The sequence below is a fragment of the Sorex fumeus genome, unplaced genomic scaffold (assembly GCF_029834395.1).
Source record: "Sorex fumeus unplaced genomic scaffold, SorFum_2.1 ptg000015l, whole genome shotgun sequence".
NCBI lineage: Eukaryota > Metazoa > Chordata > Mammalia > Eulipotyphla > Soricidae > Sorex > Sorex fumeus.
The window spans coordinates 3,594,670-3,654,886 of record NW_026606072.1 but is presented as its reverse complement, the minus strand read 5'-3'; the positions used below and the strand labels follow the sequence as shown (position 1 = coordinate 3,654,886).

Sequence of the window (60,217 nt, the reverse complement as noted above, 5' to 3'; positions counted from 1 at the left end):
TTTAAACCAGAAAACACGTGTGCTCGGAGCTCGGCCACCTCCAGTGGCAGGTGCCAGCCCGCCCAGCTTGCCCGCCCAGCCGCTGCCACCCAGGCCCTCTGCCTGCCTGCCAGCCGCCGGCCTCCCAGAGGGCTGCGTCTCAGGTACCAGCTGGCACCTGACCCCAGGTGCTGCCGCTGGCTCAGCCGAGAGGCACAGCTGCCACCAAATCCTGCGAGGGCCACCTCAGAGCTTCCCTACATCCCACTGGACCATTCAGATGAGAGGCTTGTGGGCCAGGCAAGGCCCCAAGGACTGAGTTCTGTGTGTGGGAGACCTGGGTTCAAGCCCCCACCCCCCTCAAGGTCCTCCACATTCCACCCAGAATAACCCCAGCACAGTTTATGAGAAGGAATCCCCCTGCCGGGGTGACTGAAAACGTGGCTACTCAGGGCTCTCCCGTCCCTCCCCCTGGACCTCCCATCTAACTACTCCCCTCCCTCTCCTCCTGGGTGGTCCCCTGGTGCCCCCAGGCAGTGACTCAACCCAGCGCTGGCCTGAGTGGCACTTGGGGAGTGGAAATTTTATATATATATACATATATATATACACATATATGTGTGTGTATTATATATGTATATAATATACACACATACATATTATGGAATTAATTTGAATCTTTAGAAAGACTTGTTATTTAGATGAATTAAGGACAGAGACTTAGATGGCATCATTGGAATTTTCCACTACCATTTATTTCAGAATTAAGGGAAATTCTGATTTAGTTTGGGCCTCTAGACATAAAAAGTATATATCTTCTACTGATCTTGCATTGAGCAAGTAGAAAGAGATTATCTGTGAGTTAAGTGGGCTCTTAGTTAATGGCAGTGTATTTTTGGATCAAACCTAAAAGGAAGGGTATCCCAGACAAAGAGAGAAAGGACCACCAGTGTAAGGCAGAAATGAGATGACCGTGAATCCAGACACCAGGGGGATTCTGACTGAACAAGAAAGTGGGATATTTCATTTTCAAAATATAACCAGGGATGGATCACAGAATTGCATAGATTCAAAGTTGAATAAACATTTGGAAGCAAAAATTGACAAATATGGATGCCAAGAACATAACATTAGGCATGGTCTTCTTTAAGAGCTGCCCGAGATGTGCTGGAGCGGTAATACAGGCCTTAAGACACCTTGTACCTGACTGACCCTGGTTTCATCCTCCTATGCCAGAGGTCTTTTTCCACTTGTGTAATGAAACTCGCAAAGCCCTGCCTCTCTCTGTTGGAAGCTGACTTCCCAAATAGATTCTTTATCATCTTGGAAACGCCTCAAAAGACTATGCCTAAAATGGCACTCACGTGAGTTCTATTCACTATGACGACCTTTAAATTAAGGGCAATGTTTCAAAGACAAAAGATATTCCCACTAACACAGTGGACAAGAACACCGCACAGAACACACCTGATGTGCCCCAGTGGCCATGAGAACAGTTTCAGTACTGTTAGTTCTAGGCATGAAGTTCCAAATTTATCTGGATTATCCCCCCCTTGTCTAGAAAAATAATTACTCAGTACCTCTCCCCACCAAAGTAGTTTGCAAGTTTAAGAAGTTTGCTTATGGGGGCCAGAGTGATAGTACAGTAGTCAAGGCAGTTGCCTTGCACGTAGATGCACAGGCTCGATCCCCAAGATCCCTGAGGGTCTCCCAAGCACCATCAGGAATAATTCCTGAATGCAGAGCGGGAAGTATTCCCTGAAATTTGCCAGTGACGTCTCAAAACAAACAAAAAAATATTTGTGTAAGCAAAGAGAAAATGACCCCTAATTGTGCCTAAGCCTACTACCACCCCTGACTCATTTATGCAGTTGGTATTACCCACTTTGGGAAACAAATTTCCAGGCCCTGGCTGGAGGCCTTGTTCTGTGAGCAGACTGACTTTCATTTTTACACCTGCTTATGCGTTTGTGAATCACTTTTGTGACTTTCATTTAATCCTTATCTTTCTTCAGGAATTAGAGGACTTAATAAATAAGTTTGGAAACACTGGCTTTGTTCTTGTGACCCTGGGTTCCATGGTGAGCAACTTTCAATCAGAGGAGCTTTACAGAGAAATGAGCAATGCCTTTGCTCATCTTCCTCAAAGTGAATGGAGAAGCAAGCATGCTCATTGGCCCAAAGATGCTAAACTGGAAGCCAATGTAAAAATTGTGAACTGGCTTCCTCAGACTGATCTCCTGTGTAAGGACAGGCTAGATCTGGTTTTTTTCTTTTCTTCTTCTTTTTTTAATATACGTATATCTATTACACTGTGATGCTCACCTCTAGTTGGACAAGTTTATAGGCTCAAGAGTAGCTGCTGATAGCTAATGATGAGACTTCAAAGCATGGGGATAGAGTAGCCAAACAGAGGTCCTGGGGAATCAGATTATTCTTAATGGGATAAAATACGCAAGCAGCCTTTCTTTTCCCTTCATTTACTTCCTATCACACACAAGGTATCAATAACCACCAAAGTCTCCTTGAATTACCTATTTCATCCTGACAAAGTTACTCAGATGCCATCAATCTCCCAGCTCTGAGAACTCCTGCAAGGGAGTCATTATTACTTGTATTTCATAACTTCATAAGTAACTGTGAGTTGAAGTGCCATTACAAACATACCCACACATACTCCTTAGCTACAAAGGAATGAGAAAATCAATATTGTCACAGAAGTGATGCCAAGTGTCCTTATGATATAGCAAAATACCTAAGTGCCAAGCTGAGTGCCAACCTTTATTCAGTCATTTATTTAGTCCATTACATCTCTGATGCCAGAGACTTCTCTCCCCTGACAAGTTGACCATATGCCTTCTTCTGTCTCTTAGAGATCTGTCACTTCCAGGGATGATGATTGAATCAAGCTCATAAGCACAACTATAACTCATACAGAATCTGGGGACTTTATGAAACAGATTACTCATTCTACATTTCAAGTGCGTTCTGTTAAGACTGGGTGGGACAACTAAATCTTATTTCAAAGAAGAGATATGGGGATTCCGCTGATTGACCATCACCGGTTGAGATAGTGTCTTCATTATCAGTAATCAGTTTAGTCAGATCTAAATAAGAGTGAGAAGGAGACAGGAACTGAAGTCCACTCTGCTTTGAAAGACCTTCTTATTAAAACAATGTCAATGACTGTCAAGAATTCAGAAAAGAGGGAAATAATTGGATCAGAAAGGATTGCACAACACAAAGAGAGGGAAAAGGAAATGAAGAGGGATAAAGAGAGAGAAGAAAAAGGAGAAAAAGAACAGAGGTAGAAGAAGCAAAGTCACATGCAGGTTATAGAGATTTTTATGTAAATATGTATGTATGGGCAGATGGATGAATGGATGGATGGGTGGATGGATGGTTGCATAGAGGGAGGTGTATGATTTAGAATAGTTCTCTTTCTACAGAACTATCTGAGTCCTATTTTTTGAAAATGGGTTCTGCTGAGAAATCTATACAAAATCTAGGCCTGCAAACCTACAGATAGAAACATGAAGTGTGAATGTTTCTCAAATTATCCTGCCAAAGGTTCCAGTACACTTTGAGATCTCTTGGTATTGCTAAATGCCATCAATTCTTAGGGATTAGATTTAGCGCCTAGTTCAAGAAACAAGAAAAAATATGCTAAGGACCAGATAGATAGTACAACGGATAAGGCTCTTGCCTTGCATTTAGCTGACCTGAATTTGAACCCTGGCACCATGTACTATGTCCCTAGCCCAGAATGATTGTTGAGCACAGAGTCAAGAGTAAGCTCTGAGCAACACTGGATAGGGCTTCAGCACTCCATCCCCCTCACCTCTTCACCCCTCCATATACCAAAAGTAAATATTTTAGAATTCTTATGCAATATTTTCTTTGTTTGCCTCAGCTCTTTTTTTTAAATCATTTTATCATTTTATTTATTTTTGAGCACTTGGGGCTCACTGCTGGGTCCTTGGGGAATGACACAGTTCTGAGAATCAAACCTGGGTCTCCTGCTTGCAGAGCATGTGTTTTGCCCTTTTCAGTGTCTTGATCTCATCTCCTAAACTGTAACTCCAAGCTTCCCCTGTGGTGTGTTGCTTTCATGAAATCTTTTTACCCTCAGATGAGTGTGACCTCATATTTGCTTTTGCATTTGCAGATGTAATTAAAATTCTCCTTGCTAGTCTAAAATGTGTTGCATTTATGGATGAAAACATGCCGAAGAAAACATCAAACACAGCAGATGTCCCTAGAAACCATAGTTTCTAATTGCTCAATTCTGAGGTTGTGAAACACATCTTGAAATAATTTAAATAAAAAGATGAAGCAGATCCTATAAATATTCCTGCAGAAATTGTAAAAGATCCATTTCTGCCGATGTGAGGACAGGATTTTCTTGAATGTACATAGATTGGGTGACTGGTGTTTACCTATTCTATGAGTTTTGTTGTTGCAAGAATGTCACAGAGCCAGGAAGTGTGTGTGTGTGTGTGTGTGTGTGTGTGTGTGTCTGTCTGTGTTTATTTTTGCATTTCTTTTTTTTTTAATTTTTATTAGTGAGACACCATGAGGTACAGGTGTAGACTTACAAATTTTGTGCTTGGGTTTCAATTATACAATGATCAAATACCCATCCCTCCACCAGTGCCCATTTCCCACCACTACGGATAAATTTCTAAAACCTAGCTGTAGAAGTAGTTGCTTGATGGACAGACATGAAGTCCCCCTACTGTTGTCATTGGAATGAATAGCCAAGACATTATTCCCCTTATAAACAATACAGGAGTCAAGTGACCAGTGCTCCCTGCTACTTCCTCCTTCTCATTCCCACCAGGTTATTCACCCTGAGCATCTGCAAACTTAGTGAGACCATCACGTAACTCATGCATATGGGGGACTCTAGCCTCATCCCTGAAGCCTGATTAATAGTGGTCAGTGAATCAGAAAAATTCCTCCAGGTTTGTTCCCTTCATGTCTCCTCCACAGGAACAGCTAGTTTGATGACATTGAAAAATGATTGAATCACTTCCTGGTTAACATTTTTTTCCAGGTTCCCCTTACATGACATACAATCTTCTGTCATTTGTCTTTGGCTACCCTTATGGGCACATCTAAAATGTTCTAAAATTGAAGCACATAAATAGGTGGAATGGAATTTTGAGAAAGATAGGAAGACAACAAGAAGGAAAAGTTTTTTTTAGAAAATTGTGCTATAAGGATTGCATATCTTAATGAATTTTAACTTCACTTAATGTAGAGAGATAATGGATATTTCTTTATACCATAAACAAAATTAAATTTAAAGTGTGTCAGATTTACATCTAAGTGTCAAAGCTAAAAAGAATTTTGCAGTACTATGGTAAGTATACATTATTTAGAACACAAAAACTTAAAAGATAAAAAAAAATTAATAAACTTGATTTTGTCAAAATTAAAAATCTTTGCTCCTCATAATATCAGCAAGAGAACCAAAAAAAAAGAATAACGCATAAACTGGGAGAAGATATTTGCAGCACATTTCTATGATACCTTGTATCTAGGACATCTAAATAAATCTAATGATTTTGTGTTAAAAATCATTATGTTGAAAATATTTTGGACAGGCACTTAGAACAAAAAGGCATGCAAATGGCAATAATTACATATAAAGTTACCTAATGCATTAGTCACCAGGGGCATACAAAAGAATAACCTTTTATTTTTTTAAACCAGACAGCATCTACTCTGATGGCTAACATGAAAGAGATCGTTAATTCTAGTCTTTGGCAAGAAGACTGTCACTGTCCTCCCATTGTTCATCAGTTTGCTCGAGCGGGCCCAGTAATGTCTCCATTTTTTTTTTTGAGACTTGCTGTTACTGTGTTTGGCATATTGAATACATCACAGGTAGCTTGCCAGGCTTTGCCGTGTGGGCTAGATACTCTCGGTAGCTTGCCAGGCTCTCCGAGAGGGGCAGAGGAATCGAACCCGGCTTGGCCGGGCTGGCTGCATGCAAGGCAAATACCCTACTGCCCTGAAAACATATGCATTCATTGTATTGCTAATGGGAATGATAAAGGGTGCAGGTACACGGGAAATAGTTGAAAACAAATACATCATAATAATTTTCAAAATTACAGAGCTGGGGCAGATTTAAAGAGGGAGGAGATATATATGTAAAAGAAGAATCAGTTCTTGGAGAATCAGAGGATGAATAAAATGCAGTCTGCTTAGGCATCAAGTTCACATATAAAGACCCAATTCATTTTTATTTTGTGAAAGATCAGGCTTCTTCCATGATTATAACAGCATTACATACTTGAGAAATATCACTTCACTTATATCACTTGTCATCCCGTTGTTCATCGATTTGCTTGAGTGGGTGCCAGTAACGTCTCCATTCGTCCCTGTTGTGTGCTAGCATAGCCCAATGGCATATTGGGGTCTCTTTCAGGGTCAGGGGAATGAGACCAGTTATTGTTACTGTTTTTGGCATATCAAATACGTCACGGGTAGCTTGCCAGGCTCTGTCGTGCGAAGAGAAATTGTAAACATAGGCAAAATACTTCAATTTTTAGCTTTAATGAAAATAGGACATGACATTCATAAAGATTTATATATAAAGGTTTACATATAAAAACACATTTTGGAAGCATAGATTTTGGGGCCTCCCAGGAAGTGTTCAGGGGACCCAGGGGACATTGAGGGTGATTTTTGGCCAAGCAGGCATTTATACTGAATCTTAAGACTCAAGGAGGTGAGAATCTTCAGACCATGCCCTCTGATGCTGGGACCACCAGGGGCTCTGTTTGACTGTGCTGGAACAGGTGTCGCTGAGCACTGAGCAAGAATCAAGCATATGCAAGGCATGCACCTCAAACCCTGTACTTTCTTCTGGACCAGGGAGGACTGTTTTAAGATTCTAAAATTAAGCTCGAGATATTTCTATTTCCTTTTATTACTGATCTCTATTTTAATCTATTACCATCAATCATGTTGCATATGAATTCTTTGTGCCCTTATCTACATTGAATGTTATGTGATTTTCCTGCATACCAACTTTCTGCTGTTTTACTTACCACATTCTAATTTCAGGCTATTGAGAAATGTCAAGTTATTTCTCTTATTCATATAAAATGAAGTAATTGATATAATTTTTTGGGGGGTGCACATCCAAATATGCTCCTTGCTCTGCACTAAGGAATTATTCCTGGCAGTGCTCAGGGGACCATATGGGATGCTAGGGATAGAACCTGGTCAGCCACAGGCAAGGCATTTGCCCTATCTAATGTACTATTTACTATTTGGTTCCAAAGGATTCTTATCATCTTACATATTTCTACTTAGTTAAAGATATGAACCATTTCTGTAAAGCAGGTTTAATGTATCAAATATCCATAATATGAAAGCTTTTTAAATTTGTTCAAAGACTTGATTCAAAGATTGATTGATTTAATATTGGAATTTTCTATTTTTGGGGGGGTGGTGGGTGTTGTGGTCCTAGGAGTTGAATCCCAGACCTCATACGTTTGCTAAGGCAAATCTGCAAATCTGCTCTATTGCGGAATCACATTCCTGGCCCTGACTTCATGTTTGTACAAGGTGCCGTGCTGGGTACTTGTGAAAGGTGTCATAAAAACCAGATTTTCTCCGGCTCCATGAAGGGCTCTCTGTGGACTTTCTTTCATCTTACTGTTTAGTGACAGACTGTCTTTGCAGTGCATCTGTTCTCGTAAGTGCTAGCTTATTATCCTCATCATTATTTATTTCACTGTGTGAAAACAGAATGTATAGATTAGGACCAGGAAGTCAGCTGCAATATTGAGTTTGTGTCTGAACATGGAACGGTGAGAGAAAATACTCAGAAAAAACCCGGGGTGGTGATGAATATAAACTAATTCCTCAGGACACCAACTTTTTCTGCATAGAAGGAGTTGTAACAGACTCTGGGGTCTTCTGAAAATAGCATGGAAACTCCTCCCACCCAGAGACAAAGGATATTTTCTTGAATAGTAGCCCTTTCTGCCTTGTATTGTTCCTCAAGTCACATCCTACTGAATTTCTCAACCAAACTGTCTTCATTAAAATTCACAGAGAAGGGCTGGAGAGATAGCACAGTGGATAGGGCACTTGTTTTGCATATTGCTTGCCGAGACTCAATCGCTGGCACCACATATGGTCCCAGATCCTACCAGGAGTAAGCTCTGAGCATAGCTGATGTGCGCCCCCCCCCCCCACGCCAAAAAAAGCAAAGCAAAATCATGGAGAATTCTATTTTCTTGCTCTCTAGAGCAAGTTTGAGAAATTGACAAGACAGGCATAACTATAGAAAACAATGGCAATACTTGCCTGAGAGGATATAGAATTTCAGATGTGGAACTCTGGTTTTTCAGAATTCTGATACCCTCCACTTTTTCACCATTTCATAGTGGAAATGAAATAAAGGGGTGAAAATGATGGTGTAAGGGTTCTTGTTAATAATGAAGAAGAGCATAGTTTGTATTTTTATTGTAAATAATGCCACTAGATTACAGATTTATTGCTGAGGAACCAGCATATAAAAAAGAAATAATATCAGAAGAAAGAGAAAAGAATAAATAAAGGGGAAAATCCTGGGGTGTGCATATGGAGAAGGAGGAGGACATTGAATTCTGGAATTGCACCTGCCTGCACCCATGTGTAGAGGAATGTCTCACTTGACATAAGACACCTTAGCAGAAAGCCATCTGAAAATAACATAGGACACCTCAAAGAAGTACGACGATTTGCTAAGCATTAACTTCTAAACCATATGAGGCAAGTTTTGATGCTGTTTGAGAAATCAATTGCCCTCGAAACTTCCTGCTTCTCTCCCAGAGCAACAGTTTGGGCTTTCACAGCCACAGAATTTCCTAGGCAACCCAAGTGTAAACTAGAGAAAAGGCAGGCTCAGGACAAAGATTGGCAGTCAATAGAACCAATTAGACATAGAGTGGGTGACAATGATTCCAAGTCATCCAATGGGAGTGAGGAGGGTGGACCAGACAGTCTGCGGAGAAAAGGTAAGAGGGAGGAGGCAGAGGAGGTAGGAGGGAGGGATCGGTCCTCCCGGATGCTGGAGAGAGCGTCCATAGTTTCAGTTCCAAGCAACTGGTGGCAACAATTAACGCTTAAGGTAAATGAGTGTTTTTATGTACTGTGTTGATTTGCTCACTTTTACAATTTTAGTTGGGAGGGAGGAGGGAAAGACAGATCTTACTCTCTAAAAAAAATAGAATAGCTTTTGCTTTCTTAAAAGACATTATTTAAAAAAGAAAAAAAGACTGGAGAACAATAAAGCTGTTAGGTGAGGAACTAGGGAAGAAGGTTTGACGTATTTGGTATTTGCTGAGGTTCTCACATAAAAACGCACAAAATTAAATTTCATTCAGTACAGAGAAAAGCAATAAACTTCATTGAGGTTTGACTCTGGACTGGGTACCTGGTGGGGATGGGGATTTTGGGGGGAGTGGGGGCATGGGATGGTGAGAGTTGGTAGGGAGGAACTGCCTAACGAGCTGATATGAATGTCGATAAAGTTGAATATCAGGACTGATATAGGTCGTTCAAAACTATATTAGAGAGTTCATTGGATTAATTATACAGTTAAAAAGGAGTTTAAATGGTAACACCATTTACTTAGGTGTCTATCCTTACCTTCAGTCTGAAGCACATTTAAACTTTAATTAGCAGATGAAATGTTCCAAATTTTAGAGCTCTTATGTCTCCCCAAAGCCCTATAATGAGAGAAATATTTCTATTTTGTAACTTTATTTTTAAACTATTTTTATTCACTTTTATATTGATAAATCATTATAACACTGCACAAAGTAATTAACGTCAATCACTTTTTAATATTTGGTGTAATAGTGCATTTTACATATTGAGATTTAAATATGGGCATTCCTTTGTATTTATATTTATATCTAATAGCAATTACTTAATGATATTAATGTCCAGGTTTAAAAGCAATTTAATAGTCTCCTATAAAGTGTTGACAAAAAAACACTGAAGGTACAGCCCTGGACTTAAAGATTTTATGGTGTATTAGGAGAACCAGTTTTGAAAGCAGAGTTACATCCTGTGCAGTGTGGATACCATTTGGATTATACATAAACTGTTTGTCTTTGGCTAGTGTGGTTATGTGAAGCTTCACCGTAGTGACAGTAGGAGGAGGAGTGGAACTTCTCCAGGCCAATATTAGAGAGAAAATGGGAAGATGTTCCTGAACAGGAGACTGTAACAGGATACATCATAGTGTATTTGGGAGTAGCACTGTAGCACTGTCCTCCCGTTGTTCATAGATTTGCTCCGATGGGCCCAGTAACGTCTCCACTGTGAGACTTGTTTTCACTGTGTTTGGCCTATCGAATACATCACAGAGAGCTTGCCAGGCTCTGCCATGCGGGTGTGATACTCTCGGTAGCTTGCTGGGCTATCGAGAGGGGTGGAAGAATCGAACCCAGGTCGGCCACATGCAAGGCAAATACCCTACCCATTGTGCTATCGCTCCAACCCATATTTGGGGGTATGAAGACTAAATTTTCTTTTTAATTTAGTCACCATGAAATTATAAAGTTTTTCCTGATCGGGTTGTAGGCATATAGTGGTTCAACACCCGTCCCTTCGGGATTCTCCACTTCCCCCCACCAATCTCCCCTCACTCTCATTTGTCTCCCATCCACCAATCTCCTTCTACAGAGAGGCACTTTTTTTTATGAAGTGCAATGAATTTTATTGGAAGGAGAGAGAGAAAGAAAAATCTCAGTCAAGAGAGAAAAACGGCTTCTGCAGTGGCGAGGGAACCCCGGTACACAACCCAACATTAGATATGGAAGTATGAAAGGACATGTCTCAAGAGGGAAGATTGGGCAGCACCTGTGTTCTGGCACCACATGTGCTCAGGTGCCGCATGTGCTTGGCAGCAAGCATGGACACAAGCAGCACATGGTCGCGAGCAGTGTATGCATGCCCACTTCTTCTTTTTTAAAGTAAGTTTTTGCACTGTGGTTTGTAATCCTGATGCTGATAGAGTCTCATACAAAATTCTTAACCTCATACATAATACTTAGCCACCTATCAAAAAATGGGTAGAAGAGATGAAACGAAATTTTCTCAAAGAAGAAATACAAATGGCCAAAAGGCACATGGAAAAAATGCTCTGCATCACTAATCATCTGGGAGATGCAAATCAGAACAACAATGGGATATGATGTAGCCTCACAGAGACTGGCACACACCAAAAAGAACAGGAACAACCAATGCTGGAATGATGCAGGGAGAAAGGGACTCTCATTCACTTCTGTGGAGGTGTAGACTAGACTTTGAAAGAAAGAAAAATTACTAGAAATAGGGCTGGAAAAATGCTTGTCCAATAATGTGATACAACAACTTGTATCACATGCTGAGATATTTGCATGTTCCATGCACACAATGGGGAAAACCAAAACATTTTAGATCAAGGTGTGAAATTCAGATTCCTATTTTGTACATTTTATATACCTTGATCTAAAAGTTGTTGTGAATTTGAATTCAGGCTCTGAGACTCAGGACTGCATGAGACTCATTTTAAATTTATGAGACATCAATAGAAGACTGGATGTAACTAGTGTTGTTATGAAAGGGTCTCAAGATTGAGAAAAGGAGAAATAGCTGAAGCACGTACATACTTGATTTAAATACAGCATTAGGTATGTATGCATTTATTTATATGCACATATAAATACAATAAAAGAATGAGTTTTGATTTGTAAGTGACATCTAGAAGACTGTGAGGTCCCTTAGTTCTTAGAATTGGGGATAAGATGAATGCTAATCTGAGAAATTGCAGAAGTAGAGTTTCTTAAACAAATCTAGGAACCAGAGCAGATAAAGACATTATACTAGGCCACCTCTTGGCAGAAAAAGGATGGCACTTTCAAGAGTGGTAATAGAATTCAAGAAATGACAATTCACAAAGACATGGATATGGCTAAGGAATAAGATAGGGGATGATAAAACAGACCGGGACCACAGCAAGGAGGGAGAATTATCCTTAGTCTGAAGGGGAAGTTTCTGAATCTCAACAGGTGTGTTAGCCTGGGAAACTGCTGAGGGGAAGACTTCAGTCACTGACAAGTTTGGGGACTATTACATTCCAACCCCTTTCTTCTCTTGTCCTTTGATCTTCTGCTGCTGCCTCACGTTGGTTGAATTCAGCTGGAAGCCAGAGAACAGAGTATATGGTTAACACTCTTCTTAAGGGTAAATCTCCTACAGCACCATACAATTGCAGAATGGATCTGGAAGGGATCTGGACTAAAAGAATACTTAATTCAACATTCTTAGCCCAATTCTAAGCCCACTAAATACTCAGCTCAATATTTAGTGAGGATATTTGAGTGTTTAAAGGCCACTGAAACTTGGGTGTCTCTCCCAGTAGCTTGTGTTGATGAGTGAGTGTGCACAAGCAAGGAAGAGGTGAATTTAGTTTGTGGATTGTGCTTTTTGGTTTTAACTATTGCTTTCAACTCTTATTAAGGACTAAAATAAGGACTTGCTTTAGTGATTTTTTTCTTGTGATGTTTTTCTTCTATATAATCTCAGCAAACAACCAAACAAAACAAAGCCTCATAAAGGCAGTTTTCTGCACATCACAAGCAAACAAGTTGGCATTTTTAAAAAGCATTATAGAATTATGCTGGGTTTATGGAAGGGCCTTCTCTGGACACTTTCCAAACATGCAAAAATTTATGATGTGAGTGATATTCTTTGGATTACCTTGGACATCTCTGGCAAATTCTTTTGGCACTCACTATCTTTTTTTTCTCCTAGACTGGGACAACCCCCACATTCCACCTGCTTACATCTTCTCATAATTTAAACAAATAGAAATAAAATTTTCCCACTGATGCAAATGCAAAGCACAATACCAATGGTTAGAAATAGATGATAGTTGATTATCCTTTTTTTTTTGTTCTTTTGGGTCACTCTAACCTCACCTGGAGCTCTTCCCATGGCAGACAGAGATGGGGAAAAAGCTCCATAACTTGTCTGTTATTGTATGTCTGTGTGCTTTGAACTCTGTATGGTTCTGTATCATGTTTTTGTGTAAATGCTTTATGGCCACTATCAAGGTTCATGTGAGAAAATGGGATCTTTGTTTTATAGCCTTCTGATCAGTGGACTCTTAAGTTGATTCCATATCTTGGTCATTGTGAGTAAATAATACAATGAACATAGAATGGTGAAAACATCTCTTCCAAGAGATGGTTTCATGTCTTTGAAATTTATAACTGGAAATAGAATTGCAAAGTCAGATGGCAATCCTACTTAAAAAACATTGGTGGGGGGAGGGGAAAGGAGAGCACAGTTGGTGGTGTTCAAGGGTTTCTTCTTCTTCTTCTTCTTCTTCTTCTTCTTCTTCTTCTTCTTCTTCTTCTTCTTCTTCTTCTTCTTCTTCTTCTTCTCCCTCTCCCTCTCCCTCTTCTCCTTCTCCTTCTCCTCCTCCTCCTCCTCCTCCTCCTCCTCCTCCTCCTCCTCCTCCTCCTCCTCCTCCTCCTCCTCCTCCTCCTCCTCCTTCTTCTTCTTCTTCTTCTTCTTCTTCTTCTTCTTCTTCTTCTTCTTCTTCTTCTTCTTCTTCTTCCTCCTCCTCCTCCTTCTCCTCCTATTTTTCTTCTCCCTCTCCCTCTCCCTCTCCCTCTCCCTCTCCCTCTCCCTCTCCCTCTCCCTCTCCCTCTCCCTCTCCCTCTCCCTCTCCTCCTTCTCCTTCTCCTTCTCCTTCTCCTCCTCCTTCTCCTTCTCCTTCTTCTTCTTCCTCCTCCTCCTCCTACTCCTCCTCTTTTTCTTCTCCTTCTCCTTCTCTTTCTCTTTCTCTTTCTCCTTCTCCTTCTCCTCCACACAGGGTCACTCCTGCCTGTGCTTGAGGGAACTTATGTGGTGTGTGTTCACATCCTTGCAGCTCTTATCTCTTGCTTTTATAACATCAAACAGCCTAAAAGGTATGAAGTGCTCTGTCAGGGATGTTTTGATTTAAATTATACTGAAATTAAGGTTGCTTAACCCCTTTCTCTTCCTTGTTGGCCATTTGTAGACCCTTTGGTTCCTGTGGGACTGAGACTCAAACCTAGGGCCTCTCACAAGACAAGTCCTGAACTACATCCAGGCCTCCCATTTGTATATCTCCATTGGAAAAGTGTCAATTTTTCTTTTGCCCACTAAAAAATTCTGCTTTTTTATTAAAAATATTTTTAGAAATATTGAATTTTTAGAAATATTGAACATAATATACAAAAGATCTTTCTCAGAATCTGTTTGGCTCCTTAATGACTGAAAGAGGAAAACTGAGAAATTTCTTTGTACCTCTGTTTCCTTATTTTATACAATAGAAATAGCCATGCTCCCTCATTTCTGTCTATAAAATTACTTTGTAAATTGTGAACTGTTGTCAGTTATTGTCAAAATCTGCCTTATACTAGATTGATTTTCTGTCTTAGACAAATGGATGATGAATATTTGTGAAACACAGACCACAAAAAAGCTCTCTGTTTTAGCAGATCATTGGAGCCAGAGTGAGTGTTCCTGTTATTGCTATTGTCTTTTACAAGGTAACCTGGGCCAGCATTTTTTTTCAAGAACAGATTCTAAACATTTTAGGATTTGTGGGCCAAAAGGTCTCTGTTGCAAATCTTTGCTTTTTGCTGCTTAAAGCGGCCACAGATAGGCAAAATCTAATGCATGTCACTGTTTTTCAGTACAGCTGTATTTATAAAACCAAGTGCAGGCACAAGTGTGAGGTCCCCAGGTCTTGATATCTTTAGACTGTTGGCCAAAATTTAGGTTTTCCTTTACAGGGGCCCACGTGAGGCTTGTGATGCTCCTGGTGATGCTTGATTGCTTTTTGAAGAAGAGGATGAGAAGCTGGTAGCCATCTACAGGCTATGTCTTGTGCCAACTAGGGAAGAAATTGCAAACTTAATGAAAATGTTCTTCTTTATAAACAGAGGCTGAGAGTGATAGACGGAGTGAAGTCAAAATGCCGGCAAGCTCTCAGCTATGTGTAGCAGTCTACCTGGGCGGGTGTAGGAAGCACTGATTGGGGGTGAATGGAAACAGACACTGACTTCTCACAGTTTCAGCCCTGAAAATCTCAGGTCATGGCGATTGCATGGTCAACTGAGGCCTGTTTTCTGCTCCATGGCAGGGACTCTGTACTATGTTCTTCTGGAAGGGCTGAGAGATCTCTGGGGCTCCTTTTGTAAGGCAAAAATTCTTTTTCTGATGACTCTGCTTCATAATTTAATCACCTCCCTAAGACCACAACTTCTAATATCATTCTTGGGAGTGAGGCTTTCAGTATATCAAAAGGGGTTCACAAACATTCAGACATTGCACCAGACTTCTTTGTAGAAGTAGCCAATTAGCTTTATGTGAAGGAGAAGGATAGAACCCTCTGGGAACCACTTAAAGGAACTAATTCATCTGGGAACTGATCCTTCTGGTCCTCACTCCTCTTTGCTGCCTCTTGAAGTGTGGTGTTGATGGCAGGAGCCACTACAGCTCTGTGATCACTCAAGGCTGCTGTGAGGATCAGGTCATGGAAGGCTGGAAAGATGATAGTTTCTTGGGATGTTGGCAACTTTTTTTTTGAGGGGGTCACACCTGGCGATGTACAATTGTTACTCCTGGCTCTGCACTCTGCACTAAGGAATTACTCCTGGCGGTGCTCAGGAGACCATATGGGATGCTGGGAATCAAAACCTGGTTCGGCCGCATGCGAGGAAAATGCCCTACCCGCTGTTCTATCGCTCCAGCCCCGGAACTTTGGCAAGTTTTTAAAACACTTCTAAATTCCATTAATGCTAAAAGAGAATAAAAATACCATTTTTGGAGACAGAAGCCTTTTCTGTTTTGAGTACCTGCACACAGTTCCCTTCTGAAAAGCAGCCTGTACGATATTGTTACTCTGACACTGGCTTCTATTTCTTTTCACATCTTGGTGTTCTAGACTCTATCACACACAGGGCACAGATAATTACCTTATTTTCTAAGTGGTTCTGACTAAACATTAAATGTGCAAATGACTCACAAAGATGCATTTAATGACCATAAAGTAGCTACTAGGTGAGTTTGGTGATGGACGTTGAAAAGGGAAAAAGTGGTGGTGAAACTGGCTTTATTGTCATCTGACAGTGAGGAAAATAACAGAGTTGGGGCTTGCTCTTGGGCCAAGGTAAGGCCTCAAGGAAGCTAAAAATAGGGTGCTTGGAAATCATATGGTTAGTTCTATGAATATAGTATTGCAATTGGGGAGTTTGGAACAAAACTTTTCTTTGATGGTTTTTTGTTGTTGTATTTTTCATTTAATAATCAAATCTTTGCTTTTCTTTTAACGATTTAAATGTTTTACTTTCTGTTTCTTTAAAAAAATTTATTGTGGATACCACAATATATGACTGTTACAATACAATTTCACTCATACAGTGTTCCAACACCACACCCTCCACCAGAGAGTAGGTGCACACCCCCACTTAGCCTGCCCTCCTACCCCACCACAGGAAGCTAAGATCCGAACACTTTTCTCTGCTTCTTTAAGATCGCTCTCTGGCAAGCTCCTGGTATAGAATAGACTACAAGTGATTTCCTGGTAAAAGCCCCAGAGACTCAAGGTGGAGTGGAAGGGGAAGAGTGAGATGGAGAAAAAGACAGCAAGGCGATGTCTATTAAACTGTCTCCCGCTTCCAGAGATTCCCCACGGATGCTCATTATAACAAGGACCCCATAACCCAGAGGCCCCTGTGTATTTATTAGACATGGCTTTGTGTTCCAGTGTGTTAGTTACATGGCTCCTTGTCTGTCAGGCTAAGGCGTTCTTCTCACTTTGCTTTACAGGCAAAATGCTGCAGAGGTAGCTAAGAGCTGAGAACATGATTTTGAGAAAAAAGACTTTAATGAAGTTGCTTTATTTCTTCTAGCTTTCAGGGAGAGCTGAGACTCTCCTCCACTCTAAACTTCTACTTATTTTACCAGATATGGGTCTCTCTCTAGGTCAATCTGAACTCTATAGAAAGAAGATTTACCAACTATATTATTTAGGGATATTTGGGCTGCTTGTAACAAGATCTGACCAACAGTAGTTTAAGCAAATAGAGACTTGTTTTTTCATATGATATTAGTGTGAAGTCAGGCAGTTGCTGGCATTGCATTATGATTCTAAGTTTGTTCCTCTGTGATTCTTTAATCCTTACCTTCTGATGGCATAGAGGCTGCCACTGCACCAGACACCCCTTTCACATTCAAGTCAAGGTAAAGATGGGACGACAGTTCTTGGGCTCTCACTGTTGTAATTTAAGTTACTTATTTTGGCTGGAATTTTTTCACATGGTCACCCCAGCTGAAACTGAATTTGTCAGAGATAGATTAGGAATAATTCTGAATCAGATGGGTTATGTCTGGAAAATCAGTTACAGCTCAAAATCAACAAAGTTAAAAAGTGCTGTAAATAATGTTTATTACTGGAAGGAATTCTGTGGTCTTTACTCATAATCACTGTTCATAACTAAGTGTTGAATAAACATGGTGAATTCAGAACATAAACTAGGATGCAACTAGCTTGGTACCCAGAGCACACGCAGCTTGGGGCAAAAACAGAGATATTTGAACAATCCTCAAACTGAGGGCCTCCTTAAACCCTGTGCCCTAAGTATGCACTCTGTCTAGCCAAATCCCAAGCTTGGTTGAGTAAACAAAATGAATTTGAAGAAGGTAAAATTACAGCATATTATGTAAAATACACCTATGGCAATACTATATACAAAACATTATTCTTAAATGTAGTCATGACTTAATAACATTAAGTCATATCATTTAAGTCAGAACATTTAATAACGACTTAAATAACATCCCAGAGATTAGTAGAAATTAAAGACCATGATAAGTTTTAAGGAAACCTGCCTATTGAGAGTAGCAGAAGCATGAATTTAAATCATCTCAAGAAAATGTATTTCAGTTGCAGAAAAACTATTGCACTGAAATATATTTTTCTAAGACATACTTCAGTGATGCCTTATTTCCACAGTATGATTAGCTCATGAAAGCATGCAGGGAGTACATTCAGGGGAACATGAACATTGCAAATCAAACTAAAACCAGGTGTTTCCTATCTTCATACACTACAGAAAAATTAAAAGCGATTTATGGAAAGAGAGTTTTTTCTTTCTAGAAGATAAACATGGCAGTTTTGAGTTTAGGTAAAAAAAAAAAAAACCAAATAAACAAACCCAAGCAGCATGTCTGTTTAATAAGACAAACAAGCAAACAAAAACCCCCTAGGAGGAAGGGACTAGGTGACATTACTCATGTCAAAATCTGAAACCCACCCCAGGACTCTGTGTGGAAGAGAGTGTTGCTGGTGGAACCTGGGCCAGCTTGCTTGCCCTGTTCTGCTGAACTGAAGCGAGTTCAGGTAGGTTGTCTGCAGGAGCTCTTAACAACACCAACTCTACCTGATCATTTCTGGGGTCCCTGGGACTGTGACCAAAGAATTCCCTCAAACCCTGGGCCTTCCTGTCCAGTCTCAGGGTGGGACATCCTAGTCACTGTCTAGGCTACTCTGAGTGCTGGGAGCTAATATTTATTTAATATTTATTCCAGTGAGACACTTTATAATGAAATGTTTTGAGAAGCCACTGACTTTTTGCTATATACTATGTAGTAACTACTAATTTGTTAGGAGAATTAGTTAGTAAGATATTTAGGTTCTCTCAGTTATTGTCATCAAGCTGTTGTGTCTCTCCTAATACCCTGATTATGAGTCAAGGGTTTAAAGATCTGCTGAGTTTAGATCAAAATTTCAGTCCCATTCCCAGTTCTTAAGGAGGGAGCAATAGACCACGGGTTGCCCTCCATCCCTGCAGGGGAAGGGCATCTCTGCTTGGGATCAGACCAGTCAAGTCAAGCCTGCGCTGTAGCAGAGATGGGAAAAGTATGAACTCTGACTTGAGTTTGAGAGAAGGTGAGCTCCCATCTAGCTTCTACCCTTTACACTGCCTTCTGCAGTCAGCTCTCTAGAGAGCAGAAAGTCTAAAGCCACAGGGAACTATTGTAACATTCCCAGATCTCTTGCTACTGAAATGCCCAATGTGAAGACATAAACATAGAATAATCACAGAAATGCTTAATGCTGTTCTTTTTTTTTTTTGAATGGGGTGGTCATGGGGGGAAGAGTTGTGATTTGTGGTTATACTCAGGGATGCTCAGGGGTTACTTGTGGCTCTGAACTCAGGAATTACTCCTTGTGGTGCTCTGGGACCATATGTGATGCTGGGGAGTGAACCCACACTTGCTGAGTGAGAGTCAAGTGCCCTATTTGCTTCACTGTCTCTCTAGCCCTGCCAAATGATGTTCTTAAGGCAAAATTTACCTCGATTTGACAGTGGGGCTTAAAGGCTGTCAGCTAGCTGCCGCTCCCCCCTGCGCCCACCCCGCCCCCCACTCTAAAACAATGGGGTGCAAAAGACCATAAACTAAAATCAGGTCAAATCTACCTGGTTCATCCATCTTCCTGTCCACCCAGGAGGGTCTTCTTTTCCTCCCCAACACATCCTCACTCCTCTACTTCAAACAACGTCTCCAGTGACTTCTTGTTTATTTAATTTTGCTCCCCCTTCAAGTTTTCTCTGAAGTTCATCTGCGGTAACTAAACATGCTTCATTGAGGTCTCTCCAACCCCTTCATGCAACTTTCTTTTTCCTGCGAGTAAAACCAGTGCCGTGTCAGAAAAACCCAATCAAATAGGGTTCTTGAAATAATGAAGTGGGAAGTTTCCTTTGCTTCAGAGTATTCAGAGTACGAAGATGATCTCTTTTTTGGCCATTTTATGAGTATCTGGGGAAAAGTTCCGCCGGGGACCTCATGGGTTCTAGGATCCACTGCTGTATTTCAAATTGAAGGGAAGCTCTACCCTGCTTTGGAGAGCTGTGATTCCCAATGTCACAAATCACACAGAGCTGGGATGACAGTCATGTCAGTAGGGGGCACCAAAGACAGCACAATTGAGTGCAAAAGCCTGCGCTCCAAGGTCCCCCTCTGCCACTGAGGTTCAGCTTCCATCCTTCCCTAAACCCACGACCCCTGCTGAGAACTACGAACTCACTGTCAGACCACCCCAAGCATTTTCATTTCCATTCACTGTCGCACAATGATAAAAAAAATCAGACAGCTGGTGCCTGGAATGGGGAAAATTCCTCAAGTAGGAAGTCCCCATCTCTCTGGAGGGGAGATGCAGGAGCTTCTGCCCTCTCTTCTCCAGCCAAGTTATTTCACCTACGTTTTTCCTTATGGCTCCAGTGTTGGGGTGTTTGCCAAAGGAGCAGCTGATGGGCTTTTGATATTCTTTGCAAGGCCTTTGTTCCTTTGTTCTGGGGTGCAGCCCCGCAGCACCCTCCCCCCCACTCCCAGCCCGGCTTAGCCAACCCTTCTTATCAGGGATCCTGCATCTTGCTCCTGCATCTCAAAGGTTTTCCTGGGTCCTGAGATGGATCTTTTGTTTTTGTGCTCAAGACTTAAGGCTGGTTTAGGTTTTTGACTCTGTTTATCTCCACAGACTTTTCCATGGCCCTCCGTCTCTGCCTGCAGCCAAACTTTGTGCCAGTTCTCTCTTTCCTCTCCCTTTCTCTACTGTCTTTTTTTTCAAGTCCCACTAAGACCCTTGTGTGTCGATTCTTACTACCTTTCTTTCGTTCTCAGTCTAAGAATTTCATTCCCCCTTGGTTTTGAGGTCACACCCTGGGGATGCTAAGGGTTTACTTCTGGCTCTCCACTCAGGAATCATTATCAGCTGGGTTGGGGGAACTATATATGATATTGGGGATGGAACCGGGGGCAACCACGTGCAAGGCGAGGGCCCAACCCACTGTACTGTTGCTCATTTTCTATGACTCTAGTGGACGTTTCTTGAGGAGCTTACTGGCCTCTGGGATGTGCAGACGCAGCGCCAACACCAAGGGGCGCTGCGGCCACACGCCTTGGGACGGCAGCGTCCTCCAGGACCCGGAACCCGCTCCACTGCACCTGCTATGTGGTTCCAGAGACCCCCGAGCCCTCGGTGGTCAGAGAGCGTCCTTCCGAGTCACAGACACTTTGTGCAATAATATGAAGTGGATGACACGTATTTGGGGACCAAAGAGAGGTCCTCTTAGTCAGGCTGGCAGTAGAGGATGTAATTTTTGTTCTGAATCAGGCAACTTAGACTTCAGAGTAAACTCTGAAGCAAGCTCGCAATCTTGTTGGATCTAGTCATCCTGGAGGGGAGAGGGGGAGGGATATTCTCCGGACTCTGACCTCTCCCCTGCTGCCTAGGCTGAGTGGGGAAACCCCTCAGGATTTATCCCTACTGTTCCCCAAGACGGGTGGGGCAGAAGAACTCTGCCAGGACCAAGGTCTTTAGGACAAATTGTTCTGAACAGTTGGGACAATTGGGAACCAAGTCAGTTCCCCTGAAGATAGCAGGGTACTCCCCAACTTTTGCGGGGGAAGCTTTGGAAGGAAGCTCCTTTCTGGGCCTTTCGCACTGAACTGTGTGAAGAGTCCAGTTGGCTAAGGACTGTCCAGAGGGGCCCCTGGGTCTCTGGAGCACTCCAAGAGAAAGAAATCAGGTAACTCTCTCAGATCCTGCAGTCTGTGAGACTCACAGTACGCTTTAGGCTGCAGGAGCCTGAAAGGTCCCCAAACTCCTTCACCTCTGTCAGTGGAAGAACAGGAGGTGGTTAGAGGTGAAGCATGGCCGTCTTGTCCATCCACCCGGGATTCTGACTGGGGTGGAGAGATTCTGTACCAGGACATCAGGACTGGAAGCTGGGCACAAACTGTGAATTGTGAGGTTTTAAGTGGATGTGATGTCTGTGGGCCCCAAGGGTGGCTCATATGAAGTGGGGAGGAGAAAGACGGTCACTTTCTCCTGATCTGCCTTTGCCACCAGGGACCCAGGGTTATTTGGGTTCTTGTCTCGTCTTGCAGAAAGGAATTTCAGGAGTAGACAGGCAGTGAAATTACGTTTTTATTTGGAAGATTTGAAGGGAAGAAGGGAGAGAGAGTGGGAGAGAGTGGAAAGTAACGTATTCAAAAGAGAACATGGGCTTCTCCAAGGGCGGAGAGAGCCCCTATACACATCCCAGTATTAGACATGAAAGCATGAAAGTACACATCTCAAGAGGGGAGATGTGGGTGACACATGTGCTCAGATACCACATGTGCTACTTGCGCCCTTGTGGCCCAAGCCACACGGGCTGGGCCACACGGGCACAAGCAGCACATGGGCTCAGGCTGCATATGCTTGCCCTTCCGCCCTTCCTTTGTTCAAGGTGGCCTTTATAGGGTTTCTTCAACCTGCCTGATGTGGAGCTTCTACCTAGGTTAAAGTCCATTGCTAAAAAAGCTGTCAAGGGGGTAGAACAGGAGGTGTCAGTGGGAGTGGTGATGGTCTTCTTTGAAATTTCTCTCCTGGTCTTTTGTTCTTGATGGAGCTTCTGTCTGAGGGGAGTCCAGCCTCCTTGCTGGCATCAGTTCTCCATGAGGTCAGGGCTGTTACTTCCCAGGAAATTTACTGCCATTGCCTTGGGGGGGGGGCTACCTTATCTGCCTGCCTGCCTACATCACATGCACCCACTACTTTTGCCCTTGTTGGACTAGACCTGAGTAACACTCCCTGTAGATGCTTGATGCTCTGCGAGGGTGGAGTCTCAGAACTCTTCCTAAGTTTTAAGGGATCTGAAAAGAATCACTACCATTTTCACCCAGGGAATGAAAAGGGCAAGAAGATGTGCACTCGTGGGTTCATGCGGCATATCCGCCCAAACACTTCTTTCTTAATTAGTCTTATTTAGTGCACACTAGGAGCAATAGCATAGAAGGTAGGGCATTTGCCTTGCATCCGGCCGTCCTGTTTCGATTCCTCTGCTCCTCTCGAAGAGCCTGGCAAGCTACCAAGAATATTTTGCCCACATGGCAAAGCCTGGCAAGCTACCAATATGCCAAAAAACAGTGGCAACAAATCTCACAATGGTGCCTGCTTGAGAATATCGATGAACAAGGGGAGGACAGTGCTACAGTGCTAGTGCACCACAAAATGAAATAATTTTAGTCCATAGCCCTTAATTTTTTTTGACCTTTAATTTTTCACTCTCGGAGGTATGAAAGATAAGGTGAAACAAACATGAGTATAATAGGAGGGATTTCCTGTATTATTTTTTTTTAACATCCATGATGTGAGTAGGATTACCACATTAAAATCAAGTGTGAAATGGAAACAAAAAAAAAAAGATGTGCACTCATTGGATTAAGTTATTTGATCTCTGGTTTAGTTGTGAGATTCCCTCTTGGAAGTTAAATAATGAGAACTTTGTATCGGAGTTGTAATGGAACATAGAGGACCCCAATGTGAGAGTCACTGAATTTGAAGAGAAGACTTAATTAATCCTAAAAGAACCCTCAAAGACAACGTCAGCACTGGGACAGTGGGGGAGATTTTGAGTCACGGGCAAATATCTTCTGATACCACCATCTTGTTGCTATACCTTGGATGCTGTTCTTTGTAGACTCACTAAGTTCTCCTACTTCTTTCATTCACAATTCATAAAGTGAAACAATTTCTAGAAAATTCCTCCTCCTTCACTTTCTGGATCAGTGGGGTATGCATTAGAGATTTTTGGAGCAGTGACAGAATTTGAAGATTATCTAATCCAATCCTTCCATTTCACGGAAGAGCCAGCAGGGCCGCTGAGATTTACTGAACTAGATTGATGAGCAGGACCTGGGTCCCTGGGCTCCTCCCTTGGCAATCTTTTCACTGCCGTGTGATTCTTAGAGCCCAAGTCTGTGTATGTAGTCACAGACCTTACTGATGTGCTTTGTCACATCCTTTCTTTCCCACTTATAATTATTTAAGTCGAGAAAGCAAATGAAAAAATATATATTAATCAGGAGACAGAATATCTAATTTACTCACCACCTTCTTGTCATTTTTGGGTCACACCTGGCAGTGCTGCGGTTGGAAACACAAGCGCCCTGTCCTCTGTACTATCTTTTTGACCCCCCCCAATATCTTAGAATCATAGATAGATGCTAATGAATGGGGTTTCATTGCTTTGTTAAGAAAAATATACTAGTTACTGGTAAAAATCATGAAGACCTAAGGGTCAAAAACCTAATGACCGAAGCAAAAGCTATCGATGCTTAGACTAAAAATGAGAATATTAAATGTGGAGTCAAAGGAAATATAGAAAATTCCAGAGAATAGAAAAAGAAAAAAAAGAATTGTATATGATTAAGAGAGATAAGGGATATAGGATTTCTTTTTTTCATAGTGAGAGGAGACCAGAAAGATTATAGCACAGAGGGGAATGATTATATGTTTCAAACTATTGTCCTGGCTGGAGAAATCAGAGGTTCTCCGAATGAGATGACCGGGTAATACATATGTCAGGCATGCATGTGGTGAAGCTAAAAATGGAAAATTTGGGGAGGTTGGAGACCATTCTTGGGGAATGAGTTTGGGAGAATGCTATCAGTTTTCTTCTCAGCAAGACCGTGATCGCCAGACCTGGCCCAGCCACCTGAGCTCTGTAATGTGGTATGGCTTCCCCTCCCAGATGTCCGGGACAGCACGCCATGACCGAGAGATGGTGATCCAGGCCAAGAAAAAGCTCACCACAGCTACTGACCCCATTGAAAAACTCCGGCTGCAGTGCCTGGCCCGGGGCTCAGCAGGCATCAAAGGACTCGGCAGGTAGGCCCTGGCCTGGGGGTGGCAGGAGCTGGGGTTGGCAAGGTGGCAGGGGGATGGTGGCAGGGGGATGGTGACAGGTGGGATGGGTTTAACCAGGTGAGGCTCAGCCTTGTGTGACCTTGAGCAACTTGCATCTTCCTGGGGCTTCTTCTTTATTTGTGAGATGCTTTTTGGAAGACTAATTGGAGGTTCCATGTGGCAATTTTGGGTGCGTAGCCTCAGATTTAGTAAGGGCCATGTGTGCTAAGAGACTTCAACTTTAAGGTGAAGGAGAAGTTCAGGCCTGAGAGACCTGGGTCAGGGTGAGAAACACACTTCCTGGAGGGTGACAAGAGGGGCCATAGTGGAAGAAGGGGGTAGATGCTGAGATGATGGAGGAAATGGGAGCTAGTTCTCAGCCTCTGTCACCTGCCTGACATATAACTGTCCTGTTCTCTGGCCATTGGATAGTGTCAGGAGTCCCAGGACTGAATGACTCCTGAGGGAAATAGAGGAAGCTGCTGGGAGAAGTTCTGTGCTTTTGTCTGTTCCACCAACCAGATCTAGGCCTTGTCATGGCACAGTTGTTGTGTACCTCTAGAGTGCAGTGGGGGTGGGGTGTTCAGGGTGAATGAGCCTTCTCTAGTCTCCTGCAAAGGCCAAGTGGTCATTTCTGTGGTTATTGTGAGAAAAATTTGGGATAAACTAAAACATTTGTATCTCCCAGTCAATAGGTTGAAAGCTTCCATTCCAAATTTGATGGATTAGAGGGTCAGGCCTTTGGAGGTGCTTAGGGATGGAACATGGAGCTTTAGTGCCCAGAAAGCTTCCACACCATCTCAGCATCCTGTGAAGATACAATGAGAAGCTGAAACCCCAGTATCTGAACCATAGAGGGCAGCTCCCCAGGGCTGAAATATGCTTGTGCCCCCCAGAGCTAGGAGAGAGAAATATTTAGTGTTTATTTTTATTTTATTGAATCACTATGAGATACAGTTACAAGCTTTCATGCTTAAGTTACATTCATACAATGATCAAACATGCATCCCTCCACAAGTGCACATTCCCCACTACCAGTGTCCCCAGAATAACCCCCTTCCCCACCCTCTCCCTGCCTCCATGGAAGACAATTTCCCCCATACTCTCTCTCTACTTTTGGGCATTATGGTTTGCAATACAGATATTGAGAGGTCATCATGTTTGGTCCATTACCTATTTCAGCACACATCTTTCATCTGGACCGATCCCTCCAATCATCATTTTCTTAGTGATCCCTTCTCTATTCCAGATGCCTTCTTCCCCCTGACCCTTGCCCAGTCTGGAATATTTACTGTTTAAACTGAATTTTTCAACTGGGTCCCCTAAAAATCCAAACACTATCTCATTTTAAGTGTGTATATTATAAACATGATGCTTAATTTGCTTTAGTTACATGATGTTTATGCTTATTGATCAAGGTCAATATTAACCTTGAACATCTGACTGAGATAGTGTTTGGCTTTTCCACAGTAAAGTTCTAGTCTTCTATGCACCCCCACATATCCTTGGAAGAAAATTTCGTGCCAAACCACTCTGAGAGATGGGAAGCTGAATTTCCATCTCTGGAGTAGAGTTTGTGCATGCTTTATTTGCACTTCTTTTGCAAGAAAAAAATTGTTTCTTCATTTGCATTAAATTTTCAATCATTTTTCCCAAACTAATCTCACTCATGGATATTTTGTTGTTGTTATAATATAACTCTACTTTTTTTTTTTTAAAAAAAATGCTCTATTGTTCCAATTTTGTCCTGTGAGTCTTTTCAGTTAGTTTCTGTGTCCTTTTAATATATAGCTGTGGATTAAAACACACACACACACATCCTGCTTGTGATTTCTGGCATAAGATACTCCAGCTCACATGGTATATTTCCTGCTTCAATTTTAAAATAATCACATTCTCCAGGTGCACAGTTCTTTTGATAAGAGAATTATATTAGAAACCAAGATAGTGGCTCTAGATGTACTTGTTTCTATTGGAGTGTTACTTCTAGATATTTTTTGTTGATAGAACAAGGAAAGGGAATATATATGTTTATGTGAACGGTATATCTATGTGTCTTTCACGATCATGATCATCCTGTTGTTTGTTGATTGCTTCGAGCAGGCAACAGTAATGTCTCCTTCTTCCTAGCTGTGAGATTTTAAAAGAGCCATATTCAATGCTCTTTCAGGGCTAGAATGAGACCTGTCATTGTCACTGGTATTTGGCATATTGAGTACAATACGGGAAGTTTGCCAGACTCTGCCGCGCGGGCAGGATACTTATAAGATGTTGCCGCGCACTTCCGGGAGCTGGGTTTTATAGTCTCTGGGTCTTGGCCGTTGATGGGAACCACCTGGCGCCGGCAGCAGCTGGTGGGTGTAATGCCTACCTATTGGAAGATAGGGGATCTGGGTGGAGAAGGTCCAGTTCTGATCCAAGCAGGCTTGGAGATCTCAGCCCCAGGACCCGCATGCCTGGGTTCCTCTGCCGGTTCCTTCATGCATCAGGCTTGTCCGGACATGTGTAGAGTGGTCTTGGCATGGCTGTGGCTGGTTCTGGAGGTCCTCGGCTGCTGGGGCTCTGTTCGGGGCTGGAGGGAAACTCAACTCACCCCCCTCCATGGGGCCCCAGTGAGGACAGCCAGGCGCGGGGGCAGTGTCTTTATCTGTAAATATTTTATATATGATTATAAGGTAATGCTACCTTATGTTTACATTTAGGTAAATATGAGTTGACACAATGTCTATAACTCTAATGGATTATTCCAGTGCCTCTTCTAGATTTCTGTAAATTTCCATTACATCATTGAGAAACCTGGTCTCTATATATCCTATTTATTGTTTAGTATAAATTTCTGTAAATACCAGAATTTTTAACACTTGTCACCAAGAGGAATATTTTTATTAGCCATAGTGTAGTGTTTGTGTTTAGCTGCTTTTGATTTTAGTCTCCACCTCCAACTCCTTCTGTCAGGGAGAATGTGTCAAATGTTTGCAGTAGACAAATAGACTCACTTCTTTCTGGGATCACTCATTTCCTAAATCATGTTTTAAAAATGTATATATATTACGGCTTGTGAACTTCATTGATCTGTGAAGTTCTAGGGACTTTGACAAATGCTAATGTCACGTGTCTAGCATTAGAGTAGCACATGAAGTAGTTTCAGTGCCCTGAAAATCCCCTAGGTTCCACCTGTTGGCTTGCTCTCTCTCTCTCTCTCTCTCTCTCTCTCTCTCTCTCTCTCTCTCTCTCTCATTCCCCTTATCTTTGTAGTATCTTTACAGTTTTGACTTTTTGAGAATGTCATATAATTAGAATTATACAGCGGACTTTTTTGTGGGGGTGGGGGAAATGGGAGAGCTCCCAAGAAGTGCTCAGGGGTAACTTGGGGCCATTCCCAGCAACTTTCAGCCAAACAGGGTTATGGTAATGTGAAGACCTTGGGGGCCACAAGGACTATATCCTGCAGTGCTCAAGGGGCTTCTGGGGCCATGGCCAAAATGCTTGGGAACCTTGTGTTGTGAGGTCAGAATTGGGGTTGAACACGTGCCATTCATGATTCATATACTATCTCCCAAGGCCTCATTTAGTACATTTTTTTAGTTTTTTTTCTTTCATGAGAGCTTGTGAAGTGGCTTTCCAATTTTGTAAAAAGGATTTTGAAAAGCATCTAAAATGCCTATAATTTTTCTTGGAAAAATGTGAGCGCCGTGTTCTTTGAGAATTTTTTTCTTATAAATTTTTCTTTGTGTGGTTTTTTTTGTGTGTGTGTACATGTATGTGTTCATGTACATGCACACATGTGTGTTTTCTTCAGAGTGTTTAAAATCATGGATGACAATAACAACCGGACCCTGGATTTCAACGAATTTATCAAAGGCCTAAATGACTATGCCGTGGTCATGGAAAGGGAGGAAGCTGAGGAGCTGTTCCGGAGGTTTGATAAAGATGGAAGCGGAACAATAGACTTTAATGAATTTCTTCTTACATTAAGAGTAAGTGGCTCCATGATTCAGTATGTGCAGGTTGGCTTGCACATGATTTAGGTGGGCAATTTTGAGGTTATTTTTTCCCAGAAATTTTTAGTGCAGAGTGGAGGAGATGGGCAGGAGTTTGGAACAGATGAAGGGAAATTTTGGAGTAATCATAAAGCATATAATTAAGAGCTCTCATTCTCAGAACATGGAGGATAATCAGACACCTCATCATTTCTGATACACAATGAAAATGATTGTATTTGTGTACTGTCAGTGTATGTGTTTTTTATATTTCTCTAGCCACCAATGTCCAGAGCTAGGAAAGATGTCATTATGCGAGCATTTAGAAAGCTAGACAAGACGGGAGATGGTATCATAACAATTGAAGACCTGCGAGAAATGTACAATGCAAAGCAACATCCGAAGTACCAAAATGGAGAATGGACTGAGGAGCAGGTGTTCAGGAAATTTCTGGAAAACTTTGATTCACCCTATGACAAAGATGGGTTGGTAAGTTCTCCTACCTGATTTGTGATTATAAAGGAGAATTAGTCCCAAGTCTTAAAAAAGTATTTATACCAGATTTAAGTAGAAGTAAAATGTTTTCTTAGTGATTATTTGGAGAGTTGGACTAAATGAAGCAGTGAAATATGTATGTGCATGTGTATATATAGTGTCAGATAATCTATAGACAGTAAATATCCATCATCTGGGGAATGTGGTATTTTGATTAAAATTTCCCATTTGTGGTTGCTGTATTTATCTTATGCTGCTGCCATCCACATTTCCATGAACTAGACGTATTTAACTTCAAAATGAGATCATAACTCAACTTTTGGAGACACAGCTCACAAGCCATTACAAAATGTTGCAGCTCTGAACACTCATCTCTGAGCATCATTTGTCATCATACTTTACTATGTGGAAGTGCTACTTTAGGGAAACTTTCAGTGAAGGAAATGCCAGACAATTGAATTCGCTCTGATTCTAATATTTAAGATAAATTATTTTTAAATGACAAGTAAATCTCCATTAATTAATAATCTTTAATTACATATTTGTAGCTAAGTGTATGGTAAGAAATTAGAACTCTCTAACTGTATGTAAGCTAAGAAAAAAAGTGTCATCTGTCTTCTACCAACCTATAAGCAGCAGCAGAATCCTGGGCAGGGTTACTCCTGAAACCTGTGTCATAAAGGATTAGGACAATGTACAAGAGGAGAGGTCATAGGAAGAGGAAACACGTTTTCCCCTTATGAAGGGACTTTCCACAAAAACTTCACAGTGAGTCCTTATTTAGTAAGAGGTGTGAGGAGGGCAAGAGGAGCACCTCCCCTTCTTCACAACATTTACCTTCTAGATACAGAAAAAGTCTCCATTTCAGCCTGAAGGGATTGCAGAATCGATTTTTAAAACAGAAAGGGGTTTTTGATGGTCTATGGCAGCTGGCTTAGGGAAAGGAATTAGAAAAACCAAAGCTGTTTTCTTCCATCATTGCAAGTCTTTGATCATTTTGGTGGTAGTGGAAAAATAGCCAACTGCCATTTCCCCAAATTAACCCAACTTGCATGGGATCCCAGGCTGCCTTTGCCTCTTTTCTGCAGGTGGTTCCTCCTTGTTACCAGGGGAAACCTCAGCAATCGCCTTTTTCTTTAACCCAAGCCAGTTGTGATTCAGCTAATTTTAAGTTCCCACCCCCATTCCATTCCTTCTGACATTTATCTAAACAAACCACATTAAACTCTCAAATACTCATAATGGCTATTGGGGTTTTTAGCGGTTGCAGTGTTTGATGATGTCACTTGAATATCATAGACTCAACTCTGTGCAGTTTCATCATTTGGGATATATCCTGGTAATACAGATTGCTGACTGCACCACAGAACTATAGCAAATACAGGGGCCAGAGCAATAGTACAGCAGATAGAGTGCTTGCCATGCATGTGGCTGACCCAAGGTTTGAAACTTGACATCAAGCAAAAACAAAACAACAAAGAGAAGTGTAGGGCTTCTTTTTTTTTCTTTTTGGGTCACACCAGCGATGCTCAGAGATTGCTCCTGGCTCTGCATTCAGGAATAACTCCTGGTGGTACTTGGGGGACCATATGGGATGCCGGTGATTGAACTTGGGTAGTCCATGTGGAAGGCAAACGCCCTACCCACTGTACTATCGCTCCAGCCCCAGGACTCTAATTTTGTAGATGGATTTGCAGTCCTGCAAATTTATACTTTTAAAAAAATTATTTTTTAAAATTTTAATTGAAGAACTGTGATTTACAAAGTTGTTGATAGTTGAGTTCTAGGCATAAAATATTTCAACACTAATCCCACTGCTAAAGTCAACTTCCCTCCACCATTGTTCCCATGTTTCTCCCCCACAAATTGATATTTTTAAGAATGTCACAGATGGTTTTTAATCACTTTCATATATAATACCTTTTCTTCTAAAGATTCAGAAATGCTTATATTTTGTTAATGCATATAATGAGCATGTGAACCTCTTTTATGGATTTGTGCAACATTTCTTAAGCACTGATTCTTAGTGCTTTGCTAAAGATTTTATATCAATATAGCTTTGAATAGGCATAATAAATTGTTTTTGAAAAGTGATATGCAATTATCTTTTGTAATTAAATCATATTTTCAATGCATTTGGAATTGTTGACATAAAGTAACTGCCTGGCAAACTTTTTTAGAAAGACACTAATTAGCCTTTAATTTACCTTTTTCTAAATCAAGTTGTTTTATACATTGAAGGTACCTATGCTCAGGTCAGTTCACCATTTATTACTAAAAAGATAGAATTCAAATCCAAATAATACAGTTTATTTTAAAATATATTTAATTTTTAAATAATTTTTATAATAACACTATGATTTAACAAGTAGTTTCAGGCATTAAATGTTCCAATACCAATCCTACCACCAGTGTTACCTTCCTTCCAATGTCCCCCAGCTTCCCGCCCACTACCCAAACTTACCTCTTTATCAGGCATACAAGGTTTACCTCAGATTGTTCGTTATAACGCAAAGACAAATGGAATTATCAAAATTTGGATCAATAAAAGTCAATTTGTGATAATTGTTATATCCCACAATGACACAATGATGTATTTGAAGTCACTGAGTATTTATTGGACTATTTGGTGCAAGTTGAGCCTTCAATTTGTGACCAAATAAAACACTTTAAGCTTAGTCAAAGAGGTTAGCATACAATTTGGTAAAAGATAGTATTCTAATGTTTTAAATTGAATCACTGCAAATTACAAAGTAACAAAGTTATTATTATTAATCACTATTATTATAGATATTAATATAGTATTATATTAATATTATATTTGTATTATATTGTAATATAATCATATTATTATTCAGGCATATAATGTTCCAATACCAGTTTCTTCACCAGTCTTCACTTCCCTCCGCCAATATTTCCAGTCTCTACCACCCACCAGCCTGCCTCTAAACTTTGTATCTCCTTACAGCATTCCATTCCCCTCCAAAGTGAACATTTCCTTCCACCAAGGTCTAATTGTACCCTTCCCTGACCTAAGCTTCCACCCCCTTTAACCTGCCAGCAATAAGCTTCCTATTGGAAATCAGTTTTCATGCTCTTTGTTTCTGTTGCCTTTGAGAATTTGTTATTCTCCTACTATGTTTCTCTACACCCTGCGTATGAGAAAGCTCATTCTGTGTCTGTCCCTCTCCCTCTGACTTAACTTCACTCAGCATGGTGCTCGCCAGCTCCAATGAGAATGTAATTTGTCAGTTTTTAGTAATCTGGGCTAATACTTCAGGTGGTTGTAAAGGGTTGCTGAGGTTGAAGTAGTAAGGGAATTTAGCATCCGAGGTCCTCTACCCAACATTCTGCTACCATACCTGAAACCATTTGGTCAAAGGTGTGAAGTCAACCAAAGAATGTGTGAAAAAATAGACTTCCTTCACTCTGATTCTATCTCCAAGCTCTGTCCCAGTTGGGTGAGACTTTATGTATTATCCTTTTACTATCTAAATTTTGCAATTTTCATGTGTATGCTATTTTATAACAACAGATATTAAATATGTTCTTAGAATTAGATTAACACTTGGGGGGATTGTTGCCTTCTCTATCTCATATGGATATTTAAAAATAAATAAATATTTTATTTATACTACTGAGTGTATGGGCTGGAGCGATAGCACAGTGGGTAGGGCGTTTGCTTTGCACACAGTTGACCCGGGTTTGATTCCTCTGTCCCTCTTGGAGAGCCCGGCAAGCTACCAGGAGTACCTTGCCCACAGGCAAAGCCTGGCAAGCTACCCATGACTTATTTGAAATGCCAAACACAGTAACAGCAAGTCTCACAATTTGTTGTGAGACATTACTGGTGTCCACGCGAACAAATCCATGAACAACGGGAGGACAGTACTACAGTGCTACTGAGTGTATATAGAAGCACTTAATTTTTTTATTCTATAATTTTCTTAATCAGTCTGGAGTTGAGAAAAAGGGACTATTTTTGTGCCTTCACTCAAATATTTTCATTTTATTCATCTACAAGTTCTATATAGAAAATACAGCTAGTTAATTAACAATAGAATTGTCAAGAGCTCTGTTATTCTATCATTTTTTCTTAATATCAGAGAAAGAATTTAAATAATAATATTATTATTGAAAGAAATTTAGGAAGAGAGAAAACTAACAGGGTAAATCAGAATTTGTGATTTTGGCCAGTTGCATATTAGGAAATAAGCAGACACTTTGCAAGAATAATTGCAGCTTTTCTTGAAGTAATAAAATATATTCCCTTGATGTAGATTTTAATGTAGTCTGATTTCCAGATGGGATTTAGTGCTAACTGGGTAAATGCAAAGGAGAGCAAAAAACAAAGAAAGGAGAATGTTAATGGTGGTCCAACTTTAGCTAAAGCTATGCATATATTATTAATTTCTACTTTCAACACACTGCTCACCTATTGGCTCAGACCAATACCTTTTTTTTAAAGTCCTTTTTTTTGAGGGATGGAGGTAAATACAAGGAGAAACTATGGATTTCTTGATTTTTCCCCCCTCTGTTTCCTTATAACTTTAGCTAGAAAAGCAAGTGGGTTAGTCATCTCTCACAATTCTCAGAAGAGAATAAGGAGAAACTTCTTGAGAAAGGAATATTTGACCTGCACAAGAAAGGGGTTTTGAATTATTCATCTATTTCACTTTTTGTGATTTTTTAACCCATTAAGATGCTGAAAATCCAGAACAGTAGGTCTCTGCAGCAGTTGTCATTTTGATGCATGTATGCTCATTTATAAGCAAGGCCATTCTTTATAAATTAATAATTGAGACCATTCAAGTTGGGGTATAAATCTTTCCCTGAATGATTTGTGGCAGCCAGGATGATTGAATTCAGATGTCCTCAACACACACCTACTAAAAAATCGTAGTGGCTATCTTTTGAAAGTGAAGCTTATATAATATCTCAGCAAATATGAACACATTAAGTGGTCTTTCCATAAATGCAGTTATAGGCTATAACAGAGAGGGAACTCATTGGTAATGGGGAGGAATGGGCTGGGGTTGCCTGTTCCACTCATCCTGTGTCTTGAATAAGTAATTAATGTCTCAAAAGTGCATGAAGTCAAGAACTATTTAATTAGAAATCTATTATATTTTTTTACCTTACTAGGACAGATCTCCATGTTTTGAAAAGTAGATCATAAGAGACGCTTCTAAGTTTGTACTCTGAGAAAGACAGTATTAAATCATACACTTTGACTTTCAGTCTTACATTTCTGTCTGCTCCTGAAGAAAGATGAGGACTTTCCATTTAGGCCAGCCTGGAAATTTTCAAGACTTTCTACCTCTCATCTCCTTACCATTATCCTCACTTTACCTTTATTTTAGATCTGGTTCTTGACCATGCTCTCTAAGAAGACCTCTCAGTTGAAATTTCCCTTTCACTTACAGATACTGGAGGTAACTTTCATGGAGATGGTGGAAAAATCAAGTTTTGTTTTTGTTTCTAACTTTTTCCACTCTAGGTGACCCCGGAGGAATTTATGAACTACTATGCTGGGGTGAGCGCATCCATTGACACCGATGTGTATTTCATCATCATGATGACAACAGCCTGGAAGCTCTAAGTATATGATGGGGAGCAAGGGAAGTGGGTACAGCCATGTGGCATCAACTGATTAAACATTAGCTCAGAACCAGGGTTGTCTTTGATTTTATGTACCCAGTGTTTCCTCCAAGTCAGCACATGATTAATTTTTTAAGACAGAAATAAAGACCCTTTTCTGAGGTTGTCCCCTTAGATTTTATAATAATAAATTATTCAAATAAGATCTATAAAGCCAAGGTAATGCATACAGGTGTTGAAAAAAATTGGATATATCTAATATAAATATTTTTATAATAAATGTTCAAATATTTTAACTATATGTTATAGCTCTGTATAGCACTGTCCTCCCATTGTTCATCGATTTGCTGGAGCGGGCACCAGTAGCATCTCCATTGTGAGACTTGTTATTGGTGTTGGCATATTGAATACGTCATGATTAGCTTGCCAGGCTCTGCCATTTGGGCGTGATACTCTTGGTAGCTTGCCAGGCCCTCTGAGAGGGATGGAGGAATCAAACCAGGATTGGCCAGGGTCGACTGCATGCAAGGCAAAGCGCCCTACCCGCTGTGCTATGCTAATAAATGTTTAAATATTTTAACTATAATCCAGTATAATATCCAGTGCTTTTTTTTCTTCTTGAGAGTTTTATTTCTAGGTGGGAGAAGTTAACCATTTTTATGCTGACTATGATTCTTTAGGTACTTCACAGTTCCAAGTTGAAGACAAGAGAAGATTATTAATCAAGCTCAATTTCTATAATTGAATCTTGAGGGTTCTCTGTCTAAGTTTTAGGGGAACTTTAAAAAATTTTTTTAAAAATTATTTATGACTTACATACAATATTCCAACATTCATCAATTTCTTTAACTATGTTTTTTTTGTTATATCCTGCAATTGAGTGCCGTCATTCTATGTCTGTCATTCTCCCAGTGACTCATTTCACTCAGCATGATTCTCCCATGTCCCTCCAGGTATAAGCAAATTTCATGACTTCCTTTTTCCTGGCAGCTGCATAGTATCTCTCTACCCCTGGCAATCACATTTTTTTTTTTGCTTTTTTGGGTCACACCCGGTGATGCACAGGGGTTATTCCTGGCTCATGCACTCAGGAATTACTCCTGGCAGTGCTCGGGGGACCGTATGGGATGCTGAGAATCGAACCTGGGTCGGCTGCATGCAAGGCAAACACCCTATCCGCTATGCTATCGCTCCAGCTCCTGGTAATCACATTTTAAATGGATTTTTTGGGTCATTTTTAGTTTGAATCTAGAGGGCAATGGCCCTAAGAAACTGAGCTGAAACCAATTAAAGTGTTTCCATGGTTAGCTAAAGGTTAGGTTGAGCTCTCACGTTTCATGGGGGACATCTTTTCCCAGGACTGTGTAAATCATCTCAATAAGCCATTGCCTGGTTACGTGTTCATCTCTCCCTTCTCTGCCATTCAATCATGTTGGAGCTCCGCAACACAAGAGACTATTATCATAGGCATGTGTCAAGATGGGTTTTAGTCTTGCCATTTTTGTGAACTCAGTCTGTTTCCTCTCAGTTCTAAGATTTTGTTCTTTTACTGTTGATATGTGAGATTATCCCCAGGAAAAGGCTTCTGAGCAAAGGTTGCTTCAGTTGCTGGAAGACAGATATAGAGACTATAACTCACCCATCTTGTGTTCAGTGTCTAGAGCAAGCATTAGTCCTCTGGTTGTGGTGCTACCTACTAATGTAAGGTTTACCTACTCTTATAATTCAGAGAGAGTTCTCCTTTTATCACTTCTGTCCCATACTGCACTCATGCCCTAGTTTGGGGACGTAGGATGGGGTAGGAGTCTTTTGAAAAATGCCTTCATGTATTTAAGTGGTTCTAGATTAAGAGGGATGACTCACATAACATATTTTGTACCATTTAAGTTGCTCTTTTTTATATTTCACAGTCTTGGCAGTTGATATCAAGATACGCATTGATTTAAAAATGGCAAAAACGAGTATTTTCAGATGAGAGTTATAGTGACAATAGAAAGAACAACTTGCTTTGTTTTTTGCTGTTTAGAGAATAACCTCTCACTCAGATCGGAAAGGAGACCTTTTTATGAAGATGAGTACACCACACCCATTTCTTGGGAAACACTTGAAAACAAACTAATTATACAGGTCTGGTTTTCCCTCAACTTATCATCTAGGCTTCAGTAAATGTTGGCAAGTTAAAGTAACCAAGTATTATAAAACACATATAAATGACTTAAAAATAGAAGAAGAAATTTATAGAAAAACCCCATGGTTTTTGCTGTCTGTACCTTAAAAGATTGTGCCTAAAGAAAGGCCAATGTTTTCTTGGGCCTGATGGATTTTGAACCTTCCACTCTTGATAGAATTTTGTGACTCATGTCTTCCCAGAATGGAAGGCCACAGAGTTATAAGTATTTTCATTCCTAATAAGTCCTCATTTGCAACAAGGATTCAGTTGCAGCTATCAGCTTTGTCTTCCCCAGTTGTACTTACTTCCTGTCTAATTGGGGCACAGGATAAGGCCACCAGATTTTAGATAACCCGAGTCTAATGATGTGTTCAGTCACATTTACTTTGCTCTTTGCTTGTATCTGGGTCCACCGGGGAGGATTCCATAAAGGTCCTCTCACCCTCTACAAATAAGATGCAATTACACTGACAGTTGAAATGTACTTTGCTCTTATTCTCAGGTTTACTTGTGACTTATAGCTTATTCAGGAATCATTTATCATACAACCTCTTTTTTTTAACACTAGAGAAAGGAACAGTGGGCCATTATAGATATTATTTTGTAATGCTCTTCTAGGTATGTTTCTGTTTATTAGTTAACACATTTGAAACATTACTATTTTAGCAATTTAGAAAGTAAGCACTGAGGTCAGGAGATAAATCACAACGAAAAGTCACCAAAACAACTCTTGTTACTACCTTGTCTGTTGGACCTAGGCCTCCAGATTGGAAATAAAACAAGCCCAGGAAAATAGGAGGAAATTAGCATCTTTCTCATGAAACACGATCGATGTATGTAACAATCATAAGAATCAGTGCTGGTCACTACAAGACACCAAAAATAGTACTGAATCTGGGGTTCTAACTCCCCTGAAGCAAACAGGGACAAATATATGGATGGGGCCTGACTCTGCCCATGCTGAGTTTCTGGGCTTGCACTCTGAATTCTGAGTTTAGAAGAAAAATACATCATGTGAAGAAAAAATTGATGAGGGGGCTGTGCATGGCCAACCCAGGTTCAATCCCTGGCATCCCATACGGTCCCCTGAATATCACAAGGAGTAGTTCCTGAACACAAAGCTAGGAGTGACTCCTGAGCATCACTGGGTGTGACCCCAAAATAAACAAAAAATTAACCAATCCATTGTCATGTGCCTTGTTCTATTCTATGTTGTGGGGGCAGAACAGTAGACCAGAATATATACAAAATGACCAAATATAGAACCACAAAGCAAATGCCCCACTGGAATTATTTAGTTTATTAATTTGATGCAGTGCTAGGGATCTAACCCAGGGCCTAACACATGCAGTATGCTCTACTGCTGAAGTACATCTATCGCCCCCAGTCCATTGACTTTTAAACAAAATTATTATTATTATTTGTCTTTTTGGGTCACAACCTGGTAATGCTCAGGGATTACTCCTGACTCTGCATTCAGGAATTATGCCTGGTGGTATTCAGGGGACCGTATGGGATGTGGGCAATTGAACCTGGGTCAGTTGTATACAAAGCAAATTCCCTACCTTCTGTACTATTGCTCCAGCTCCTTAAACAAAATTAACGGTCCACAATCATTTAAAAATACAGAGGGTGGAATAAATGGGAAGATGGTCCCTTAAATGCCTCTATTTGTTGCTTGTTCATCTTCTGAAGCCAGGACTATTGGGAACCTTCATAAGGTAGTGTCTTTGGGGAACAGTGTAGTAAATTTGGGGAATATAGGCAATCTACCATGGCAACATAAGGGATATCCCCTCTATTCCTGGAGGCAGACTTTTGTCTGGCCCTTTATTTCTCTTTGGCAGTGTGGATAGCTTCACTGAGCCATAAGAGTATTTGCAGATCGTGTTCCAACCTCCTTACACTGTTTACAGATGCAATATATTCTGCTGACGTTTAATTAAATTAATCAAGTGGGTTCTTCGATGGTGTGTGGGAACTGTTCTATTTATCTTTGGTGAAGTTCCACTAACACTGGCAGAGAAAGATATCCTTCTGGAATGATGCCTATGTCTTTAGCACATAGAATGCAAAGCCTCACAGCTTTCAATTTTTGTGATCAGTTCACAAACTGACTTTCCTGGAAATTATTGATTTTTCTTTGAAATTCAGATCAGGTTGAATGAAGCAGGAAACTCTTAAAATTTGAAATACTTATGAGTCAAGAAAGACAAAGTTTCCAGAGTTCTGAGAGATTGCCAAGTAACATTATTTTCGCATAGAAATTCTTTGGAAAGTCAATGCTTTTAAGCAACGCTTTACATATCCCGTTGCTTGCACAAAACTATGTTATCTGGGTAGAGTCCTTTTATTGTGTTTAAAACAATAGTAAGTTGGTTTGCAAAATATATGCTTTAAAATAGATGATGGGGGGGGGGGGCTGGAGCAATAGCACAGCAGGTAGGGTGTTTGCCTTACACGCGGCTGACTTAGGTTCAATTCCCAGCATCTCATATGGTTCCTCGAGCACCGCCAGGAGTAATTCCTGAGTGTACGAGCCAGGAGTAATTCCTGTGCAAAGCCAGGTGTGACCCAAGAAGCAAATAAAATAAAATAAAATAAAATAGATGACGATTGAATAGATTGAATAGATTTCTGTTGCAGGAAACCTAAGCAAATGATTACTGGGATGATTCTGAGAACAGTGCTATGTGAGAAGAATTCTTGCAGTCTCAGTTGGTGTGGTGAGAGGCTGTGGTAAACAGTGCTTCCTCTCTGAGAATAGCATGACCTTCTTGTCTTATTTTCACACCTGCTTTGCCAAAGCAGAATTTTCACTCAGCAAAATGTAGTGGAGGTGCTCTTTAGGAGTTAAACCTACTGAAAATGTGAACAACCAGCCAGTAGCTGAAGTTTTGTTAATAGACATAGCCACAATCAGAAAGGTATATTCCATCTGTAAAGGCAAACTCAAAATTCAATGGTGTATTTTCTTTTATTTTAGATTCTTCTCCTTATTCATTACAGTGGAAATTATTTGTTTGTATTTTTTTGTGAGTATTGTAAAAATCCCAGCTGCTATGGAAGACTCTTGCTACAATTTCTATTTTACCCAAGTTCTTCTTTCCTCCCCCTTTTTTCTGAAGTCACCATAAAATTTACAAAATTATTAATGATGAGGTTTCAGGCATGCAGTGTTTCAACATGGATTCTATCACTAGTGTCCACTTTACTCCATCCTCCATCAATCAATCCCCTCCATTCCTTATTTGCCTTTCAATCACCAGTCTGCTTCTAGGAGGGGCACTTTATAATATATGTATATATATACATATATATGTAAACAAATGTCAGTACATGTGTTGATAGGGTTTCATATATAACACTGTACCACTTTTCAGCACTACCTCCTCTAGGTTGAATTCTTCCCTCAAACACAGTCTACTTTACCCAAATTCTTGTGGGAGCCTTGGTTTTTTGTTCACATCTTGCTCCCGATGTTGGAATTATGGCAAGTAACTTAAGTATTTTAAGATCCACACCTACTTTTGCATCATGCAGTTCATGAAACTATCATTCATCTCTAAATTTCTTCTGCTGTAGAATCTATAATATACTTACAGGGTACCAGGAGACTCAGGACTAAAATCTGAGTACGTCATTTGTCATCAAAGATTTGAGTAACTTTTCTCTTTCTTGACATTTAACATCTGACATTCAGAGACTGGTATTGATTCTATGAATATCTTGATCCTAAGCTTGAAAGGGTTGAATTTTCTCATCTCCTAGAAACCCTCACGCCACATGTGACACATGATAATCAGTGCTCTGATAGAGCGTTAAGCAGAATGGGATCTGCAATAGAGAAAGTGACAGATGGCAGAGTGGTTTGCTCCTTCCAGAATTTGAAGGCACCTTTAAGTGTGCCTGCTTTGATGGAATGAAGTATTAAACAAATGCGGCATATTATCAAATGATAGGCATTACCCAGAACATCTCCTTTGTTTCTAAGGAAACCACGGAAATGAGTACCTTGTACTTAGTAATACCTAAAATTTAATTTAGCAATCTAATTCAACAACCACTTAGGGAATATTGTCTTTGAAGCTGCAAAATATATAAGTAAATCACCATGTATTTAGGTTCCAATAGATATTTATATTGCATTTGCATTAAAATTGAAAATTTTGTTACACCTATACTTAAAAAAAGGTGGCTTGTTAAACAAGTCAGATGTAAAGAAGATTGTATAGCTGTGCCTACTTTACTAGAGGATATGTTTTATTTATACTTATAGAGATATATTTGTATATTAATATAACTAGCATACTGGTTATTAAAAGTTCCCGCATATTTTAGAAAACAGCTCTGGGGTGATTGTTAATTGACAGTAATTTATTTGCACAAATGTAACATAAAGATTTTTTTCTCCAGTGTGAGGTTTCCCTTAAGATTTATCTCTTTATGACAATAGTCATGCCTATCATACTTAATAAGCAAATATAGAAACACTCTTGTGTTACAAAATTAGGCATAATTAATGTATGATACCAACTTTGTCACTTTGTCACATTATTGGATCGTGCCCTGTTATTAGTATAGTTCTGATTTAGTAGGCTTTCTTCAATTTAAGTCTTGAAATATTAGCTATTCTTGTAATGAGTTCAACAAGATTTTGCATTTAAGTTTGAAAGTGTTTTAAAAATATATTTCTTATTAGATAATGTTCCATATCATACTTCTTTTGAAGTTTTCTTCCCCATGGTGCCTTTGGATCACTTAAAAATATTACTTGTGTGATGTTTCAGTTATAGGTGATAAAATATCTTATTTGAAAATGTTAAGATCTTGTTAAAATTGTACTCTCTTGTGCTCTTACAAGAACAGAACATAATTACCTGTAAAATGACTATTTTTGCAAGCAAGAACGAAGGTTTGAAAAATTGATGTTAATGTTCCTTTTGCTACAGGGTTGGAGGTCCAAGCAAGTTCATAGAATGTCCAGCCTCTGAGTGGTGCCTCTAGGATTATGGGGTCTAGCATTATTCTAGGTGTTGGTATTAATTGTATTAATTTCTGTGATTTGGAATTAATTTACTTAGGAGGTCGAGTGAAGAGAGAGACAGAACCTAGAGGACTATTTGTGCACTTTATATATTTGTTCTCAATATTGTTGCCCACTTGAAAAATACTTGTCCACACACAAAATACTAACCCGTATTCTGGTCAAACTAAGAAACTGGGTATTTGTCTTCTAAGTACCAACCTAGAGGGATAATACCTTGTACCCTGATTTTTTGGTTTTTTTTTTTTAATAAATTTTTTATTTTTTAATGAATCACTGTGGGGTACAGTTACAGACTTACAAACTTTTGTGCTTACGTTTCAGTCATACAATGATCGAGTATCATCCATCTACCAGTTCCTGTTTTCCACCACCAATGTTCCCAATATCCCTCCCATTCCCCCCATTCCGCCCGCCACCCCCTGCCTCTGTGGCAGGTGCATTCCCTTTAATGTTCTCTCTCCTTTAGGGTGTTGTGGTCTACAATACAAGTATTGAATGGGATCATGTTCATATACCTTGCTTTTGAATTCAGAGCTTCATATCCTACTGGACGCCTTTTTTTTTATATCTAGATTTACTCCTTCCTATGTGTTTTTTTAGAGTCCTGTTCTCTAATGTTATTCTTCTTTTAACTTATTCTACAAACTTCTCTACTCTAAAGTATTTATTTAAACCAGAAGTCTTACAATCTTTGTTCTAAAGCAACATTGTCTCATCAAAATTTCTTATTATAGAATTTTTTATATCTATATTCTCAAATACAACAGTCACTAGTCACATGTAGATATCGAGCACTTGAAATGTGACTGGTGTGACAGGTGAAATGGATTTTCCAATACATTTCGTTTAATTTAAATTAGAAAAACCCAAATGTGACAAGTGACTGCTGTATCAGATAGCACACCTCTATGATCTTATTTCATTTAATTAATTAACTAATTAATTATTATTATTATTTTTTTTGCTTTCTGGGTCAACCCAGCGATGCACAGGGGTTACTCCTGGCTCTGCACTCAGGAAATTACGCCTTGCGGTGCTCAGGGGACCATATGGGATGCTGGGAATTGAACCCGGGTCGGCTGTGTGCACGGCAAACGCCCTACCCGCTGTGCTATCATTCCAGCTGTATGATCTTATCTTAATGCAGAAACAATGGCTTTGGGGAAAATTGTTGCTGGTCCAATAGTCTGAGGCACTCTTGTGCATGTTCCACTTTAGACACTGTTCAGTGACCCAGACTGCTCACCAGGGACAAACCTCATTCCATAGAAAAGTTTTCAAGGAAAATTCACAGTGGTATATTATGATTTTTAGATTTTTGATGTTGTTTTCTCCATTTTCCTTTAATTTCCTCTAGGTTTCAAAAGAAGACTTTCTGAACTATTATGCTGGTGTTAGTGCTTCTATTGATACTGATGCCTATTTCATTTTAATGATGACAAAATCTTGGAGATTATGACTTTATCTTTTGGATATTATAGACTCTCTTAAAGGAGAATGAGTATGAAAGAAATCTATTGCTAGAGTCTTTAATAAAGTGTAAACTTAGTTTCTGAAGATATGAAAGTTTGAACATAGCAGATCTTCGGTCTTCTTAGATATCTGAGACAAATTCATTTCCTTAAATTTCTAAGGACATAATTTAATTCAAAAAGAAAAGAATAAAGGAAGAATGGAAGAGAGGAAGAAAGAAAACCTTAAAGTCAGACTTAGAAGATGGGGGAAATAATATACTTCTTTGGATGGTTTTTCCACTTATAAGTGTAGATGAACTTGTTCTAACCGTGCTTTCATTTTATCTACTCGCTGGGGCTGTAGTGGGGGTAGAAAGTGATAGTAAAAGAATGGGAGGAACATGTAACTGTGAAAAATTTCTTGAGCTTACTTATTTTAATATTTTTCTTGGTGAATACAAATAAAATTAATTTTATTCTGAAATATAGTGACTTCCCCCTTGTTTTTCTTATTTTAGTTTTAAAATTTTATTTTAGGTGCCATTGTTTGCAATACTGTTATTGTATTAACACATTTCAGCACAATACCCTCCACCAAAGTGCCCACTGCCTCCACTGTTGTCCCAGTGACCCCCCATCCCCACCAAGTCCCCCCTTCCTTTCCGTATGGTAAGCTTCCTACTAAAGACCAGTTCTCAATTCCTGTTGCCCGTGAACATTTGTTTTAGCCCTCTTTGCTTCTTTATGTTCTACTTATCAGAGAGATCATCTTGTCCCCCTCGGTCCTTCTCCTTCTGACTAACTTCACACAACAATATGCTCTGAAGATCCATCTATCCACATAGTAGCGAATTGCGTGACTTCCCCTTTCCTTGAGTAGTATTGCATTATGCACATGTTCCATAATTTCTTTATGCAGTCATCTGTTCATGGACACTTGTGTTACATCCAGATTTTGGCTATTGTGAATAGTGCTGCAATGAATACAGGAGTGTAGATGTCTTTTCTGAATAGAGTTTTGGGATCCTTTAGGTAGGTACTAATAAGTGAAATTATTGGGTCACATGGAAGCTCAATTTTTTGAGAAGTATCCATATTTTCCACAAAGACTGAACCAGTCAGCATTCCCTCTAAGTAGTAAATGAGGTTCCCTTTCTGCTCACATTCATGCCAACACTGGTTGTATTGTAAAGACATAAACAATTTCATTCACAATTTTGTCTCAGAACATAAAGTACCTAGGAATCCCTTTAACAAGAGAGGTGAAAGACTTATACAAAGAAAACTATAAAACACCACTACAAGAAGTAAAAGAGTACATGAGGAAATGAAACACATTCCCTATTCATGAATAGGAAGTATTAACATGGTCTCAATGGCAATCCTGCCGAAAGCACTGTACAGATTCAATGCAGTCCCTATAAAAAACCCAGGACATTTTAAAAAGACATGTCTAGATGAACTGCTGTTAAGTGCTGTTAAAAATTATATGGACTAATAATCCCCCTCCCACTTAACTGCTGTTAAATGCTGTTAAAATTTATATGAACTGATAATCCTCCTCCCAAATCACAAAGATGGGAGACTTCCCTTTTCCCAACTTCAAACTGTACTATAAAGTTGTAATAGTCAAAACTGTATGGTGCTGGAATAAGGGCAGACTCAGGCATATGCATGGTTAATCTTTGACAAAAAAGCAAAAAGTATGAACTGCAGTAAGGAAAGCTTCTTTAACAAATGATGCTGGGAAAACTTGTCTGTCACATACAAAACACCGCACACAAAAGTCATATCAAAGTGAATTAATGATCTTGATATCAGACCCAAATCCATAAGTCACATTGAGGAAAACATAGGTAAAATACTCCACGACACAGACATTAGAGGTATCTTCAAGGATTCAACCCCTTCAGTGGCTGAGCAAATAGAAGCAAATATAAACAAATGGGACTATACCAAACTGAGAAGCTTCTGCACTGCAAGAGAAATGATAATTAAAATGTAAAGACACCCCACGGACTTGGAAAAAATATTGGCCCACCATTCATCTGATAATAATGCTTATATAAGACACAGGTAAAATGTTGTGAAAAAAAAAACCACATAAAAACGTAGGGAAGAGATGAATGGAAACTTCTTCAAAGAAGACATATGTTTGACTAAAGGACATATGAAAAATGCTCCACGTCACTTATCATTAGGGAGAGACAAATAAAAACAACAATAAAATATCATCTTAGACCAGTGACATTGACACACAGCACAAAGAATATTTTTATTGTTTTATTCCAGTGATTTAATTTCAGCCAGTAACCCATATTTGCAAGGGTAAGGAACTATAGTACCACTGGGAGGGTGAGTTTGACTGGCCCATTTGTTGAAGGAGGGGCCTCATCTACTGGATCAATTCAAGAGGAAGGAAAAGATCACAAAGGAAAGGAAATGCTTTTTAGAAAAGTTCAGGAAGGTTTTGGCGCATTCAGCGAACTGGGAAGGTGTGTATTCATAAAATGACTAAGAAGCCCATGGCTCTTTCTCACTGCCTGCGTTTGGTGGTCGCAGGCTGCTCCCCCACCTGGGATGAACGATGCCATGGCAAATGAAGGAGGAAATGAGGGCCAAGCTGGTTGGTGATTAGTCGCCATTTATTCAATTCTCCCTACACGCCTGTTCCAGTTTCACTAAGCTCCCCATTCCAGTCTCCTCCTGTGCCCCTTGCTAGTCTCTTCTTGTTCCAACTCACCATCCTGGTCTCTCTCGTCTCTCTCACCCTCACCCAACCTTGATGGTAGCAACCACACCTGGGTCTGATAACACAATCAACATATCAAAGCCCTTTCAGATCCCCTATAGCCAGAAGATCCTATCAGCTCAAGGGCAAAATACCACCTGAGTATGTTTCTCCTTCCCATAGTCCAATAATCACCTAAACATTCATCTTAATTAATAATACAGTCATTGTGTATGGACACAGTAAGAGATACATTAAACTTATAGGATGTCTCTCCTGGGGGCATCTCATTATAGATCTCAGACTTCAGTGCTCAGGCCAGATTAGTCTTTCCTAACCCTAGCAAGGTATTAAATGCAGTTGTTACTTTTTGGACCATGCAGAATTTGTCCATGACCATGCTCTTAACTTTATAGTTAGTATTATGGCACTTTGGCCTTCTCGTTTCGATGCCAGTGTAGCTCACAGATTGCCCTGGGTCCATCCCGTCTCTCATCCGTCAAGATCCTGCTTTTGAGGTGTTAAGAACTAAGGGCAATTGAGGCTTAAGTCAAGTAAATGTGGATATCAAGGAATAAATATTATTCAGAGTCAATTGACTCCCAAGTTACAAAAGCGTAGCATTAACTGTCTTCCTGTGTCTATAGAAAAAGGGCATTGTTCTGAAGTAACTATGCACAGGACATATGAAGAAGAGAAAAGCAATATTTACAAGTTAACAGATTCCAATTAGGAGATAAAGGTGATTGACTGGTTGGGGAAGTAGAGCACAAAGAAAAAGGTTACAGGTAAACACAGAGGAATGGGAATGCCTCCAGAGCACTGTAAATAGTGTGACTCCATAAACCTAAGCTCCCTGTGGCAAGGCAGAAAGGAAAAACCAATGCTATCCTACAGAAGGAAGACTTTGGAACTCACTTGGAAAATTCATCTTGAAATCACTTTGAGGCACCTCCACAATGAGGTAATATCAAGTTTCAAGATTAAAGGGCAGATAAGGACAGATCTGTCCTTCCTGGACAGATAAGGACTGGAGATTATTAAACATGTACCCCGAGTCTTTTCAGTTTTGAATAAAGGTAGAAATCAGGTGGGAAATAAGGAAGAAGGTTGTGCGTCTCAATTTTAATGGACTCACAACTCATCTGTGGTCTGGAGTGAGGACAAACAGGAGCCTTGTAATGACAAGCTTTCCCGTGGTGTTGATGCCTCTGTCCTTCATACCGAACATTAAATAGTAAAGGAATAAATATACCTATATCAGATTAAGCATTTCTGGTGCATTAGTTTATTTGTTCACCTTTTGCTTGGTGATCTTAGTTCAGAGTTTTTGACTGGGTCATCTTCATGTTTTTGAGGCTATAGCAGTGTGAGGGAAGTATTTTTTTAAAAGCTCACATCTTGGTTCTGGAGCCTTGTATGTGGCTTGATGCCTAGAAAATTGCCAGAAGTGCAGAGCCAGAAGTAACGCATGGAGCATCACTGGGTATAACCCCAAAGCAAAAACAAAAAAAATCTACCTTCCAGACATGAGTGGGAAAAAACATTTTTGATAGGGTTAGTGTGGTGACATTTCAACAGGCAAATTCCATTCAGTCCAAGACTGAGTCTTGCAGCCTTCTGTCTCCCAGATTAGAATGTGTCAGTTCACCAAAGGTAGATACATCTCTACTTTTCTTTTGGGGAGCCACACCTGGAAGTGCTCAGGACTTAACTCCTGTCTATAAGCTCAACGATCACTCCTGGCAGTGCTCAGGGGACCGTATATGGTGCAAGAGTCAAACCCACGTCAGTTGCAATCAAAGCAAGTGCCCTACCTACTGTACTATCTTTCTAGTCTCTATCTTTTAAGAGAAATAGAAAAAGCACATAGCTACTCACGTTAAAACTGGGACTTCCAAACAATTAACTGACTTTGGATAACACAATTTTCATGTATCCTGAGATCAGAATAGAGAACTTATTTGGACCTGAAGATATAAAGGAATAATAGCCTAGCTTTCAATTAAGGGTTTCTATTACAGTTCGCTCTCAGATACTTAACAGTATGTTAGGACAGTGTTACTTACAGTAACAAATCCTCAAATTTATAAAAATTCAAACATAAAATCTTTCACTCATCAAATAGTCGCATGTATCAGCTGTGATCAATAAGCAGTTTTTCTACTATCGTGATTCTGGATTGTAGAAATCCTTTATTTTGTGATTCTTTGATTCTCTTAAGGCTTTGCATACAATGGTATCCATGCAACAGAAGGAGAAAATGATGTAGACAAGGCTGAAAAGTTATTTAGTTTGTAAATAATAGACCTTTGTTAATTTGTCACTTCAACTTGCTTTCCATTCAAAGACAAGATTATATCTGAATGCTAAGGAGGCAGGAATCCAAGTCTATGTGATGGGTAGAGAGTATAAATTGTGGTAAACAACTAAATCTATCTTCCCTTATAGTCCCTGTTGTTTTTCTGTTCTTATAAGGATGTGCTTCAAGGTCTGATAGACCACAGGAGTGAAATATTTCTCAGCTTGGAAGAATGTAGAACTGAGGTTTCTCTATCCGTAGTCATGTGAGCAACAAAGAAAACAACTTCTATAGCCATATAAGGTAAATTTTCTCTAATCAGTAAATCCTGTGACTTTGCTTCATGGCCCTATTCCAGGTCTTAAAATTTGTGCTGCCACAACATTGAGAAAATTTATTTCTTATATGTTTCTAAGACACAGGATCTAAGAATTTCTCATCTATGTTTATCTGGGCGCTGTAGCTGTGTCCTAAATATCTACCAGAACAAGATTTTAATACTGGTAAATGAGAAAGATTTTGCCTTATCAGTAGATCCCCTGTTTGGAACTTAATTATAATTTTCCAATTATTTGGTCATTGGAATCAGAGAAAAATTCACAAACAAGGTTGGAAATATTGTATAGGAGATAGGTCTGACTTTGATCTCTGCACTGTGTATGTTCTGCAGAGCACCACCAATCACACTTCTGAGTAGAGAATGGCAGGAATAACACCTGAGCACTGCTGATTGTTTCTGGTGGCTGAACCTCCTCCCCAACAAACTAATAAAAACAAAGGAAACAAAGATAATAATGCTTAATAAAACTAGGTTTATACCTTAATGCATTTAGTTTTTCAGTTTACTGTTCATCTCCCAATAGTTTTTTGGAGGAGAATAATAATAAAGATATCTTCTCTGATCTCTCTTTTTCAATCCTTTATAATTGACTAGGAAGCCATTGGAGGGACACAGTTCTCATTTCTGATATGTTAATCAAATATGTCAGTGAGAGTACTCAGAAGCTGACCTGTTTTACATGCCAAGCAGTGATGGTTGCCCATTTATGATGCCTTTGCAAACCAATTAGTTATATAAAAATATGGTAATTGTAATATTGCTCAGAGGTCATTTTACAATTGTGTACTTTTACAATTGTGTACACATTTTAAAATTGTGTACTTTCTTGTTTAATAACAGAATTAAACCAGAAGATAATGATATTTTATGAAAATAGTTAATCAAAATTAACAATCAGCATAGTTAAGCATGGGAGAGAAGATACAAAGGTTTGCAAGTGTTAAAATTAAAGTTGTATACAATTACAAATAGAAATTGTAGGAAAAATTTGGAATTCAGAATAGTTAAACATCAGGGAACCATTAAGATTATATCTAACACACTATGCCACTTATGAAAAATGTTGGAAGGGGAGATTTTATTTCTTTGATCGCAAGACTAAGATGGTAGACATTTGCACATGGCTCTCACTTTCATTTCAACAACAATACATACCCCCCAACACATTCCAAATTTCTTTTTTTGCCCTCCATTCATTCCACTTCACTTCCTACTTATGCCAAACTTGTTTCTAGCCTGGAACATCTTATTGCAATGCCTCCAATAGCCTAGCTAGAAATGCAAAGATTTTTGTCCCCTATCTTGCAAAGAAGCAAAATAACAATGGTTAAGGATACTGATTTAAAGTTACTGATACTAGTCTACCTGGTTTAAGATCTGATTCTATATGACTTACTAGCTTTATGATCTTTGGAAAATTACTTGACCTCTCAACTTGTAGTGTTTTATCTGTGAGGTAGAGAGAATACAGTAATTAAATGAGTTATATATAAGAAGCACTTTGAGTTTCAAAAGAAAAGTTGGCTTAAGGTAAACTGAATAATTCTGCATCATTATTTTGCAAAAATAAGACTCATGGTCTATTTATAGTTTACCAATATATTTGAGTACCTTTGCTCTCCTTTCCCACTTTACAGACTCAATTGCTCTTATTTCAGAAATAAACATAATCTCCAGATAATTTATATAGTTTTATATATTTTTAATTCATCCTTCTTACTGATATCTCAATGAATTACTTTTTATTGTGCCTGAGGTCCATCTATGTAACTTATTTCTTAAAGACATTCAATAGTTCCCCACATTTAGAATTTAGACATCTTAATATAACATTAAAAGCAAAAAAAACTTGTTCTGACCTGCATATTTCTAGATCCCATCACACCCTTCACAACATTCACAGATCAGTTATAATATTATATTATTATATAAAATATATAATATTTTAAAATACAATATAATGAAGTTTAATAAAAGATTTTTCTGATCTTGCCTTAGATTAGTAGCACAAAACTAAAATTCTTGGACTTCCCTGAGGAATAAGTGATCTTGTAATGGTAATGAGTGATTCTTGGTTGATCCTGGATCAACACGGGGGCTAGTTACCATAAAGACTACCTATATGATTGGAGTTGGAACTTTGTGTCAGCCTGGCACAGATAAGGGAAGGGGACCTGGAAGTTGATTTTGGTCAAGTGAATTATGGTTTAATCATACATGCTTAGATTTTCAAACCTGATAAAAACTCTGAACACTGAAACTCAGTGATGCCTCATTGCTGGTGTGCTGGGGATGATTCATGCTGATTCTTGGAGAAGACAGGAAAGTATTCTGCATTTTCTCTCAGATTTTGGTCTATGTTTTTCTTCTTCTAGTTGAATCTCCTGATTGGTATTCTTTATAAAGTTTTTGATTGTAAGTATATTATTTCCTGAATTTTATGATTCACTCTAGTATACTACTGAAACCGAGAGTCTCATGGAATATGCATTTCTGGTCAACTGACTATAAATTCAAGGCTGCAATACAGAACCCTGCCTGAGCTCCCAGTCCACATATTTTGACTTGTAGAATTCAGACTTAAAATTTTGTAAATGTTCAACTTGTACACATATTTTATATACCTGTATACGTGAGCTTATGTAAAAATTTCTTTAAAAGAAGCTCTGAGTGGAAATTTTTTTTCAATTTTGTTTGAGACAGAGTAATTTATAATACTGTTAACAACAAGATTTCATGAAAACACAATCACACCTTACAACAAACTGTGATTTGACTCCACTGTTATCCCAGAGTCCTCTCCTTCATTCCCCACTCCCCTCCTGCCCTAGGTAAGTTCAATTCTGTAGACCAACTCTCAAGTTCTGTTACCATTGGCAGTTTGTTATTTCCTTATGTTCTGTATATCCCACATATGAGAGAGATCATTCTCTTACCTGTTCCCACCTTATGAAATGATTTTTATTCAGCATGATCCCTTCCAGTATCTACATAATAGCGAATTTCATCTTTTCTCACAGCTGAGTAGCATTACATTGTATGTGAACATACACGCATACACACGTGGACACATACACTTATTCAGTCATCTGTTCTTGACACTGGGTTGTTTCCAGATTGGTTATATTGAGAATAGTGCTATAGTAAACATAAAAACACAATTAAAAGAGCGTTTTGGGCCCTTGGTTAGATAGCAAGAAGCAGGATAGGGTCTTGGGTCATAGGAAGCTCAAATTTTAGTTTTCTGAAAAGTGTCTGTTTTGTTTTCCAGTGGATAAGGGTTCCTTCGACCCACACATACACTCTAGTATTGTTTGTTTTGCTTCGCTATGATGTGTGCCAGTCTCACAATTCTGAGGCAACGTCTTACTCTTGTTTTATTTGCATTTTCCTGATGATCACTAATGCAGAATATTTTTAATATATATATATTTTAATTTTATTGAATAACCGTGAGATATATTTACAAGCTTTCATGTTTTTATTGATCATCTGTATGTCCACTTTAAGGAAATGTCTATTTATTCTTTCCATTTATTTTTGGTGAAGTTTGGTTTTCTTTGGCAATGTTTTACAAGTGTTTTATATATTTTGTATATTGACACCTTGTCAGCTGAGTGGTGGGCAAATATTTTCCCCAATATATGAAGTTTTTATTCTAGTTTTTTATTCTATAATAGTCATAGTTTTTTTTTGTGATGCATGAGCTTCTTTTGTGGTCCATAAGCTTTTATGGCACATAAACTTTGATGTAATATCATTTGCTTATTTATGCTTCTGTTTGTTTGGCCAGTGGCACTGGATCATTGAAGATGATACCTTTAAAATCAGTGTCATAAAGGGCTATGCCTATGTTTTCCTCAACATAATTTTTTAATTCTGTCTGATATTGAGGTCTTTACTCAATGTTTAATTGACTTCTGTGCATGATGTGAGATAGGATATGAGATTTTTAAAAACTTATAAGTTTTCTCAAGATTTGTTGGAGAGGTTTCCTTGTTCCACTTTATTCTCTTCCTTATCTGCTTTGTTGATTAACTTTCTGTCTGTACTCCTGAGTATCTGTCTCTGGTCTCTTAATTATATTCTGTTGCCCTACAGAATTCCAGGGATTTTTGTAATTCATGTATTGTTCATTTTGAACTCTTCTTATAGCTCTCTGGTGGACACTTTATTTCTCTTCAGAATATTTCTGTCTTCTGTTCTTTTCTGGATATTTTCTTTGTTTTTATCTTTGAGGTTACCAATTAATTCCTCAGCTCTATCACTCTGCTGCTAAGGCCTTCTTGAGTCTTTCATTTAACCAATGAGAAACTTCATTTCTGTCACTTCTGGTGTTAGTGTTCTCATTTCCACTCATACTTTCTTGTGCTTTACTGACGACTTGTTTATTTGAGGCAGGGAGATTTGCTCAAGCAAGGACAATGGCTTTGTCCTATAAGTGTGAGCAATAAACTTCTTAACTTACAGATTTATGTTTATAAATATGTCTTCATGTCTGATGGGGCAGATAGAGTTATGGTCTGATATTGATATTGTTTCTATCTTTCTAGAAACTTTACCTTATCATTTGGAGTTTTCGCAGTAGAGCAAGTATATTTTTCCTCATTGATTCTGCATTTGTTCAAATGATCTGCTAAAGTAGCATGATGAAATAGAAGTAATGAGAGCCAAATCTAAGCTTAAGCTTCAGGAGGTCTCTGTCCTCTGTCCTGCTTGCCCTCATGTGCCTGTACTGTGAAAAGGAAAGGCCTGACAAACTGTTAGCCTCAGGAGCAAGATAGGAATTTCACAGGGTGGTGATATTCCTAGTGGAGCCCCGTCTACATCAATTGATTGTTGTCTACTGGCACATGCCCAAATCACTCCAGATGGCACTAGTATCACCCAGCTGTGTTCTTCATAGATTTGTCAATTCAACACAATGGACAAAGAGTGATAGTAAATAATATTTATTGACTAAATGGCAATAGTTGCTGCTGAGTTGCAATAGCTAGAAGATATACTTTCTGTCTTGTATTTTCTGAGCATGATAATGAGAGGGAAAAAGAATAAGAGATTAAGTCTTATTTATGCAGACTTTCCTTTTCTGAGGAACTATTGGCATAGTATTTACTTAATTTACTTGTTGTTGCTATTATTATTATTGTAACATGGTGAAACATAATGTTAATGTTTATACTTTTAGAGAACAATGCTACTTTCTGCAACTACTACCAGTGTCAAAAACCGCTTACCACTGTCCCTAGGTCCGTTTTCAATCTGTCCCACCCCTCTTCATCCTCTACTTCCAAGCAGCTTGTTTGATGTTAGAGTATAAATGTTTGTTTTCATTAGAAGTTGTCGGGCTGGAGTGATAGCACAGTGGTAGAGTGTTTGCCTTGCATGCAGCCAGCTCAGCCAGGCCGGGTTCGATTCCTCTGCCCCTCTCGGAGAGCCCGGCAAGCTACCGAGAGTATCACACATCATATGCTCTTCAATATCGCGATAGAAAACAAATCTAATGATGCCTTTTCAGTAGGTCTGATTGTTGGGGGAAAAATTCCAAATAATAATGGTGGATCTATTGTCGAAAAATTGAATGTAATAGAAGTAGAGAGAGAGAATAAAATGGAGATCATCTACCTCACTGGCAGGGGGAGGGATGGGATGAGGAGTATACTGGGGTTCTTGGTGGTGGAAAATGTACAGTGGTGAAGGGTTGGGTGTTTGATCGTTGTATGCCGAGACTTAAACCTGAAAGCTTTGTAACTGTTCTCATGGTGATTCAATTAAAAAAAAAAAAGAGCCTATGGGGAAAAAAAGAAACAAAAAAGAGAAAAAGAAATGACTAATATGCTAAATTTCATATCATTGTGTCATTCTGAATGACAATGAAATATATGTCATTTTCTTGTTCGACATTTTGATATCTTGACTTTATGTCTTTTTAACGAATTCTTATGTCAGGGATGTGACTCAAGGCATGTAAAAGGCATGTCTCACTCGTGTGGGGTCCTCAGTTTGACTCCCAGTTCCTGAGTGCTGCAGGGAGTATATCATTGATAAAAAGTGTCATCCAGACAAAATTAATAAAATGATTTATCCAAGTACTATACTCTACTGTTCTCCTGTTGTTCATTGATTTGCTCGAGTGGGTCCAGTAACATCTCCATCATGAGACTTGTTGTTACTGTGTTTGGCATATTGAATACGTCATGGGTAGCTTGCCAGGCTTTGCCGTGTGGGCGAGATACTCTCAGTAGCTTGCTGGGCTCTCTGAGAGGAGCGGAGGAATTGAACTCGGGTCGGCCATGTTGGCTGCGTGCAAGGTAAATGCCCTACCCACTGTGCTATCGCTCCAGCCCTTATCCAAGTAGTTTTGTATATTCGTTTTTATTTATTAACTTATTACATCTTTGGTTTATGTGGGATTAATTTTGGAATAAAGATTTAATGTTTTTCTCTTTATCTATGAAAATCAGTGTATTATCCTAATATTTGGGAAATAATTCCCATTTCTATGCTAATCAAAATGGATAAAAATTTTGGATCTTTATATAGATCAGGACAAGTATGTTCTCTATTTTACTTCATGGAGTGTTCTGGTTTTATTCTTTTTTTTTCCTTTCTTAAAATTTTTTTAATTTATTTTTTAAAACTTTCTATTTTTTTAATTGAGTCCCCCAGAGATATGCAGTTACAAAGCTGTTCATGATCAGGTTTCACTCATAGAATGATCCAATACCCATCCCTCCACCAGTGTCCTTTTCCCACTATCAAAGAATCTAGTTTCCATCCCACCACCCTTCCTCCCCCAGTCTGCCTCTACGGCTTATGACAGGCACTTTCCTTCCCTCCCTCTTTCTTTCCCTTCCTCCCTCCCTCTCTCTCTCTCTCTCTCTCTCTCTCTTTTTCCTTTTTGGACAGTATAGTCTGCAACACAGATACTGAGAGGTATCATGTTCTTTTACCTACTTTCAGCACTCAGTAATTGTTTCTTCTCTATCCAGAAGAGATAACCATCTGTAACTTAGAGAAAAATTATTTTGGTAAGTTAATTTTTGCTCATAATTACTGTTGTTTTGTTTTTCCACTTCCAAATATACAACAGAGGCAATTTATTTCACTAAAAATCTTCACTAAACATATGATTTACACAAAACACTTCTCTTCGTCTTTTCTCAGTTCTGTTTTTCTCCAGAATTGTGCAGGTTCTTCTTAATCATCTATTTCCCAGCATATTTAAAAGAAAATTTCCTCATGCTCCTACCTTCTCTTCATTATTGTAGTTGCAATGAGCACGGGCCAGTTCCATACTCGGCTTCGGGGCTCACAAGAGTCCACAGCAGGTGGTAGTGCTACATGTCTAGCTGCAGTGCTCACTGACATTTGCACTCCATCTGTTGAAGAGATACTTACATGCTGGGGAGGATCTTTAACTTTGGTTGAAGCACACCAGCCATGGTTGCAGAGTTGGCCAGAGGTTGCTGTGGTGCTCAGACCTGTGAGTGCAGGAGTCACACTTCCTGGTTTGGTGTACTTACACTTTTCATTGTTGTGGTGTTTGCCTGGGCTCGTATTTGTGGGTCTTACATGATTTTTCTGTGGTGTGTCTGGATATTAATGGTGGTAATGAGATCACAGACAGCAAAACTTCTAGACTTAAAAAAGCTTGTAACAGAGCGGCCATGACTGTGCTTGACACATATGGTGGCACCAGGGACTAAACTGAGAGAAGATGCTTCTTAGACACTGAGATTTTCCTCTGAACCCTCAACATATCTCTAGGAATAGCAGCATGATAGGTGCTGGAGCTATTGTGCAGTGAAGAGGGCAGCTGCTTTGCATACAGCAGACCCCAGTTCAATCCCTGGCATTCCAAATAGTCCCCTGAGAACTGCCAGGACTGATTCCTTGATTCCTGAGTGAAGAGCCAGAAGTAACTCTTGAGGTGTGGTCCCAATCCTATTCCCAAAGTGTAGCAGCATAATATAGATGATTACATCAAATATTCAATATTATTCTTTCTGAGGAACAGATGAAGGATTAGGATGTGAGGTATCTTTTTGTTACATTTGTCTGGGTTTACTAAAAAAATTGAGTGCAAGAAAATGTTAAATATAGGTTCAATATGTGTTTGAAGAAATCACCTTAACATATGAAAAACTTATAATCAAATCCCTGACCTTGGATTAGAAAACTGATTAACAGTGGGGAGGAAACAGGGAAGGCCTCAGACACTTGGATACCAGTGGGATATCATCAATTTAAGCATCAATACCATAAATGCTAATTAATAATATTGCCTTAACTAGAATCAACAGAAATATTATAATCAAAGACCTTAATAAAATCTCTGTAAATTTGTTTTTGTATTAAAAAATACATGAGTCCTTGAGTTTTCCAGATTAGCAATCATTTTATCTTCTAATAATGTTCATTTGGTTTCTCCTCATAAATGTTTGTACTTCTTACTTTGATTTTTTTGTATAATTTAATTTCTGAGCATTAATAGAACAGTGAGAGTATAGTATAGTAAGGATGAAATGCCTTTGACTTATCTCTATACTTAATAATTACTTTCAATGTGTTATCATTATACATGGCTTTGGCTTAAGTTCAATTATTATCTCACCAGAGATTTATATTTTATAAAAAAATGCTAAGAATTACTCATACACACATTTGCATCTTCACAGGTAAGTTTGTGAAAGTTTACTTTATCTATTAAGTTTATTAACATGGTTTGTTTATATGTAAAAAGAATATTTTATAGCATATTAATCAGTTTATTCTATAGCATTTATTGACCTTCTACTTAATTAAACAAATGACTATTTAGACCCTGAAATTAATAATTCATTGTTACTTATAGAAAACCATTGCCAGGGTAGCTCACAGCTTGCCCTGGGTCCATTCAGTCCATCGTCGGGACCCTGCTTTTGGGGTGCTAGGAACTAAGGGCAACTGAGTCAAGAAAGCAGATGCCCAGGAGTAAATATTATTCGGAGTCAATCAACTCCCAAGTTACAAAGCATAATATTAACTGTCTTCCTGTGTCCACACAGAAAAACATTGCTTACAATAGAAGTTCAGTGTCCTTAGATGGTTGTGACCTGATAAACCTAAGCTATCTGAGGAAGGACAAAACAGTGTTATCCTACAAACCATCATTAAATTAACCATGTTTCTTGATTGTTTGGCATTTGAATGTTATAACTATTGCAGTCAATCTTTTGCAGCAACTGATTTGTCATCAAAAAAAGAAAAGGTCCTTCAGTGCCTTTGTAAGTTCTCATCTCATTCTTAATGAGATTTTTTTTTCAGACTAGAAACAAATTGGTCCTCACAATTTGCAAAGTAGGGGTCATTAGATTAACTTAAGTGTTCGTACAGAATTCAGCCCTGAAACTTTCTTTTTTTTTCAAACCTCAAGGGCTTTACACATTGTTAGCCTCACACTTGAATTTAACCAGTATCTTGAAAATTGTTAGCACATTCTTCAGATCCACCATATTTTATGCATTACTTTTTTTTTGTCTGAACAGCTGCCACATTCAAATTATAGCCAGATGCCAGCAGCCATTGAAATTTGGAAGGAAGGTTAAATTTGAATAAAAAAATTGAATATAAAAAGTTAGGTGAACAGACAAAAGTAAATGCAGATATTTATCAGAGAAGTGATGCTTTGGAAAATTCTCTCACCACCTTACTCCACCCTATCATTTCCCCATTTTTGTGGTTTTTGTGGTTGAGTCTGCAGCTGGTGAGGTAACCGTGGATGGGGAAGGCAACCGACTTCTTACACATGACTGCCCAGATGTGCATTTCTCTCAGGGATGCTTTACCTGCCTCTGTCTGAGTACTTGAGCCTCAAATTCTTCCAGATTGAACACTTATGAGGAAACACATTGACAAAGAGAACATCATTCATGAATGATTGAGTGACTTCTTGATTTTAGGGACTATGTCCAGCAAGAGATACAAATCTCTGGAAGTCTTCTCTCTATTCTTTGAAGTTCATAGTGAATTCAGGTAATGCCCAATCAATTTAGTAACAATAAGGGTAAGTATAAATGCCTCTAGCATGCATATATAAGCCATATCTTGGTCTGCGAAGAGGAAGCATTTCTTGAAGTGACTATCCATGAACTATTTCTTGAAATTAGTCTGACTTTTGAGGCACTGGGTGTGCTAAGTGAAAATCCAGGGGTTAAGAAAGTCCTGGGCTGAGTCTGAGCATAAGGGAAGTTAAACAGTAGCTAGATAGGTAATATCGTGCCCTTCCCTGCTAATATATTCACATTCTAATCCTGGGAACCTGACATCCCAGGGGTGGGGAATCTTGTTTCTTCCAAGGGCCTTGTAAATTTCTAACATCATCTGAGATGTCTATATAATACAGGCAGATGGGGCGCAGTCTACCAACATGAAGCATATGTGTTTATTCTGTTGCATAGTTGATCCAGACCACATTATTTCCTAAACCCTAGATAGCTTGCAGAATGTTTGTCACCCATCCCTGCATGTGGTCCAGAGGACTTTTCAGATGTGTTTACATTAAGAATTTTGAGGTGGAAAACTGTCCATGGGTGAACCCAGTATAGCAACATGGCTCTGATGAACTGATAAAAATAAGACCATTATTTTTTCAGGTGGCTCTGCACTTTGGGGCTGCAAGTTATGCGTTTCAGATTTCTTAATCCATGGTGAGATCTAAATTAAGCCAGATTTAGGAGGGAGATTGGATATTAGAGGAAGATTTGGACTTGGAACTGTGAGGAGTCTCCTGATGATGGTCTAACCTCTAATTTAGTCTGCCAAGCTCACCACATTGAAAGGGCGGCAAAGTTCCTGAAAGTTGAGTGAGGAATGTGTGTGTTTGATTAAACATATATGTCAAGTACTAAAGGCTCCAGTGGAGCCTTTGTGATCTCTCTCCAAAAGAAAAAAATTCTGCTCTTTGTCTCAGTTGATTAGGACCAGCTTTTTAGGTGATTTACAAAGTGTGCTGCTGTGTTGAGTCCTGGTGACCCTACCCACAGTGTCACACATGCAAGGCAAGCACTCTACCACTGAGCTGAATCCCTGGCCTCAGAATTCACATTCTGATTTCAACAGGGCAAGGGTAATATAAAGATGTGAGGAGAATTGTCATTCACCTCCATATGCATGTGGAGTACCTTGGGGAAGTCAAACTTGTTGGGTTTTTCCCCTAGGACTGGACCTTTGACCCTGCCAGTTCAAAAATCATAGCAACCATTAGATGTTGAGGTTGTTGCCAGGGCTAAAGCAATCCACTGTCTGGAATGCAGATAAACCATGACTGGAAATTACACAGCTGAAAGA

At 39.4% G+C, this 60,217-nt stretch overlaps 1 protein-coding gene across 2 annotated transcripts; it reads left to right on the top strand.

Annotated features, from left to right (window-relative positions):
• The first annotated feature begins 24,608 nt into the window (after positions 1-24,608).
• Positions 24,609-43,567, top strand: CAPSL (calcyphosine like). Of its 2 annotated transcripts, none has more exons than XM_056112205.1 (4): positions 24,609-24,745; positions 28,563-28,740; positions 29,023-29,232; positions 34,739-34,891. In XM_056112205.1, the coding sequence occupies exons 1-4, from the start codon at positions 24,609-24,611 to the stop codon at positions 34,838-34,840; spliced, it is 627 nt and encodes a 208-aa protein (XP_055968180.1). In that variant the 3' UTR covers positions 34,841-34,891. The 2 variants fall into 2 exon arrangements, with proteins under 2 accessions (XP_055968180.1, XP_055968181.1); XM_056112206.1 differs by lacking the exon at positions 34,739-34,891 and adding an exon at positions 43,417-43,567 and having other exon boundaries at positions 24,613-24,745.
• The last annotated feature ends 16,650 nt before the right edge of the window (positions 43,568-60,217 follow it).

Excerpts from the sequence above, each read along its gene's own strand:
- CAPSL (XM_056112205.1), top strand. The coding sequence starts at position 24,609 with ATGTCCGGGACAGCACGCCATGACCGAGAGATGGTGATCCAGGCCAAG. Across the intron at positions 24,746-28,562 it reads GGCATCAAAGGACTCGGCAG|AGTGTTTAAAATCATGGATG; the intron begins GTAGGCCCTGGC and ends TGTTTTCTTCAG. Across the intron at positions 29,233-34,738 it reads CCTATGACAAAGATGGGTTG|GTGACCCCGGAGGAATTTAT; the intron begins GTAAGTTCTCCT and ends TTTCCACTCTAG.